This window comes from Rutidosis leptorrhynchoides, chromosome 5 (genome assembly GCF_046630445.1).
Source record: "Rutidosis leptorrhynchoides isolate AG116_Rl617_1_P2 chromosome 5, CSIRO_AGI_Rlap_v1, whole genome shotgun sequence".
In the NCBI taxonomy this organism is placed as follows: domain Eukaryota; kingdom Viridiplantae; phylum Streptophyta; class Magnoliopsida; order Asterales; family Asteraceae; genus Rutidosis; species Rutidosis leptorrhynchoides.
In genome coordinates, this window is record NC_092337.1 from 35,087,018 (window position 1) to 35,159,106 (window position 72,089).

At 31.9% G+C, this 72,089-nt stretch overlaps 2 pseudogenes; both read left to right on the forward strand.

Annotated features, from left to right (window-relative positions):
• The first annotated feature begins 10,369 nt into the window (after positions 1-10,369).
• LOC139848523 (F-box/LRR-repeat protein 14-like) lies at positions 10,370-11,598 on the forward strand (annotated as a pseudogene).
• Positions 11,599-19,968: 8,370 nt separating this feature from the next.
• On the forward strand, positions 19,969-33,898 carry LOC139846771 (F-box/LRR-repeat protein 14-like; annotated as a pseudogene).
• The last annotated feature ends 38,191 nt before the right edge of the window (positions 33,899-72,089 follow it).

The following is a 72,089-nucleotide window of genomic DNA, read 5'->3' on the forward strand; positions in this document are numbered from 1 at the left end:
ATGATCTACATTACGCATAATATAACATGCCAAGAGTCACAACATCAGAAATAAAATGTGATAATGATAATAGATGTCATAAAAATAACCATCCATACATAATGAAAAACATCCCATAACAAAACCTTAATAAAATCCTCGGCAAAACGCCGTACATAATCCAAAAATGTATGTATGAAAGGACATTAAGTCTTATGAAATAAATAATCAATCATGAATCATCATATTACATCTGCCTAGAGCGGGTGTGATAAGCTGGGCCAGCATGAGTCTCAGCAGAAGGCTCATACTTCCGCAACTTTCCTTTCACTTCTTCCAACTCTGCCTTCAAACCACGAACTGTGCTCTCTAGAGCCTCGAACCTAGCGTCAACTTCACGGTTTCGCTTATGATTCTCGAACCCAACATTGTTCTTGAAGCTAACAAACGAATCCATACTAGCTCGAATCTGGTCCATCATCTCGTTATGTGGCAAGGTACGCATACAATCACAAAGAGCATTAATACGCGTCACTTCATTGTAAGCCCTGTTCATATGAGTAAGGCTGGAAAAGTAGTAGTGAACAGGATTATCGATCTGGGGTTGACCAGCACGGCGTCTGGCAGCAGCCGGAGGAGCAGGAGCAGCAACTGAGTTATCGCTCGAAGTCGACATCTGCAAACAGTAAAACCGCAAACCATATACCAAATAGGAATAAATGCTAATGATATAACTCATACGAAATGGAATGCATAATAATGCTATAGCAAAAGGGTCGGGCTGTAGACTAGACTCTAATGCACCCTAAGAACCACGGGTTGACCACATTAAGACCGCCTAGTTCCCTACAACCAGAGCTCTGATACCAACTGTGATGGCCCCGTCAATACACTTAACTGCTCCGTCACTTGGTCCCACAGCTTGATCGCACTTAAATGAATTTAACAAACGACATTGCATTCTTTTATTTCAAAAGTTTCCCAAAATGGAAAGCATACCAAAATATGTAGTTTAAAAGTAACCCAACATATTAATAATCCAAAGTTGACACAAAACATTGTCAACAACCCACAAGTATTAATTATTCAAAAATCGAATGCAAGCCAAAGTTTCATAAATTGTGTCATAAAAATCTGCCCAAATGCATGCAGACTCTTCTAAACACAGCGGAAGCATCACATAAACTCAAGTACCTGTGAAAACATGCGAGTAAACTGTCAACACAAAGGTTGAGTGAATTATAGGTTTAAATAATTGAATAAACTTTAGACCACAAGATTTAAAAATGTTAGAAAACATTAAACATTATTCCATTATCAATGAGCCACCTGGTAACCACTTAACCCGTTATTTACCCTTGCCAAACACAATAAAAATATACACTGGACAGTGTATCTACAACAAAATACGAAGTACTAAACATTCCGATTATAAATTGCTAGCGCGACTAGCTCAAAATGGGGTTGTCAAACCCGATAGATCTATCCATAGGATTTGCGTTTACCGGTAGAAACCAATGATTACAGTTACCAGACTAGGGAATATTTTTGTCCAACTCACAATGAATAATTTAAATTTAATCGTCACTTGTGTCTCAACGTGAAATAAAATGCATGTAATCACATCCCAAAAATATACTTTGAAAAGTATGTAAAAACTGGACTATAACTCACCCTAATAGTAACGAAGTAACCAACACAATTAAGCGAAACAACAAATGAGTACAGTGATCAGGAATGATCACAACGCCGACCTATAAATAAAGCAGGTTGATATAAATAACTAACTTAGATCAAGTCTTAGTATGATAGCTATTGTACATGTTACAAGTAGACATAGAACAATACTCAATATGCATCGATTTGATCGAAACAGCTTACGGAAACACACTTTCTATTTTTAGAAAGTTTCTATTTTTAGCAGGTTTCCATTTTTGGAAAGTTTCTATTTTTGGAAAGTTTCCAAATTTAGAAAGTTGCTATTTTAGGGAAGTTTATAAGTTAGGAAAGTTTCCTTAATTAGAAAGTCAACAAAAGTCAACTGAAAGTCAAAGTCAACCGAAAGTCAACTCAAAAGTCAACCTTGGTCAAAATAGTCAACGTTAATTTTAAAAGTGTAAGTTGTAATAATAATGTGAGTTATAATGTTTAATAAAGTTAAATATGTCTAATTATGTCATAACATAAGTTTAATTAAACTAAAATGAATTATTAAAGTTAATATAAGTTTAAATGATATAATTAATATAACATAAGTATTTAATTAATTAATTAAATATTAGTCATAATATAAATATTATTAATTAATAATAATTTTCAAATCATATCATAAGTATTATTAATTAATAATGAATTATTAATCATATCATAAGTTTCTAATTATAATTATTAAATCATAAATATTTAATAATTAAATTATAATTAAATAATAACTAAGCCTTATAATAATTAAATAATTAAATAATCCTTATTATAAGTCTTATTATAGTAATCTCATAATGTAAGTTTAATACTTATCATAAGTAATTTCCATTAATAATAAAAGTATCATTAATCATATCATAAGTTTAATTAAAATGTTAATTAAATCATAAGTATTAATTAAATGATATAATAAATATATATCATAAGTCTTAAATAATAATAATTACTTTTGTTATCATAAGTAATTAAATGATAATGAAATTCATTATTTATATCATAAGTTTAATTATTAGTCAAAAGTTTTAAATCAAAAGTTCATCGGGTCGTATCCTGAGCCCCGGGTGTCAGTTTTCGGCGAGCCTTACATATATCTCCGCCTAATCAAACCACCCGACACTTTGGTATACTCAAGAACACACCATGAACAGCCCACAAGTCGTGATATACATCCAATACACTACTTAGAACTTCAATTCAATCAAAAACGTGTTTTAGACGTAACGGGTGATTCGTGGCTCGGATTGAGATGACCCGAACATGAAAGTTCGCCCACCATCAGTCCTAACACACTAACACACCCTAAAGTCACCAAATATGGTCACAAAGTCGGACCAAACCTGGTTCATACCAATATCACACTTCAATCTTAACAAAATACCATTTTGATCATAATTAGGGTTCCGGGAATCGAAACGACATGAATTCGGAGTCTAAAATTAATGTCTTGATGAGAGGAATTCATCTAGATACTTTATTTTAACTTTTATAACAGTCACAAAGTCAGAAACACACGAATTATCTGCTGTCCCAAAAATATCAAACCGAAAACATATGTTTACGAGTAATTCTATGCATACAAACATCATTACAACAATCAATAATCATCATACTACTAATAAATCATCAAAATACTTAAAAGTAATGAAAGATTAAAAGTTCTAGGGTTAGGGTTTATACCCTAATCGAGAAACAATTAGTATAATCGCGTAGAGAACGGAACGAGGAACACGTTTATGCTATTCAATCCTTGATCCAAGCGAGAAAATTGATGAAGAATGGTGGTGTTGGGGAGGTGGATGGCGACGGCACACAAGGAGGGAGGGAGAGAAAATATTAAGTTTAGGTTTTTGATAATTTGTGGAATGTGATAAAATGAAATTGCAAAAAGGAAAATCAAGGGAGTTACTCCCTCCTCCCATGAGGCTTCGGCCAAAATTTTTAGTGGGGTGGGCCCCACTTGGTCCATCTCACTTAAATGTAAATTCCTTATGGCCCGAAAGCCCGAACGAAACCCGAAAAGCGAAAACACTCTTACGCGATTAAAAATTCGGAGAGATAACAAACGCGCGACGAAAATTAAATATAAATACTATATATAATTATATGATCTTAAAATATCATATTTAAAATAATTAGGATTTAAATATCCCAAAAACGCGACCGTTGGTTTAAAAACCGAAAAGATTCGCCGGATAGAAATCCGCGACACGTAGAAACGTATAAATTAAAATATGAATACAATTATTCACATAACATTTAATAATTAATATATTATTATTAATATAATAATATAAGTCATAGAAATGACGTAGCACAAATAACAGTTAACGGTCATTAAATAATTAACGGTAAAAGATAACGGAAAAGGTAGGGTCGTGACAAACATACTTCCAAAGGGAAACGAAATCATCATCAATACTGAGTATTATCTTCTTCACTTCTACAACTGTAATCCTTAAAAATCGATGTAACCGCATCTTCTCTAAAAAAAACTCTCAAAAAATAAACTTGCAATTTATACGCAAAAAAAAAAAAAAAAAAAAAACGGATCCCATATTTAATCAGCAATTGAAATACCGGTCCATACTTCCACTTACTCGTTCTTTTTGCGCTAACTTCATATCATATTCATATCATAAGTTATTCGATTCGATGAATGTAATCGGAAATCAAACCGAATAACACAAGCAATCGCGAATCAAATTCATTTTGTTCAACCTGTGATTCACTTATTGATTCGATTAAAGTCATTATTCGAAAATGGTTCCGTGGTTTGATTCTAGGCTTGATGATTATTCCTGTTTCCATGTTTGGTGATTTTTTTTCTTTCAATTCACTATTACCAGGTTTGATGATTATCCTTCTTTTAGTTGTTTCGTTAATTTTTGATTATGTATTATAATGGGTTTACTTTGTCAATTGAATTCAAATAGGTTTAAAATTTTAAATTCTTAACAGGTTACTTTGTCAATTGATTATCCTCGTTACCATTTTTCATTTCTTAACATGTTTGAATTTCTAAAATAGGGTCAATGGATTCACGCTCATTCAATTATTCACGGTATATTTCTTTATTGTTTCACCTCAGCTGTTATGATTTGATTGTGACAACCCGAAAATTTCCGACCAAATTTAAACTTTAATCTTTATATATTCCCGACACGATAAGCAAAGTTTGTAAGTTGAATCTCAAGAATTTTAAACTGTGTTCATACACTCATTTGACCTCGACCAAATTCCAATGATTCACCAACCATTATATGAACGAACATGATTATATATGTATATGTGTATATATTATAACTTGAAAACATTAGCAAAGTATTAGAAGTATAATACTTTATATAAACGTATTTGTTTCAAAATATATTCTAATAGCTATCAATGGAATTAAAAGATGATATCAAATGATCGAATTATTAGATACATTGAATTACGATTACGAGTCTCTGTTAGGAGGTCCACTTTGATTTGGAAAACATTTCTTTTTAACGGTATTCGGAATAATTGGTAAAGTGATTTATTAGAAAGAACAAAAGTGTTAATTAACAGGAACTAGACAAGGGTTAGTGGAGATTCCCGTTTGATTTTCAATTTATGCTTTACAATAATTGTCTCGTGACTTTGATAAGATAAACTATTAAACTTGTATATGAATTAAAGTGGAAGTAAGATTATAGAATATAGATAACTTAGAAGATGGATATCGACAAGTTAAGTAAATTAACGTTTTACATTAAAATGATTTTATACGTTTACCTAACCTTTAGACTTTATATCACGTTGCACCAACAAACGTTAAAAACTTGAAATCTATTAAAAAGTATATTTAATCTTACTTTTCTAAAATGTTTTACGATATAACAACTTCTACTATTTTAACCTTTTAATAAAATGATTATTTTATATATATTTAGTTTTTAGAAAACAAAGTTATCATATTTGATTTAAACATATAAAAACATTTTAGTTTAAAAAGAACTTTATTAATTAGGACGTTTATTAAGATAGGTTGTATATGACTTTTGAGGAAATTAAATAAAGCTTGTATTATAAATTACAAATATATAAAGTGTTTCAAAAACGTAAATGTAATTTGATATAATATTTTTCTACTACCAAAACAATTTCAAAATGAACTTTAAAATATAATTAGTTTTGAAAAACTAAATATTGTATTATTAAGTAAATATTTCAATATGAACAAATAAGGATATATATATATATATATATATATATATATATATATATATATATATATATATATATATATATATATATATATATATATATATATATATATATATATATATATATATATATATATATATATATATATATATATTTTACAAAGCGTTAATGTATAATATAAAACGTTTCAATATTATTAAACGTATTTTAACAAACAACGAGACATTGATTTATAGAAGCAAATGACCACAACACTCAAATGAATAAGTTACACTTTGAGTTGGATTGTTTTTCATTGATTTGAGTCTTGTTATATATAAAGGTACACTACACGAAACATAAAATATTAGTTTTCTAAACGTACAAAAGTGTGTTCGAAAAATTGAAAGTGGTACATGAGTCGAGTAACAACGTCCGTGCCAGTAGAGTAAAAATTATATTTTTACCATAAACGTAAATATAATATAATATATAATTAATTATATAAATTAAATATATTATATATTTATTAATAAAAACCGTCGACAGCCTCAAATGAGTGCAGAATGAGCTGGATCTGGAACCTCCGCACTCGCGGAGCATATAGGCACAAAACCTCCGCACTCGCGGAGGTGTCAATTTCAGGATTTGTGTATAAAGCTCGATCCATTCTGCGCTCAATTCAATCTCTCTATCTATATTATTACTCCGTAATATATATTTATTTTATTTATATTATTATTATTATTATTATTATTTATTATTTATTATTATTTTATGATTAAGATTAATATTATTATTATTAATCATATTTAGTATTATTATTATTATTATTATTATTATTAGTATTATACATAAAATACTACGACGAAGGGATGCGCGAGCGATTTCAAAATGGGTTTTATGAGAGGGATAGAGATAAGGAAATTATGGGTTATAGCTATGGAGGTTATGGGTAATGTTCGGGGGTATGCTCGTGAGGTCAATCTAGTGTTTATCGTCTCTGTTGCGTCGACGAACCTTTCCTGCAATATTGAATCTCAATATTGATACGTAAGCACTCATAATTTAATTTTTACATATTAATAAGTGTATCCCTGACTAGTGCTCGAGTATATAGGATTATGCATGCTTGTACTTTTGATATTGCTGTTAGATAGGTTATGTTGAATCCTGAATTATTTACATATGAGGTTGAGATAAGATATAAGATATGCATGTTGTTGGAAAGCTAGCGAAAGATTAAGAACTTTTCATTTAGATATCGAATGGTTTCGATGAACGGATTAGAAGTTATAGTCAATTGAATTTTTGTATTATTGTTAAAAATGATTATTATTATCGTCATTCTAGTTTTATTTAATTATTATTATTATTATTATTATTATTATTATTATTATTATATTATTATTATTATTATTATTATTATTATTATTATTATTATTATTATTATTATTATTATTATTATTATCATTATCTATAAAAAGTATTATCATTAAAAATTGTTATTTTTATTATTATTACTATCGTTAAAGTTATAATTAGTATTATCATTAATATTATCATAATATTTATTATCATTAGTATTATTATAATTAAAACTAATATTAGTAACACCTAATTATTATGATTACTATTATTATTAATATAAACGCGTTATAAAATACGATTAAAAGCTATTAAATGAACCGATTAGGAAATAACGAGTATGAGTATCATGATGAAATTTAAAATATCGTAAGATATTGATTTAGATAAAATTATCGTTTTTCATTATTTTTATCACTATTATTATTAAAAGGATTATTAATGTTAAAACTATCATTTTTACAAAATTACTATTTTAATAGGAATATCATTGTTAATATAAAATTTTATTATTTTTATTATTAAGAATTATCATTTTATCATAATATCATTTTTCGTAAATATAAATATTGTTATTATTATTAGTAGAATAATAATAATTATCATAACAAAATAATACAACTTTTACTCACTATTATCATTATCGATATTATTTTATCAAATAAATATATAATACAAATAATATTTTGTTATCGATATAGTACATTAATATTTTGTTAACAACACTCTCCGCCCATATTTGGACGGATTGAGAAGGATATTAAAACACTCTCATCCCCTTTATTTTCCATTCCTTTCTCCCCGAAAAAAACTCGAGAATACTAGATTTGTTTAGGATGTTGGGTTTTATATGTTATTAATTGTCTGGGTACATAATGTTAGTAGCAAATATTTTTGTTACGCTATATTAGTTCAATGACAAGTAGAAAACATCAAAAGAGGTGATCTGATGAAGACGATTTGGCTGTGGGTATATTGGACATGTTGTTAGGCTAATTGTCTTGATTCTCCTGCTGTTGGAATGACTGTAAACGTTATGGGTTGCCTTCTTTGATTTACACATCCATCAGTTGTTCCAGGCAGTAACATTGGCTGCACTCTATACTTAATATGTTCTATTTACATGTATCTTATTTGAAATATGATGCATTGGATACTGCAGTTATGGATGCTCATTCTAACGCAGTAGACTCATCTTGCTTTTTGCAGCCCGCTATGGTTCAGTTTATAGATGATACAACAACATTAGCATTGATGGTTGTGCCGCCTCTTAACGACATTCCTATTAATAAAATTGACATCTCAATTTCGATTGTACTTTAGGGTGAATATCGTGTTGGTTTACATTGGGTTTTGTGTCTAATTGTTGGGCTTTTATTTATGTTTCAATGTGGTTGTTTAGGAACAACATCTGTTCCATTGGATGCACGACCCGCTTCACATTTGTCTACAGGGCATAGAATACGTCGAATGAACGTGGGAACTCTAATACTACTGATGTTGAAAATGCCAATTGAAGTGGTACTCTTTCTGCCTCGTCCTCTGTATCGCCAAGGCAGACCTTATCCTCTGTGCCGCCTAATAGTGACACCAGATAATAATTCTGACACTAAAAAAACATCTGCAGGGTGATGCAGTTCAAGCCAATATGAGTGCAGATGAAATTCGTTATTTTAACCTAAAGTTCAATATTGGAAAAAACATATAGAATCCTTGACTTCACATGTGAACCAACCAGGCCACAGAAACGAACGGTAAACCATCCAATGACTCTAAACTTCGACCGCATAACCAAATTCCCACTAATAACCACAACTATGGTCCTTGAACATTACTTCAGATTCATTACGTACAATGAACTTCCAGAAAGAGTGTCTACCATGCAACTGCCGCACCTTAGAGGGCCGCCCCGGTGCTAATATGTATCGTATATTCTTTGCTTAGAACTAATATTATTTCCCAATATTTATAGTTATATTTTTATCGTCTCAAATATGACGTCTTTACATTGTTTAGATACAATCTTTAGATAATGTTATGTCAATTTTGTTTCCTTTTATGTAATGCTGTTATTGTTGTTATCCCGTTCGATTTTCATTCGTGGCTTTATATATTATTGTTTTACAGTTTGTATTATAGGTTTGTTTGGCAGTCAGGTGTTTTAAAATGTTTGATGTAATTTGCTTAGTGTCTTGTTTTGTTTCATATTGTTTATTGTGTTAGCTGTTGGTATTATTCGGTCACAATTTTTTTTTTAAATCCACTACCTACAAGATACATTTTCTTTTTATACAAAGTATGTGTCTTTATTATATTAAAGAGGTAAATGTTCCTAAATAAAGACGCAATATATTACACAATTCAATCCATTCTTTAAGTAATTAGTGTTAACCTATTAGCAATTGTTAACAATATACTCCTAAATTAAAGTAAAAGATACGAGTACTTGTGAAACCTTAAATGTATAACTTTATTACAACAATTTTTTTCCGCTTAATCCTGCGAATTCGCGGATTTTTAACTAGTTATATCAATAAAAATACAATTAAAATCGAATATATTTATATAACTTTTATCAATTATCGTAAAACACAAACCCTAATAATTACTGTCAAAATTGTAAAAAAAGATATAAAAAAATCAAAAGATCAATTATCGTGGGACGGAGGGAGTAATAGCTCATGTATGTATATTTGTATATAGTACAAGTTATGTTTTTACGTTAATAAATGGTATACACATTTATTTTATTTTAAGTGAATTAGGGAATATATTCTAATAATAACTACATAAGTAAAGTATTTTTTTTGGACATCAGTTTGGGGTCACCTAGGTAGACTTAACCACTCACGCGTTCATCTTACGTAGTTGCATACAGGGGCGGAGCTAGTGTATTATCTGTAGTGGAATGGGACATCACTGAAATACGCGATTTAGTGATATTTTTTTTTTTTTTTTTTTTTTTTGGTTTTTAACTAGTGACATCAGTAAATAGTGTAAATTTTTTGAGTGACACCATTAAGATAAGACATCTAGTAGATTTTGTTTTTGGATTTTAACCGGTGACATCAGCGACTCTCAATTCTGAATCCGCCCCTGAGCAAGACTACGAAGTAAAATGTAAGTCGTGATTAAAAGAGAACGGGCCATGGCGTATGCATATTCTCACCAGGTACTCGTTAAACCATCATCTCATACTCTTCGTTTTTTTTTTCTTCCTAAAATTAACCCAGATCATCATTCCCGATCTTACTTTAAGTTACTGCACATTTATTACTGATGCGGGCCTTAGCTGCTTAGCTTCTTGCTCCAATCTGTCGTCTTTGAAATTAAATTTCACTCCAAGAATTACTGGTTGTGGTTTATTTTCAGTCGTCGTGAATTGCAAGAACCTTAAGTCACTTCATCTTGTTCGTTGTTTAAATGTTACTAATCTTGAGTGGCTCGAGTGTCTTGGTGGGCTCGAAAAGCTTGAAGATTTGTGTATTAAGAACTGTAGAGGTATTGGAGAAGGTGCTTTAGTTAAGCTTGGTGCCGTTTTCACTTTGAGGTTGACTCGAATTACAGGTACATGAAGCTCTATGATCGGTTAGCAGTTGATCTATGGCAAAAACAGTGGGTCCCATGTGATAATATGGTAGAGCTTAGCTTGATAAATTGTATGATCAGCCCGGGAAGAGGGCTCGCTTGTATACTGAATAAATGCAAAAACTTGGAGAAAATTCACTTGGACATGTGTATAGGAGCGCGAGACTCTGATATTATCGGGCTGTCCCGAAACTCAAGAAATCTTAAGTTCATTTCGATTAGAGTACCTTCAGATTTTTCGCTTCCTTTATTGATGGAACACCCGTTAAGGCTTACAGACGATAGTTTGAAAGCATTAGCTAAAAACTGTACACTTCTCGAGTCACTCACATTGTCTTTTTCAGACGGCGAGTTTCCTTCATTATCTTCATTTTCTCTTAATGGGATACTTAATTTAATCAAAATGTGCCCTATAAAGAACCTGTCTTTCGATCGTGTTTATTCGTTTAACAATATTGGAATGGAAGCTATTTGTTGTTGTGATCATTTGGAAAGTTTAGAACTTGTTAGATGCTAAGAGATTAGTGATGAAGGATTAGAATTTGTGGCTCATTACCCGCGATTACGTGTGTTGCGGTTAACCAAGTGTCTTGGAGTCACTGATGATGGGTTCAGACCGCTTATCGGGTCTTGTAAACTGGAACATCTTGTTGTGAATGATTGTCCTCAAGTATCTTACACTGGTGTACAAGGAGCTGCAAAATATGTTTCTTTTAAGCAAGATTTGTCATGGATGTATTGAATTTTTAAGTTTTTCCAAAGTTGTTGACTTGTTACATTGTTGTGAATTATAATAGTTATGTGTAATGTAATGTGTAATTGATGCTATATACCGTAGTAGTTTTATTGAATCATGTGTAATATTGTAGTATGTCCAAAATGAGACTTTTTGCGCCGGTGGTCACTCGTTATTACATCAAATTGCATGCAACGTGTGGTGTCCTTGACTTTTTTCGACTACGGTGATCCCTTCATTTTACAAATGTTGTGTGAGGAGTCCCTCTGTCTAACTTTCGTGAATTCTTGACATGTTCATTGCATGTGGGGGTAAATTCATCTTTTCCCCTTCATCTTTATCTTCAAAACTCATATTTGCTCAAATAAGATCAACGTTCATTGATCCTATCAAATAACAAGCAAACGTCAAATAACAATAACATATACTAATACTAAATTGTTGTCGAATTCTATCAAATAACAAGCAAACCCTCTCATTGATCACCTCCATTAGACTACTAATTTACCAAAAGGGGAGACTGGACAAACAAGTAAAAAAGTAAATAGATTCTTATCTTGATAATACTAATACTAGAATGATTTTATGTTCAAATTTTCCACAAACAAAATAATTGGTCATAGATCTTGGAGAAGGTTGCTGAATAGGGATTGTCCTTAAACAAACAAGGGCATACACGTCTTGCTCGATACTATGAATACCTAACCCTTGAAGAACGACGTTCACTTAAAGGTGAAATGGTTTGCAAATGTCTTTCCCGTAATTAAAAACAAGTTCATTTTCCCTTTTTTTTGTATCCGGATCACTATAATTTTGGTTGTTATGTTTAGCAAGTGACTATCGCTATGTCCATTTATTGACTTATAATTAGCGTAATATTTGGGGATATTGTGTGACAATAGGTTAATTGACTACCTATACTACAACACGAGATGAACAATATACATTGCTGACGTGAGCTGATGTTATGTTGAGTCAGTTGACGACGACTCGACGTCAGCAATTGTCCTTTTCCTATTCTTTTTTATTTTTCCAAAAACTTTGGATTTTTTAGCCATCTCAATTAGTTTACTTTGTTTTTTTCCTTACTTTTTAATCATCGATTTAGCAAACTATTTTCGTCGTAACGCGAAACCGCCTAAGGACTTTCTGGCCATGAATTCTGGAAAATGACAATAAGAAGCAGAAACCCATTGATATCAATTGTTAGTAGATAACATAGAATGAATATTCACCTAATGCGATGTAAATTGACATATCTACTTAAACATTAAACTAAAAAAAATCCAATTTGTAGTCGTATGACTTATCTTTAAAAATTTAAGTCATATTACTCACATATTATGTTTTATTTTCATTTTCTTAACAAAAATAAATAAATAAATAACGGAAATTAACTTATACCCTTCAATTTACAAATTCTACTTACAAACATGCATGATTGACCCTAGATCATACCGATCTATCTATTTGAACTATTAATTGAATATGATTATATCTACATTGAACATACTAACCAAATACATTTAATACATACCATTTGAAAAAAATAACTGCGACAATCTAAATTCGTGACTTCACATAACATAATCTGAATAAAATCATCAGAACATAAAGCTTTGACTCACATTATGTGGGCCTAAATCAAATTAAGCCATCAGAAAGTAAAACAAATTTGACTCACATACATAGGTCTTAGCTAAGTTAATGGGCCAAGGTTCCCGAATTACATTTAGAGCAAAAATAACATAACATTGTTAGATATCAAATCACAACGAACTGATCATCATATCAAATCCGCTTCACATTTTCTTCTTCGAAGGTACATAATTTCCTTTTTGCATTCCTATTCATATTACCTCTAATTCCTTCATAATACTGTTTATTTTTTATAATTATATATTTGTTATATATCTATCAATAATTCAAGCATGTGAACAATAATTAAGGTAGACAAAAGTCTATGAACAATAATTAAGGTAGACAAAAGTCTATGAATGTACAGGATGGATGCCAATTTTTTCTAATTAAGAATAGTAAATATTTGTAGTATATATATGCAAGCAAATGTAATCAGTTAGAGTACTCATTCATATACATATATGAAATATATCTTTCTATCTCCATCCATTATTACTCTTTCATATTCAAGTATTGTGTAGTAAGTATAATAAAAGTAATTATAAACTATTAAATCTTAACACATTATCAGCACGAAGTGCTCCGTATAATCAAGGTTTATCTAAGCAAGCACAAGTCACTAATCAAGGTAAGAAATTCTTTAACGATATCTTATATTATTTATTAGTAAGGTAAATATTATTATCATCATAAGTAAGATTATATTTCTGTAATCTATTTTTATTAACTTCACTAACATTTATATTTATGTTATTTAAGTTATATATGGTCGGTTATACCGCCTGAATTATATTTATGTAATCTAACTTTTATTAACTTCACTAACATTTATATTTATGTTATTTAAGTTACATATGGTCGGTTATACCGCCTGAATTATATTTCTGTAATCTAACTTTTATTAACTTCACTAACATTTATATTTATGTTATTTAATTTATGTATGGTCTGTTATACCGCCTGAATTATATTTCTGTAATCTAACTCTTATTAACTTCACTAACATTAATATTTATGTTATCTAACATTTATGATTACTTATGCAATTAATCATTATTTATTTCATGCATACTAATGTTTATTCTTAAATTTATTATTTATGCATAATATGTTTATTCTCTTAATCTTCGTATTTATACTAAACGTATTTATACTAAATGTATTTATAGTAATCGTATTTATACTAATAAAATTCTTTTATTAAAATTATTATTAATACAACGAGTACATAACAGTCGTTAACGTCAACTAACGACGTTACAACGGTCATATATACATAATGGTTGTTAACGTCAACTGACGACGTTACAACGACTATATTTTTCAAATATAAAATAAATATCTTCGTTTTCACATTTTCACAAATCAATCTTCATTTTCTCAGATTACCACTCTCAATTTTTTTTTGTAAAGATGATTCACACATGGATGATTTTTTCTATTGTATTGGTCATACTAACTATCATCATTGTTGCTAATATACCACCGGGTGAACCTATATTCTATCCTGCCCTTGTGGTTTTATTATTTCTAATCATACCATTATTCTGTTGTTTGCTACTTATGAATTTAAAATGATTCTAATTTCATGTTGTTAGAAATTAATTATGATTATGATTTATGTTGTTCATCTTTTTTATAATAGAAAATGTCGAATTTGAAAAGGCTTAAATTTGCTCCTTTAGAATCAAGTGGGAACAACTACTTAACATGGGTTATGAATGTAGAAAAACATCTCGAATCAATCGGTATTTTAGAAACCCTGAATGAAAATAACAATTGTTCCGAACAAGAGAAAGCAATAGCAAGTATTTTTCTTAGTAAATATATTGACAAGTCCTTAGAATCTACATATTATATGATCGAAGATCCAAGTGTATTATGGAAAATACTCAAAGATAGATACGATATTAATTATCAAGAAATAACGGTAATCCATGAAAGAATAAAATTGAAGATGTTAGTAGACGCTCTTATAAGAATCTCGGAGATTCTTATTAATGATCTGGTAACATGGATCATCAGTCTAGTATTTCTTGAATACATGAACATCTTGTTTATCTCTACAAATAAGTCCCAAAAGAAAAGAAAACGAGAGTGAATCTGTTTAAAAATCTTGATTAAATAAACCCTGAGCTACCTTGAGACTTGAATGGTTTGAATTTTCTAAGATGCCTAGCTTGTTATGTATCACTCATAAATAAATGGTTTTAGACCATAACGCATATGTTTATTAAGTGTTATCTTTTATGTACTTCAGATTGTAACTTGTTTGCAGGTAATATAATTTGATTATCTTGCTGAAATATAACTCATTATTTGCTTATCTTATTTGAAGTTTTAGTATGAATCCTGCTGAAATACAACATCAATTAAATGGTAAAGACCTATGTATTGCAGATAGTGGTAACAAACACACTATGATCAAATCTAAGAAATATTTCATTGATTTAAATCAAATGAAGGAATTATAAATACTATATCAGGTCTTGCAAACTTGATATAAGGAGGAAAAGGCAAAAATTCATATTACCAAATGGTACGAATTTTCTGATAAACAATGCTTTGTTTTCTCCCAAATCAAAGATAAATTTGTTAAGTTTCTCCGATATATATCATAATGGATACGATTAAAATCGCATATGATAAAAAGCACATATGATAAAAAGCGCAACACATATGATTAAATGCGCATATGATAAAAAGCGCAACGCATATGATTAAAAGCGCATATGATAAAAAGCGCATATGATTAAAAGCGCATATGATGAAAAGCGCAGCGCATATGATTAAAAGCGCATATGATAAAAAGCGCATATGATGAAAAGCCCAGCGCATATGATTAAAAGCGCATATGATAAAAAGCGCATATGATGAAAAGCGCAGCGCATATGGTGAAAAGGATATATGATGAAAAGCGCATATGGTGATTGATGAAAAAGCACACATGGTGATTAATGAAAAGTACATATGGTGATTAATGAAAAGCACATATGGTGATTAATGAAAAGAATATTGAGAAAGAATCACCAATATTTCTTGAAAGAATTCAAGGTTATATATATGGACCAATTCATTCATCATGTGGACCATTTTGATATTTTCATGGTTCTAATAGACGCATCTAGCGGATGGTCTCATGTTTGTGTCTTATCAAGCTGTAATATGGCATTTGCAAAGTTTCTTGCACAAATTATTAAATTGAGAAGACATTATTCCGATTACACCATTAAAAGGATGAGACTTGATAATGCTGGTGAGTTAACATCTCAAGCATTTAATGATTATTATATGTCTACAGGGATTGTTGTTGAACATCCCAGTTGCTCATGTGCATACACAAAATTAGTTTAGCTGAATCAATAGATAAACGCTTACAGCTAATACCTAGATAATTGGAAATGAGTACAAAACTCTCAATATTTATATGGGAACATGTAAATTTACATGATGCGACATTAATTCGCATTAAACCAAGTGCAAGTCATAAATATTCTCCATTACCAACTTAATTTTGGTCGAGAGCCAAATATTTTCCATCTTAGAACATTTGGTTGTGCAATGTATTTTTTATTGCACCACCACAACAAATGGTTCCTCAAAGAAGGATGAAAATATATGTTGGATATGAAACATCTTCAATCATAAGATATATTGAATCCATGACTGGTGATGTTTTTACAACACATTTTGCTGATTGTCATTCTAATGAAAAATTGTTCCCTATATTAGGAGGAAAATGAAAAATAGAGAAAAAGATCTTTCATGGTGAGAACATAAATTAATGTATCTTGATCATCGCACAAAAGAATGCGAAATAAAAGTTCAAAAATAATGCATATGCAAGAACTTGCAAATAAATTACCCGATGCATTTACAGATACAAAAAGGAGTGACTAAATCATATATACCATCAGTAAATGCTTAAGCTAGAATTGAAATTCCAAAAGCTGGAAATAATGTCACTCTTGAGTCTTTGCCACGCCAGAAACGTGGGAGACCAATTGGTTCCAAAGATAAAAATCCTCGAAAAAAAAATCAGCTAATAATGAGGTAAAAGAAAGTGTTTAAGATGAACTACAAATCAATACTCCTTCTGCAGAGGAGATTGATGATGTCAATACGGAATTTTCAATCAATTATGCATATTCAAAAATATTATGGAACCGAAATGAAATAAAAAATCTTGATGAGATATTTTCATATAATGTTGCATATGATATCATGAATGATAATGATGATCCAGAACCAAAATCTGTCATGGAATGTCAAAATAGACATGATTGTGATCATTGGAAAGGAGCAATACGAACTGAATTATAATCGCTCAATAAAAGAAAAAATTTCAGATCAATCGTGATCGCTTTTAAAGATGTGAAACCTATGGGATACAAATGAATTTTTTTTATTCGAAAAAGAAATGAGAAATAAAGTTACAAGGTATAAAGCTAGACTTGTAGCTCAAGGTTTTTCTCAAAGACTAGTAATTGATTATGAGGAAACTTATTCTCCTGTTATGGATGCAATTATTTTTAGATACTTAATCAGCCTAACAGTTTCTAAAAAATTTAGAAATGCATCTCATGGATGTTATTACTACTTATTTAAATGAATCACTTGATAGTGATATATACATGAATATCCATGAAGGGTTTAAGGTATCAGACACATATAATGCAAAACTCAAAGAAATGTATTCCAATGAATCACAAAGATTTTTATATGGGTTGAAACAATCGGGTCGCATGTGGTATACCCGATTAAGTGATTACTTGATAAGCAAAGAGTATACAAATAATCTTATTTGCCCATGTGTTTTCATTAAGAAAACAATGTCCAGATATGTGATTGTAAGTTGTTTATCTCAATGATCATAACATCATATGAACAAATAAAGAGATCTATGAAATCATTCAACTTCTAAAAAAAAAATTAAATGAAAGATATTGAAGAAAAAAAAACAAGTATTGCCTTGGATTGCAAAATGAGCATATGCCTAATGGTTTACTTGTACATCAAATAAACTATACCGAAAAGATTTGAAAATGTTTTTAAAGACAAAACCATATGTTGATATATCACTCAATATTGACACTAATCCATTTCATCCCCGTGAAGATCATGAAGATTTTACGGATCAAAAGTTCCATATCTTAGTGCAATTGGGGTTATTATGTATTTTACAATTTGTACAAGACCTGACGTTTCTTTTGCAGTTAATTTGTTGACAAGGTTCAGCTCAACCCCTACAAAAAGACATTGAAATGGGATCGAGCAGATTTTTGATACCCTTGAGGAACTGCTGATTTAAAATTATTTTATTCTAACGCTTCAAAACAAGATTTGGTTGATTATGTATATGCAGGTCATTCATCGAATCCTCATAAAGATAAATCTCAAACTCGATATGTATTCCTAAATGGAGGCACCACAAAATCATGGCGTTCTTAAAACAAACACTTGCTGCAACATCATCAAATCACGATGAAGTGATTGCATTATATGAAACTACTCGAAAATGTGTTTGGTTGAGATCAATGACACAAATCATTATTGATTCTTGTGGACTATAACGCTATAAAAGACTAACAACCATCTTCACCAACAACTATATATAAAGATAATGCAGCTTGCATAATACAAATGAAAGGAGAGTATCAAAAGTGACAGAACAAAATATAAATGCTGACGAGGCGCCAAAGCCATAGACGATCTTAACGGTCATAAGTTTGATGAAAAATAATGGTATGTTGGTAAGGCTCTATAAAAGACTAAAAGGGAATAGGAATTGAAACAAGGGTTTGAGCAAACCATGAAAGAGACTGTAGACAAATTACAGGGGCTAAACTTGTACATAAAAGATTTAGATGATACAGTTTCAGATGAAAACCTCAGATTCTTCTCATATACTCAAGATCTCGTAAAAGACAACCAGATTAAAATGAGATACCTTCAATCAACAACTCTGCTGATCTTTATACCAAAGCACTGTCAACCGCTATTTTTCAGAACACACGTTCACAATATTGGCATGAGGCAAGTTCAAAAGATGTGATGACTCAGCGATGTCTACTTGAGGGGGAGTCAACTCTATACTGCACTCTTTTTCCCTTGAATAAAGTTTTTATCCCACTGGGTTTTTCTTTAGCAAGGTTTTTAATGAGACAGTACTAGTTGCTCTATAATAAAATTGTCATCCAAGGGGAGTGTTATATATCTATCAATAATTCAAGCATGTGGACAATAATTAAGGTAGACAAAAGTCTATGAATGTACAGGATGGATGCCAATTTTTTCTAATTGAGAATAGTAAATATTTGTAGTATATATATGCAAGCAAATGTAATCAGTTAGAGTACCCATTCATATACATATATGAAATATATCTTTCTATCTCCATCCATTATTACTCTTTCATATTCAAGTATTGTGTAGTAAGTATAATAAAAGTAATTATAAACTATTGAGTCTTAACAATATTCGTTTATTTGGAACTGAGCTTAAATAAGCGCATAGTGTTTTTTTTTTTTTTTTTTTTTTTTTTTTGAAAAGCAAGGTAGATTTAATTATAAAACAGAGAATACAACGTTCTTTTTATAATTACTTTCAGTATCATGTAACTTTCCTGAACTTTGTTGTATTATGGATTTGATTTTAACAAAAGTTTAATTTTCTAAAAAAAAAAAAAAAAAAAATTTGAAATCAATTGTTATGTTTATTTTGTAAGCTTGTATGAATTCTGAATGTTATATATTATAATTCTGTTTCTTGGTCAGGTTTTGATGGATAATCTTCCTGACCAATTAGTTTGGGAGATTTTCAACAGGATCACAAATATTGCTGATCAAAATTTCATATCTTTGGTTTGTAAACGCTTCCTTAATCTCGATATCGAACAAAGGAAACACATTCGTGTTGATTGTGGATCGAACCCTGCGAATGAAGCTTTAACTTTATTATGCCGTAGATTCCGAAACCTAAACAAAGTTGAAATCATATACTGTCCTTGGATGTCCAAATTAAAAAAACAGTTAGAGGATCCAGAACTTTTGGTACTCTCGAACGCCTGCCCGTTTTTAACAGATCTTACTTTAAGTTATTGCACTTATATAACTGATGTGGGCCTTAGCTACTTAGCTTCATGCTCCAAACTTTCGTCTTTGAAACTTAAGGACACTTCGAGAATCACTGGCGATGGCATATTTTCGATTGTTGTTAACTGCAAGAACCTTAAGTCACTTCATCTTGTTCGTTGTTTAAATGTTACTAATCTTGAGTGGCTCGAGTGTCTTGGTGGGCTAGAAACACATGAAGATTTGTGTATTAAAAACTGTAGTGGTATTGGAGAAGGTGCACTTGTTAAGCTTAGTGCCACTTGGCGTAACATAAAACGTTTGCACTTTGAGGTTGACTATAGTTACATGTACATGAAGCTCGATGATCGATTAGCAGTTGATCAATGGCAAAAACAATGGGTCCCATGTGACAATATGGTAGAACTTAGCTTGATAAATTTGTTGGTTTAGTGTGCACGCCATAACATAAAATTATACTACCGCTTATATACAAGCCTACGGGGTCTCACACAATGAGCACTTAGATATCCGATTATATGTATATATGGTATATACATATTTATGATCACCAATTATTATATGTTGTTGATATATAATTATAACCTATAGTTTATAGTTTAATTAAATATGATTTAATTAAATAATAAAAAAAGAAAAAGGGTCACGGACTATTAGATGACAAAATGATGGAAATATGTTTTGATCCGTGAGCATATATTTTTGAGTAGGGAACACGTTGTGACGACCCAGAAATTTCCGATCAAATTTAAACTTAATCTTTATATAATTTCGACACGATAAGCAAGTATATAATGTTGAGTCTCGAAAACTTTGAAACAATGTTCATATATTCATTTGACCTTCGAATAGTTCCGACGATTCACGAACCACTATTTGTAAATTTAAATGTAGGTATATATATATATAATAATAATAATAATTGGAAATAACAAAATATAAATTAAATATTAAAAATTAAATATATAAGATAATAATATTGTTATCCATATATATACATATATATATATACATATATATATATATATATATATATATATATATATATATATATATATATATATATATATATATATATATATATATATATATATATATATATATATATATATATATGATTTATATACATAATCTTTATTATATGTATATTGTGATACATATTAAATATTTATTATTATATATAGTATATAGTTATTAAATATTACATAATCAGTAAATTGTAATATTAAAATAATTAATTACAAATTAAGATATAAATATTATATTAATGATATTATTATTTTTATGTACTATTAATATAAATATAAATATTATTATTATCATTATTATCATTTATTAGTATTAATATTAATAGAACTATTATTATTAATTATATTAATATATTTATTTATTATAAATATTTATTTAGTACAAAATTTAAAATCAAATATCTACAAAATCTGTTACAACTCGCTATCTGATTTATTCAATCTGTCTGTTAAAATAATTCAACGAATCTCTTTTCAGTACAAATCAAGATTTTAATTGAAATCACCATTAAACTTTAAAGTTTTGTCTTCTGTCTCAATATTGTTACCAGTCAGATTCATGAAACAATTAGAATCAATCTTAACTACTACAACAAGTACTCCATCATGTGAGATATATCCACAACCCATAATATGAACCAAACCCATCAACTCTGCCTCACAATACATGAATTAAACAAACACTAACGAAGTAAGAAATGTAGCAGTTGTTGTTGTTTCTATCAAACATCCAAAAACCCTCATCACCAAGAAAACCATTTCAGTTTTTCTACTTCTGATTCTGTTTTAGACATCACCACTCAACCACCTGTTGAACCATTACACACCACTATCACTTATCACCATGATCATAATGCCATCTTTCTTCACCTCTTGCACTTGATCAAACCCTTCTTTGTCTCTAACACCCCTTCTCCACCACCACCTTAAATACACCATCAAACAATACTACCATAAGCTAATGTTGCTATGACTCCTTTATATTTTATATCGCGAATGCAACCCACCACATTAACCGTTCTTGTTTTGATTACAACCCATTACCTCGCGTATTACTACTACTACCTTATTTGAGTTTTGGTTCGGTTGAAACCCACAGACTTGTGATCAGACCCATCATCAATGAACACCATCTTCAACTTCAAGCCAACATGATTGCTGCTCCTGTCGTAACAGCCTTAAAATATCGCGATCACCACTAAACCCTCACCACTATCGTATAAATTCACAATCAAGAACCCCACAATTTCTTTCGCTTCTATTTTTCTGTTTCTTGTCTCAATCGAAAATCTCTAACCCCACACAAAAGGAATGCTCAGTCGAATTAATTGAAACTAATACTGTTTCCGTTCATAATCCTAAACCGACACAAACCCATCACAAAAAAACCTATTTTTATTTTTCTTTCTCTTCGATGCTTCTTCATTACTAATATACTTCTGACCCATCAATCATGAACAACCATCACCGCCACCACTTCAAAAATATTATGGGTTTATGTTAATGATGTTGCTACGTTCTTTTCGTGCTTCTCTTCGTTGATAAAACTTCCCACTGTTACGATTAAGAAGATGAGCAAGTTATGATTAAGATAGATGCTACGATAATGATACAAAAACAATGAAAATGATAAAGATATACGTGTAAGAATGATGATTTATGACGATGATGATACGTGAAAACAACAATGAATGATGAGGATTAATGAGGGTGTCACGATGATATTAATTGATTAATAAAGCAAGGAGTGCTTTGTGAGCTGTTAAAGTTCGATTAAAGAAAAAAGGGGAAAACGACCCAAACACAGAAACCCTACATGATACCCACCGTTTTATTTTTTTTATTTTTTTCTCTCGATTGAGCATGGGATGGAAATAGAAACAGGCCACAGAGTTTAGTGGTTTATCTAGGTTACTAAATGGGTGTCCATGTTGGGCCGTGTGCATGTTGGGCCAAGTTGTGAGAGGAAAACGGGTTAAATGTATTTATGATGCGGATTATATCCGAAAAACATGATAGCCTGAATGGTTAAGGGTGTGAAGGGTTAGTGGGAGGTCGCGGGTTCGAGCCCGTGCCAGGGTGTTTATTCTTTTTAAAGCTCCTTTCATTAAGGTAGTACTTATGTTATTTTTATTATTTGTATTATTATTATTACTACGATTATTATTATTATTTGGTTAAGAATGAATTAAAGATTATAATGCAAACTATAATTAAGATGTGACATAAATGAAGTGTTATCATTAATCATTATTAATAAAATTATTATTATTATATTATTATTATTATTATTATTATTATTATTATTATTATTATTATTATTATTATTATTATTTTTATTATTATTATTATTATTATTATCATAAGTATTAGTATTATTATTATTATTACTAGTAGTATTATTATCATTATAGTTATTAATATAAATACTAGTATTATTATTATTAGTAAAATCATTATTTTTATAGTTATAATTATTATTAGTATTCATCACTTTTATAAAAATTATCATTTTTATAACTATTATTATTATGATTATAGGATGAAACAAACTTTTTATTTATTATTATCAATTTTATTTTATCAAATAAACTATTAGTTACACAAAACTATATTTACTACATATAACATAACTATATTTTTATAATAAATATTAATAAATGTAATTAATTAGGTTATTAATGAAAAACATAATTAAAATAACAATTAATTCACTAATAATATATAAATTTGTTCGATTACAATTATATATGGTAATATATATATAAATGTTATAGGTTCGTGAATCTGAGGCCAACCCTGCATTGTTCACTATAGTCATATGTATTTTTACTACAAAATACATTAGGTGAGTTCATTTGATTCCCTTTTACTCTTTACATTTTTGGGACTGAGAATACATGCGCTACTTTTACAACTGCTTTATTAAATGCTTTTGAAATACATTTTGAACTACGAATACATGAAATGCTTTTATAAATGTTTGACGAGATTGACACAAGCAAAACATTCCTCGAATGAATTATGTGGACATGATAATTGCCACCATTGAATTATGTGGACATGATAATTGCCACAATTGATATGAATATTTTTTCCCTGATTATCATTGCTTGGTAACCTAAGAATTAGGGAACATCACTAATTTTGAGAATTAGTGCACGCCTAGTTGACGCGAATCCTAAAGGTAGCTACCGGGTTTAACACCCCCACCCAGAATGTTCACTAGACAGAAGGGCTAGTGGGCGTGGTGTTTAGTACTTCGAAGTTTATATGATTATTATACAGACGAGATGTTCTGTTTTGGGGATATTATTATGCGCATTATATGTTAAGGTCAGTTACCAAGCCAAGCTATGAAAGCAATGAAAAGTGAATGTTATGTATCGAGAGAATGATTTTATACACAGGTTGTGTATGTTATTTTTGTGCACGAGATATGTGTACGGTTACTAAGATTTATGAAAGATGATTTCGTACACGAGAAAGGTGTACTATATTTAAAAGATATCGCATGTATATTACAGGTGGGTATAAGATTCGGGCCCATTTATACCATGCAGGATTTAAATCTTGTGGTCTACCAAAATGATGAATTTTATTGTTTTATGATAAACCTATGAACTCACCAACCTTTTGGTTGACACTTGAAAGCATGTTTATTCTCAGGTATGAAAGAAATCTTCCGTTGTGCATTTGCTCATATTAGAGATATTACTTGGAGTCATTCATGACATATTTCAAAAGACGTTGCATTCGAGTCGTCGAGTTCATCAAATTATTATTAAGTCAATTATAGTTGGAGTTATTATGAAATAGTATGCATGCCGTCAATTATTGATGTAAAGAAAGTTTGTCTTTTAAAAACGAATGCAATGTTTGTAAAATGTGTCATATAGAGGTCAATTACCTCACGATTTAATCAACTATTGTGAATCGTTTATATTGTATATATATGAACGGGGCATTTCACACGTCAAAATAATATACGGACAAAAGAGTTGTTCAATATGAATTATTGTTGCCGTATGAATTATTGTTGGCATAAGAATTATTGTTGCCAATGTCTCAAACCATATATATATATATATATATATATATATATATATATATATATATATATATATATATATATATATATATATATATATATATATATATATATATATATATATATATATATATATATATATATATATCTTTTATGACTTTGAAGAAAGAAGAACAAAAAAATAAAAGTCATCCACATATAAAATTACTCCATAATAATAATAATATTGGTGGCATCTCTCTGGTCTTATGTTGAAGGTTGCCAAACAAAGAAAACAAAAGGATCCTCATGCCTTTTGTTTATAGTTGTGTAATTATTATGATTATAATAATTATATTATTTATTATTCTTGTTTATAATATAATAATAAAATTATAACACATATCTAATGGTTATTTGTGAGCTGTCGAGAAAAGATGAAAATAAACAAAAGAGTTTTGTTTGTTTTTTTTTCTTTTAGTTATTACTTGTTTTGATATTTGGTGATTAAGAGATCTAGTAGTCTTCGGTTATTGCTTGACGTGCTCTGTGGACTATCTGTAGAGGTGTTCTTCTTTGGACATTTGTTTCAACCTACTCTTGGACATCACTCGCTAAAGGTATATCTAAACTCCACTTTGTGAATTTATTATTGGACAATTATTAGTGGTGTAATTGTATCTTGTTGGGATCGTTAATCGTGTGAATGTTTTACTTGAAAGTTTATAATAAAATAAATGATGTTTATTTTAATGATTAATAAAAGATGTTTATTTATATGTTCCGTTGCGCTTATAAAATTTAAAAGTACACACGCTTTTCCATCAGTGGTATCAGAGCCGCTTTTACACCATTTTAATTGTCGTGTGACTATTCTTTAGATTTAGCTTTGTGGTGTATTGGTGAAAGTCGAAATCTTTTTGGTTTTTAAAGTCAACACGGTTGATTTAGACTTAACCTAATGACGCACAAATATGATTGAAAGAATATCACTAATTTAAATTGTAGATTTAATTATTATGACTTGAATATTTATTATAATTGTTAATTGTTGTATTCCATGGTTGTACACATGCATTGTAACCATGGACAAGCCATATATAGGTTTTAATAATGTAGTTATTAAAATTGTGATTGCATACATAGCCCGTAATGCCCCGACCTATGTGTTTGATTATATGTGATTGTTGTGATTGTTGATTACGGCAATATTATATCATGTTGATTATTTATTTTATTAGAAAGGCCATTTTGAAGCCAAAGTTGTATTTTATTTATTTTTCAATTTCATAGTATTTATTTATGTTTATTCTAAATTGTAAAAGTATTAGATTAGTTGTATTTTTCAATTTTAAATAAATGTAATAAGATGAAGATTGAAGATATAGATGCAACGTAAAGTTTGACTTAGAAGATGGCGAACAGGTCAATTTGACAACGATGGCGTTTTTCAAGTTTTCACTTGATTCTTGAATTAAGTGGAAGCTATGATATTACCCTTAGTTTGACCTCTTAATCCCATGTCGGCTCATGGGATCAAGCATAGGATTTTTGGGCTAGGCTATGTATGTGTGATGCATGATTGTGTTTTATTTTTGCATTTATATATAATTATTGATTATAATATATGCTAAATATTTTTGATGAAAACATCAAATAAAATCGGTAACTAGTTTCAAGATTAAAATTGACGATTTTAAAAAGTTAAACTCTAACGAGTTTAAAGTTAATTATTTTTGAAATAAAATAATATATATGGGCGACATCTTTTAAAACTGTTTTAAAACGATACACGTTTGTGTATTTGTTATTTTTTATACTAGAAATTAAATAACAAACTGCACGCATAATACACGATCGACATATATAATTGGTTAAATTGATTTTTAACAAAAGGTGTAACGAATATTGTGTGCATGCATTATTCGTTAACACAAATTTTTAAAAAATACCCGTCAAATTTAAGTCATGCCATCCAATGTGCTTGCAAACACTCCTCGTTATTTTTCTGATCTAGTGAGACTAGGCTGAATTATAGCCACGAGGTGAATTTTTCGATCTAGTGAGACTAGCGTGAATTTCCACTGTTTCCAAATTGGACGACTTAATCGTATTCACGGTGAGACCTGATTTCGAGGCAAGGATGGGACAAACATGCCAATAGATAATAATGGTTTGTTGGACTACACATATCTCAAGGTCCCATAAAGATCTAAGAGTTGCACTTGTAATGCAATTGGTATCCGCTACCTACCAATAGACTCCATAACTGCTAGCTGATCAACAGATGTGGCTGTGGAACCTCTATGTGGATCTTAGGCTTTCGTAAATTAATTGTTTTTAAAAATTATAAAAACTTGGGTAGTTAATTTATTAAAGCGCAATATTGAAAATACTAAATTGAATCTTATATCTGTTGTAGATGTCAAATAATCAAAACGTAAACCAAAACACACTTTCTTCTTTGTTGAAGAAGGATAAACTCAATGTTCAAACTTCCTATACTGGCACCACAACCAGGGAATTGCACTCAAGCATGAATGGAAGTTGAACAAAATTAGAACCCTTATCCGATCCTGCTATTTGCGTAGCTCCTGCTGCTCAGCAAAATGCTTATCGGAAGTTGTTCGATGAGTAGGAGAAGTAGGATGAAAGGGTGAAAAAGAATAAGCCGAATACTTTTTGGAAGGAAATGATAAATCATTTTTCAGGAAAATTATTCCACCTTCCAAGAAGAAAATCCCAACAAAAGACGCTGAATGTTTCCATCGTGGAAAGATTGGCAATTGGAGAAGGAAGTTGTCCTATCTACCAATATGAGCTGAGAAAAGGCAATGCTGGTAAGACTAGAAAACTCAGGTATATTTCATATACAGTTATATACTTTTTCTAGTGATTCCTGAATCATTGTTAACCGGTTGTGGTCTTTACACCTGTAACAATATGAAAGGAATGAGAAGAAGTAATAGACCGACGAAAGGCACACTAGATTTGCGAGTGGGCAATGAGAATCAAGCTTCTTTTGAATCCATTAGTCACTATGAGCTTACTCTTGCAAGTGATCTTATTATTTTGTTGGAACAATGTTATAATGCTCCTAGTATTATGAGCAATATAGTTTGAAAGATGTTGGTTTTGAACTTGAATTTACGCACTTTGATATTTCAATTTCTAAGGATAATATTTTTATCTTAATACCTTTCCAAGTGATGGTATTTTTGAAATTAATATGCATGGTGTGATTTCAAATGAGAATTCTATGTATACATGTACCGCCAAGCGATTTAAGAAATGCTTGAATAAGACCTATCTATGACATTGTCGTCTTGGTCATATAAACAACGCATTTCAAAACTCCATTCTTATGAACTTTTGGAATCAAATGGCTTTGATTCATTTGATGTATGTGATTAATGTTTATGTGAAAGGATGACAAAGGCTCATTTCTTCGATTTAGGTAAAAGAGCTACATATCTTTTAGGACTAATACATATTGATGTATGTGGCCCTTTTAGAACAATGTCTAGAAATGGTGAATCTTACGTCATTACAATAACTGATGGTTATAGTAGATATGGTTATGTTTACTTGCTGAAACATAAACATGGAGTTTTTGAAAGGTTTCAATTCTTTCAAAATGAAGTAAAGAATCAGCTTATAAAGACCATTAAATCACTTCACTCTGATGGAGGAAGTGAGTATATGAGTCAAGAGTTTTTGAACCACCTGTAGAATTGTGGAATTGTCTTACAAGTCACTCCACCTCACACATCACTACTCAATGGTGAGTCTGAATGGAGGAATCGAACTTTACTTGATATGGTTTGATCTATGATGAGTCTGACTACTCTACCACCGTCTTTTTGGGGTTATGCATTAGAGTCTGCTGTAGGCATACTCAATATGGTTCTAACCAAGAAGGTAGAAAAGACACCATATGAGTTATGGCATGGGAAGATTCCCAAGTTGTCTTATTTGAAATTATGGGGTTTTTGAAGTGTATGTGAAGCATGGCACTTCAAACAAATTAAAACCCTGAAGTACTAAATTTCACTTTATGGGATACCCAAAGGAAACAATGGGTTACTACTTATACTACCAAGCTGAAAACAAAGTGTCCACTGCTCGGTTTGCTGAATTCTTTGAAAGAGATCTTCTCTTACAAGAAGTCAGTGGGAGTAAAGTAGATCTTGAAGAAATTCAAGAATCACAAAGTGACATACCTTTTGAAGGCACTAGCCAACCGCACGTTGAAGCTGAACACACTGTTGGTGAGTCAGAACGTGTTGCACCTGAACTTCATAGGTCTAGTAGAACTCCTCATCGGCATAAGAGGTTTGATTATCTGATTAATTCAGATGAACCTTACCTAGAGGATTATGAACCCTCTAGCTACCGTAAGGCCATATAAGATCACGAATCTTAAAAATGGCGAGATAATATGAATGCAAATATGCAGTCCATGACAGATAATCATTGATCTTCCACCCAATTGTAAGACAATGGGGCGTAAATGAGTCTTCAAAGAGAAGACTAGCATGGATGGTAAGGTAAACACTTTTAAAGCTCAATTCGTGGCAAAAGGTTATGATGAAACTTTTCCACTGATCGCGAGTTTTATACATTAGGATACTTATTGCCATAGCTGCTTTTCATGATTATGAAATATGGCAAATGGATGTCAAAACCGCTTTCCTAAATGGCGATCTAAGCGAGGACGTAAATATGGTTCAGCCGGAAGGGTTTGTAAATCCAAAGCATCTTATTAAAGTATGCAAGCTTCTAAAATCTATTTATGGATTAAAGCAAGCATTCAGGAGCTAAAATCTTAAGTTTGATGAGAATATCAAAGAGTTTGGTTTTTCTCAAAACCAAGATGAGCTATGTGTTTACATTAAATCTAGTGGGAGCAAAGTAGTCTTCTTGATCTTGTATGTTGATGACATACTGCTTATTGGAAATAACATTTCAACTTGCAAGATGTCAAGTCTTCGCTTGAAAACGTTTTTCATAAATGATCTTGGAGAAGCTACTTATATACTTGGAATCATGATCTATAGAAATAGATTCAAATGGTTTATTGTTTTGAATTAATGTACATATCTTATCTTGCAGAGATTTAGCATGCATTACTCCAACCTTGGAGCATTGCCTGTGCAAAAGGGCATAACCTTGAGCAATTCTCAAAGTCTTATCACGCATGATGAGATAAGATGAATAAAATGTATCCCATATGTTTCGGCTATAGGATCCATTATGTATTTCGTGTTATGTACTAAAATGATGTCTCGTTATTTTTGAGTTTGACGAGTCATTATCAACAAAATCTAGGTTAAGAACATTGGATTATTGTTAAGAACATTCTTAAGTATTTATAGAGTACTAAAGATATGGTTTACGATTGCTTGGAAAAGGAGTTAAGTATTAACCATAATACTTATGCTAGTTTCCAAACTGATCGAGATGATTCTCGATCCCAGTCAGGTTGTTTCTTTGTCATGATGGACGAGACAGTTAATTGGAAGAGCTCAAAGTAGAGCATTGTTGCACATTCTACAACAAAAGCAGAATACATTGTTTCCCGAGATGTTGCTCAGAAAGTAGTCTGGATAAGGAAGTTTATTGTTGAACTCAGAGTAGTACACAACAATAAATTTTCTAAAGATGTATTGTGATAGTGTGGTTGTTATAACACTTCCGAAAGAATCACATGTACATAAAAGTATCCGACACATTCTTCGAAAGTTTGACTACATTCGTGAAGTCATTGTGGGGAATGAAATTAGTGTTCTTAAGGTTCATACAGATGATATCGTGGCTGACCCGCTCACAAAGCCCTTGATGCACAGCCAGCATGATGATCATGCTAGTAATATTCAACTTCGTTAAGCTACTAATCTTTTTCATTTGTAATTTAGTATTTGGATATCTCTGGAACATTAAACAGTTTTATCTAAATGAATTGAGATACTCGGTATGGTCGTTTTCATTTATATTACTGTGTTCTATATTAGCATGTTTAATCCATGAATAATTGTTGATTATTCTAAATCTCCATAATCAGTCATGTTATGGGAATAATATGAATTAAGATTATTATGAATGTTTGGTTTTTTTCACCGATGGTGAATAGTTAACTAGTTGAGACCAAAATTCATATGTATTCATTGATGATGAATATTGGAATGACCCAATCATGAGATGTCACTACATGGATCGTCGTCAATAGTGAATCTCATAATGATTATGTCTTTGCGTCCTTAGACCTGAGATGTATATGTTGGTTTTCGATTGTTTGACATATTATACTTTGATATGGTTAAACACTATCCTGAACAAGGTAGTTATAAAGGCCATCATTGAGTATGATGTGAAGCACATGACGAATAAATGTAATCACAATGGAATTTATTCCTCTATGCGAGAGTATGATACCACTGGGCCCCTCGATGAAAGTGAATGGATATTTACACGACCGTGTCCAAGCTATATTGATTGTAGATCAATTTTAACTTGGTGATCACATTCAAATTTTCAAGATCGAGAAACAGAATTAGTTGACAAATGAGAATGACTATATCCATGTCTCATGTCAACATGGTATCGGTAATAAAGGGACAACAGACACTCAATCATTAAATCATTTTAATAATAATGATAGTTCATTTTAGCTAAAACAAACACTTGTATATTTTCGGGGGCATTAACGTGTTGCTAGACGCAAATATATGTCTGTATAGTTTTCCAGATGTTATGTCATGCACAAGTGGGAGTTTGTTGGTTTAGTGTGCACTCCATAACATAAAATTATACTACCGCTTATATACAAGCCTACGGGGTCACACACAATGAGCACTTAGATATCCGGTTATATGTATATATATGGTATATACATATTTATGATCACCAATTATTATATATTGTTGATATATAATTATAACCTATAGTCTATAGTTTAATTAAATATGATTTAATTAAATATTAAAAAAAGAAAAAGGGTCACGGACTATTAGATGACAAAATGATGGAAATATGTTTTGATCCATGAGCATATATTTTTGAGTAGGGAACACGTCAAAATAATATACGGACAAAAGAGTTGTTCAATATGAATTATTGTTGCCGTATGAAGTATTGTTGCCAATGTCTCAAACTATATATATATATATATATATATATATATATATATATATATATATATATATATATATATATATATATATATATATATATATATCTTTTATGACTTTGAAAAAAGAAGAACAAAAAAATAAAAGGCAGCCACATATAAAATTACTCCATAATAATAATAATATTGGTGGCATCTCTCCAGTCTTATGTCGAAGGTTGCCAAACAAAGAAAACAAAAGGATCCTCATGCCTTTTGTTTATAGTTGTGTAATTATTGTGATTATAATAATTATATTATTTATTATACTTGTTTATAATATAATAATAAAATTATAACACATATCTAATGGTTATTTGTGAGCTGTCGAGAAAAGATGAAAATAAACAAAAGAGTTTTGTTTGTTTTTTTTTTCTTTTAGTTATTACTTGTTTTGATATTTGGTGATTAAGAAATCTAGCAGTCTTCGGTTATTGCTTGACGTGCTCTGTGGACTATCTGTAGAGGTGTTCTTCTTTGTACACTTGTTTCAACTTACTCGTGAACATCACTCGCTAAAGATATATCTAAACTCCACTTTGTGAATTTATTATTGGACAATTATTAGTGGTGTAATTGGATCTTGTTGGGATCATTAATCGTGTGAATGTTTTACTTGAAAGTTTATAATAAAATAAATGATGTTTATTTTAATGATTAATAAAAGATGTTTATTTATATGTTCCACTGCGTTTATAAAATTTAAAAGTACACACGGTTTTCCATCAAACTTGTATGATCAACCCGGGAAGAGGGCTTACTTGTATACTGGATAAGTGCAAAAACTTGGAGAAACTTCACTTAGACATATGTATAGGAGCACGAGATTCGGATATTATCGGGCTGGCCCGAAACTCACGAAATCTTCGGTCCATTTCGATTAGCGTACCAGCAGATTGGATGATGGAACACCCGTCGAGTCTTACAGATGATAGTTTAAAAGTATAAACTGAAAATTGTACACTTCTCGAGTCACTCACATTGTCTTTCTTAGACGGTGATCATCCTTCACCATCATCGTTTTCCCTTAATGGCATACTCGATTTAAACAAAAAGTGCTCGATAAAGAACTTGTCACTCAATCGTGTTTATTTGTTTAATGATATTGGGATGGAAGCTCTTTGCTGTTGTGATCATTTTAAAACCTTAGAACTTGTTAGATGCCAAGAGATTAGTGATGAAGGACTAGAACTTGTGGTTCATTACTCGCGATTGTGCGTGTTGCGGTTAACCGCGTGCCACAAATTCTCGGATGATGGGTTCAGACCGCTTATCGGGTCTGGTAAACTGGAGCTTCTTGTAGTGAATGATTGTCGTCACGTAGGTTACTGGGGTGTGCAAGGAGCTGCAAAAGATGTTTCCTTTAAGCCAGATTTGTCATGGTTTCATTAAACTTTTTAAGTTTTTCCAAAGTTGGTGACTTGTTAATTTGTTGAGAATTATTATAATTTTGTGAATTTGATGATGTATGTGGTAGTTTTATTGAAGGGTTAAAGCTACAAATTGTCCCGATGTCGTCTATATATTCTTTCGCGTCTCACTGTCGGCTATATACTTTCAAAAAGTATGCAAATGTCAACATTTTATTACCGGTTACCTGCTGAACCAGTAAAGTTAATTATTAAACATTTTTTTCATTTTATATGGCTACAAATGGGTCATATACTTTCACTTTTTCTCTAATGTAGGCTATATACTTTCAGTTTTTGTTTCGATGTATCACTTACGTGTCATAACTACTTAGAAGCCACGTCATCAATTGTTTTCGTCGCAGGTAAAAAAGTATAATGACTTATATTAGTACTCTTTTTGAAAGTACATTGCCGACAGTTAGACGCAAATGGGTATATGAGCGACATCGAGACATTTGAGAAAATATATCATATTTGTAGCTTTAATCCTTTATTGAATTATTACATGTTTGATTGATTGGATCCGAACAATTTATGTAAACCATCAATCAATTGAATATCTCACGTCCACATTGAACTTCTTAACCAAACATATTTGAAACCCATCATTAAAAACAAACAAGTGACAAAAAAAAAAGATTGTTGAAGGTTTACGTAATTGTTGCCTTCATCGATTTGATGAAGGTTTTTTAATATATTGGTTTCAATTTTGGTGAAAAAAATTAAAAACAAACAAGTGACACATTTTAAACTTGCGACTTCACATAGAATGAGGAAACTTACGTAAAGCATCGACTCATATTTAATGGCATAACTAGTGAAAATCTGACGCAACATAAAATGTTATGAAAATATTTAAAGGGAAAAGCTAACTTGTGCTCTTGGGGTTCATGATAAGCACATTAAATGAGTTAAAACTTTTCAAAATTAATTTAAAACTTAATTAATAGATGAGTTTTGGTTTATATATGAAAATTCTAAGTGTAATAAAAAGTTCTTATCTCAAATGTCTGTGCAAGTGAATTTGATGTAAATTGAACTAAACAAGCAGGTGGCCAGCCGCGCGTTGCGGCGACCACCTTTACGAGCGTATGAAAAGTTTTTGTAATATGTACCTATAATAAGCAAATGATCAAAATACCCCTCGGAATATAATAATCACGTGAACAATCAATCGTTTGTTTCTACTTTTGTAATTTTGTTTGTAGTTTGAGAAAGCAATGAGTCTAAATAGTGAAGAAGTATGTGCAAATATTGTGCTTTCATTAATTCTATCTTATACTATTTGATCACACATCAATTTAATTTAATGTTCGATTAAATATAATGAATTGTACTGGTTAAATAAAGAACAAAGGTCATAATTTGATAATAAGTAAAGGACGTGGATCCTATCATCACAAAAATAGGGAAAATTAAAATGGGGAATAATACCCCATCAGAGAGTTGAACCGAGAACTTTCTGGAAAAGCGTAAGCGTGGTTAACCATTGAAGCAACACAACAATAGTGATAAAAACACCACTATTTCTTATATATCCACTAAAGCAGGGAATAATTAAACCATTAAAAAAACAGTGTGAACAGTAAATGTTAGTGCTTAAATGATATAGTTATAAACCAAAAAATAGTGTGAGCAGTAAATGCTAGTGCTTAAATGATATAATTATAATGTATATTTAATATTATGTGGCTTATTAAATCGTTGTTCAATATAGTAGTAGATCAAAATAATACTTAATAGTTAATACTACGTAGTAAAATGATTCTGTAAAATTTAAATGCTTTTTATGTGACTTTTTTGCTCCGTTGGTCCTTGTATTATACTCCATATGGCTAACAGCATCTCTCGGTTTCTAATTTGACTTTGCGCATCCTTTTTTTTTATCAAAAATTTGTAATCAACGTCCTCCGTCAAACTACTGTTAAATTAGTTCGTTAAGTATTGACATGTGCAATGCATGTGAGGGTAAAATCGTCTTTTTAACCATCTTCTTCATCTAATTTCAAAGATTGCTCAACTTGTTCTTCCACAAAATTACAAACCCTAATTTTTTTTTAAAAATAAAACAAAAAATTAAACCTAAATCAAAACTAAATCAAAATTACAACTCGATTGCTCAAGTAACAACTAGCAAAATAATAATTCAAATACAAAATAATAATCAATCGTGTATCCAGACACTTCACTCCCGCTACTTGCTTATAATTCAATTTTTTTATTATAGCTTGTAATTTTGGTAGGTTCAAATCAAATATAGTCATTAACTATTCAAAATAAGTGGTTTAAAAAAAATCTGGGTCAATCTGAAGCTACCCGTTTGGACTTGCACCTAATAGCCAACTCGCCCGTTTCACTACCTTCTAATATCCAGTTTTAGAGAAGTGATTCTTTGAATTGATCCAAGTTTTGTTTGATTATTTGAAAATGAAATGCAGAGTGAGATGGGTGATGAATACTGGGACGATAGCTTGATAACAAAAAAAAAAAAAAAGAGAAGCAAGACCAGGGGTAGATCTACTTCATTGTTACTGTACCAGTAGATTTTGAATGTGAAGCCTAATAATATATTGCATTTTTATTGTGCAACCACTCATTTTGGGTTTTTTTTGTTTAAGTTTTGGATTAGATTAGTTCGTATGGAGTGTGGCTACGAGTTTGAACTAATATTGTTAGTTTACAGCTAGAATAAAGTTATCAGTAGAACAGGGCATCTTGGGGAAGATGAAGATAATGGGAAATTGATCTGAAGTTCTATTTGCTATTTCCAGATTTACGTTTTTGCTATTTCCACACTAAATTTTGACGCTTCAATTTTCTATTTGTAACCCTTTTGCTATTTCTAATATTTGCTATTTCCAATTTCCAATCTTAAGAAAGCTCAAAAAAGGCTGTCAATGTACCGAGTAATATATAGGAGTAGTAATAGTAATTAGTTTAAAATGGTAAAATAAAAATCGATTACGGAGTACTCCCAAAATTATAACTCCAATTGTCGATTATGTTTTTTTTTTCCTTATCTGAAACTCATAATATTATTTTCTTGTAAATTAATTTTTTATTTATAGTATTAGTAATTGTTATTATTTCCTTCGTCTCAAAATAATTGTCCCATTTTACTTTTTTAAGTTTTTTATCTTTAACTCTGACTATAACTATTTTAGTTTGTGTTATGTAGTACTCGATAAAAATCCCTCTTCTTTATTAAAGCAGGAGCTTAATTCAGTAATAATTTTTTTAAATAATTGATCTTGACCATTCATTCTAAGTAAACAAATAAATACAACTGTTGGATTTAATCTCGAAATAATTATTACATAATACATTTTTTAATTATAAGGATATTGACATTAATAACCTTATATTAACTTACAATTACAATCAACTACAAAATGAATAATTACAGTTAAATTCAAATTTCAAAAATCGTAACTGTATTAGGTAATTTGACCAATAAATCCGGAATCTATATTCAAAAATTAAATTGATTTCAATCAACTGCAAATAATTCCATATTAATCGTGGGTTTTTATTGAAAATTCTTTTAATAGGCGAAAATTATCATCAACATACTTCAAAAGGGAAACGAAATCATCATCAATACTGAGTATTATCTTCTTCACTTCTACAACTGTAATCCTTAGAAATCGATGTAACCGTATCTTCCCTAAAAAAAACTCACAAAAAAATAAACTTGCAATTTAAACGCAAAAAAAAAAAAAAAAAAACGGATCCCATATTTAATCAGCAATTGAAATACCGGTCCATACTTCCACTTACCTGTTCTTTTTGCGCTAACTTCATATCATATTCATATCATAAGTTATTCGATTCGATGAATGTAATCGGAAATTGTGACGACCCGGAAATTTCTGACCAAATTTAAACCTAACCTTTATATGTTTTCGACACGATAAGCAGAATTTGTAATGTTGAATCTCAAAAAGTTTGGAACTACATTCATGTAATCAATTACCCTTTGATCGTGTTCGACGATTCACGAACAATTATGTGTATATAGATATGTATATATAATATATAATATTAACTGAAAACATTAACAAAGTATTAGATATATGATACTTTACATGAACGTATTTGTTTCGATATATTTATCGACAGAATTAAGAGATAATATCAAATGATTGAATTATCAGATACATTATGATATGATTACGGGCCAATGTTATGAGGTCCACTGTGATTTAAGAAATCTATTCTTTTTGACAATATTCGGAAAATAGTAAAGTGATCTATAAGTAAGAACGTGGAGTGTAAATAACTTAGATGTTGGATATCGACAAGTTAAGTAACTCGACATTTTTCATTAAGATGATTTCATACGTTTATTAAACCTTTGGATTTTATCCCATGCTTCACCAACAGACTGTAATTTAAAAACTTGAAACCTATTATGAATATATATAATTCTACTTTTCTAAACTGTTTTATGATATAACGATTTAAATTAATATTAAATATATTTATACGCGTATTATACGTACATAGTTTTATAATTTTACTATACTTTAACTTTAACTTTACCTTTACTTTACTTTTACTCTACTTTAACTTTAATAATTTACTTTAATAATTCATACTTTAATAATTCACTTTAATAATTCATACTTTAATAATTCACTTTAATAATTCACACTTTAATAATTCACTTTAATAATTCAAAAATCTATTATAAATAGAATTCAATAGGTTTCATTATTTCATAGAAACTTGAAAATATATTTCTCTAAACTCTCTCAATCGAATTACATATATATATTTACTTAGTATTATTTCAAGATATTATTAGTATAAATAAAATACTACGACGGAGTTATATTCAGACGATTTCAAAATAAGTTTTCAAACAGGATAGAGCTAAGGAAATTATGGGTTATAGCTATGGAGGTTATGGGTATTGTTCGAGGGTATTGCTCGTGAGGTCAACCTAACGTTTATCATTTTCGTTGCGTCTACGTACTTTCCTGCAATATTGAATCACAATATTGATACGTGAGCATTCATATCTTATCTTTTATATATTAATAGTGTATCCCTGACTAGTGCTCGAGTATATATGATTATGCATGTTTGTATGCTTAGTTTCGTCGTTAAATATTTTATGATAAATCACGAATTTGATACATATGCTACTGAGATAAGGTATATGATATGCATGTCGTTGAAAAGCTAAAGAAAAATTAATAACTTTTCATTTAGAAATCGTGTGGGTTCGATGAACGGATTAAAAGATATGGTCAACTGAATTATTATTAATTTTAATATTATTATTAAAACGATTATTATAATTGTTATCAGTTGATGTTATTACTAAAATTATCTTTATTACTAAAAACTAATATTTTTATTGAAACTATCATTTTATTATTTTTATCATTATTATTATTATCAATATTATTTTATCAAATAAATATGCGTACAAAGATATTTTTACCACACGTAATATAATTACATTAATAATACATACCACTATATTTTTATGATATTAAATGAATTTTATAAATTTTATTACTTGAGATATGTATAAAAGTATATTTTTATCATATATGAATTTAAATATAAATTTTTATTTATTAATAAATGACTTGTATTATTTAGTATAATAAGATCTGATAAATATATTTAAATATATAAAACGACTATATATAAGTTATATAATAAACATGTATAGATTTTGGAAGTCATTTTGGGTCAAGTTGACTTTTGTTGACTTTTGCATGTCGGTCTCGAGCATTAGGATTGTGATACACTACGACTTGACCTAAATTGTTAGACAGATATTGACCAACATATAAATATATATACTTAATATAGGTTCGTGAATCCGAGACAAACCCTGCACTTGTTCAGTGCCGTCATATACATAATTGCTACGAAATACAATATTGTGAGTTTCATTACTCCCTTTTTATATATATTTTTGGGCTGAGAATACATGCACTGTTTTATAACTGTTTTACGAAATGGACACAAGTACTAAAAACATATTCTACGTTGAGTTGTACCACTTTGCATATTTTTCCCTAATAGCTTGGTAACTACCATTTACATGCGGTATTGTAAACGCGAATCCTGTTGATAGATCTATCGGGCCTGACAACCCCAACCGGACTGGACGACCAGTATTCAACGGTTGCACAGTACTTCGTTTCAGTAACTACACTTGGTACAGTGTAGTGAGATTTCATAATAAAGGGAATATGCGACGTTGATTAAATGTTAAGTATGGTTACCAAGTACTCAACCACTTAGAATATTTTTATTAAAACGTTTATGTATATGAAATCTTGTGGTCTATTACTATAACGGAAATGGTTGATTATGATAAACTAATGAACTCACCAACCTTTTGGTTGACACTTTAAAGCATGTTTATTCTCAGGTATTAAAGAAATCTTCCGCTGTGCATTAGCTCATTTTAAGGATATTACTTAGAGTCATTCATGACATACTTTGAAAGACGTTGCATTCGAGTCGTTGAGTTCATCAAGATTAATATTAAGTCAATTATAGTTGGATGTAATATGAAATGGTATGCATGCCGTCAATTTTAGATGTAAAGAAAGTTTGTCTTTTAAAAACGAATGCAATGTTTGTAAAATGTATCATATAGAGGTCAAATACCTCGCGATGTAATCAACTATTGTGAATCGTTTATAATGTATATGAACGGGTCCTTTCAGTTGGTATCAGAGCGGTGGTCTTAGCAAACCAGGTCTTGCATTAGTGTGTCTAACTGATAGTTGTTAAGATGCATTAGTGAGTCTGGACTTCGACCGTGTCTGCATGTCAAAAAGTTTGCTTATCAATTCTAGTTTAAAATCATCTACTTATCATCCTTAGGAAATTACCTGCTTATCATCTTAAGTCTAGACGTGTTTTCCTGCATTTATTGCATAATAGTGTATAAACGGATTCTTTTCTTAGCACATCTATTACTGTGAACTTTGACTGACATCTTTTCAAAGATTCTCCGTAATTTACGGAATTTTGGTATTATATATACATATGCAAATTATGTAATTGAAGAATACCAAATCTAAATTCTACAATCTATTTCATACCAAAAATTCTTTCCCTGATCCTACAAGATGGATCCCTCAACCAGTTCGAATTCCTCAGATTCCGACAGCTATTCCGATATGGATATCTACCTGAGCTCTGAAAGTAGCATCACCGGAATGGATCAACCAATTTCCCATCATCTATTTTGGATGAATTGGGGATGGGTCCGTAGTCAACTCAACCATTGGAGACAAGAAGAAGGTGATCCCTTCCATCCACCACATTGCCCTCTTGGCGATGAACCTGAAGCACTTACCGGCGAACCTGTTCGAGACACCATTTTCTCACTCATTGCTAGAGTATCTCGTCATGATTATATACTATCCCATATTGCGAATCTTGTTCATCCGCTCGTTCCAACCGCCAATCATCCCGGTGTACTAGCAGAAATTAACGAACTTCGCGCCCTAGTAGTGGCTTTGGAACACATGGTGCAAGGATTACAAACACAATCAGCAGCACCAGCAGCATAACCAATACCGCCAGTAACATCCACATCGCAAGCCTCAATACCACAAGCTTCAGCAGCATCACCAGTAGTTACCGGCAGTATCATCAGCATCAACAATATCGTCAGCACCACCATCACCGTCAGTACTGTCAGCATCATCAGCACTAGTAGCACCTATAACATCACAAGTTCCGTCAGTTCAAGAAGAGCCGTGGACGTCATCGTTGATCAACAACGAGTATTTTGTATCAACGAGTTATGAAGTATTAACTCATTCTTCTAAAGAAATTATATATATATTTTATATATATGAATGCTGAAACTATAAAAATCTTTCGTACTATGCTATTGAATATGAATTGAAAAAAGGTAAATACTACTCAGTTAAATTCATATTACTAATATGCTATGATGTAGATCCTTCGTTAACAACCTAACCATCGTAACTACAATCTTTGATTTAATTAAATGAATTCGTTTTCATAATAAACCAAGTGTATCATTCAATAACATGTTTGATTTTACACTTTCATCTTCAATGTACTCGAAACTTACTGGAAAACAACATTCGTATCTTGTGAAGTTAGCAAGAGTTCTATGAGCATCAGCATAATTCACTAAGGAAATATCTATAAGAATAAATATTGAAGTATTGATTACATTAGCGGAATACTCCGCGAAGATTATGTAATCTCTAATTTTTTAGAGATTATTCTTTACTAATCCAAGCCGAAAATCAAATGAGCTTAATATGATATTAACTCATTAAATCTGTATTACATCTGAAGAAAATATACATACATATATTTTCATAAAGACTGTAATGAAAAATTCTTGTTCAAAATATTATTTGTGACATTTTTTTTAACGGGTAGGTAATACCCGAGAGATATATAAATGCACAATTAATATATTACATTCTTCGATTCTAATTCAGTAAATCATCAACTATACTCCCTATTTTCACAATAGTATACCTTCTTTTATAAGAAATCAAAACAACCATACTCATTCAAATTCAATCACCTATTCTGATTTTTGAAATCTCAGAATGCAACTCGAGATATAAGCAAAACCATCACTCTTAGATCCTTACATTTTTTTCAAAGCTATACTTTGACTTCAAAACTGTGATAGAACATCACTTTTAATTGTAACACTCAAAAGGATACGAGAATCAATCGAGATTTATGACGAATTTATCCTTTGGATATTGACAATGACAAGCTGCATTTAAAACGCTTCGAAATTTCGGAAGACACTTCAAATAAGGAACAATCGAGATGATGATCCAATTACACATTACCCGAAGTCTTGTACCTGAAAAACTCTCGAACCCAAAGTCATAGTTTAACACGTACCCGCGTTGAATTCTTTAGTATTTATTAGCAAAAACAACCTTACATTTCTTTTCAAAGTAGCCAGTTTTGTCACGGCTCCAACAAGTCAACTTCGACTTTTCAGTAAAACTAATTTTATTATAACTTCGATAGATACGCTGCCCTTTCACCATCGTTACTGGGGAACCTTTCATATCTCACCACATTAGCAGTAAACTTATCAACAACTTCATTAACCTTCGACTTAAACCTCTCCGAAAAGTCACTATACTTATTCATTGAAACTCCATCTCTTACTCATCCGCATCTTGCAACAAGAATTGCCATACCAATTACTGAAAATCAGCAATCAGTATTTTGAAATCTCGCAGTATTTCTACTTCAATAGTTATATATACATATAACGTCTATCTCCTAAACTTACACACTTCGAATGTGAAGTTTCTGAAAAACATCTCAAACTGTGAATTAGTTCTCGAAATGCTAATGAAGCAGTAGAAACTGTAAACGACTTTAACAGTCAAAAGTTTGATGACAAAGAATAATGTGTTGGTAAAGCCCAGAAAAAGAGAAGAGTTGGTACTGAACAATGGATTGAGCAGTCCGTGAAGGAGACCAAGGATAAATACAAGGACCAAAGTCTGTATTTAAAGAATCTTGATGATTCTGTTTCTGACGAAGTCATTAATGAATACCTTGCTCCTGACTCTAAACCTTTGCGGACCTTATTCTTCATCATCATCTTATCTTAAATATTATAAGATATCTTCGTATCTCTCATTAGACATATTCTCTATATTTCTGGAGAAATTTTCACAACTATTCTTATCTGAGATCATTTATCTCTCCATAATATCTGCAACATAAAAGAAACTGTGTTGGTTTCTAAATTCTGAAAAAAATTCAAATATGAATGTTTTGAAGTAGTGTTGGGAACTGAAGCATGAGTTAGTATAATATAATGACACTTGATCAACGTGATTATATTACAGTAATTCATACTGAGTTTCTAATGGAACGTGATGATTCACATAACATACCATCATCATGTGCCATTTACATGACTCTTACATTCTACCAAATCTCCAAACATATTAAGAACATATCTTCTTGATAGTTCTATCTTTCCGGATATTCTGGTAATTTACCAAATCAAGATCGTACCATTACAATTTCCTTCTTAGAACATTAACTATGTTCATCCAAAACTTTATACCTACTAATTCTGGACCATTATTCGCTTGACTTAAAGCCAGAAAGAGACAACAAAAGTATGAAACTCCAAAATGTAAGGGAGAATATAAAGTCCAATAACAACACATAAATTACAAACCGTGTATATCAATGTTTATCGCAATATAAAGACAAGGGAGAATTAAAAACACTATAACTCCAAGGGCGAAGTAGAAGAAAACAGATTCCTCCGGTGGAAGTTGGAAAAGGAGAATGATTGTTGCTATAGTAAGGATAAGGACAAGGATTAGAACTGTATTAAGCATTTTCGCAATCTTTTGAAATTGGAATTGAGTATAGAAGTGCTAAAAACTAATGGAATGAAAAAGGTAAATATATAAGGGAAATATCAGACGTAGTAATCGGGACAGATCATCGCATTTAATTAAAGAGATCCTAATTTCCTTAAATCTCGAAGAAACAGATCTTATAGATTTCCAAGATTTTTTTTTTTTTTTGAATTCCGAAATTCAACCATGACTACATCAAAAATTATGACGAAACTTATTTTCCTCATTCCACTATTTTGTGATAGCTTCACTCATACGCTTCGAGTAATCGGATCATTTTATCCATATTACTCTATGGTAATAAAATCCTATCTATCAACACATATCCGTCATGAAAACATTTTTATGGTTAGCCATGACGACCTCGATCAAATTTCGGGACGAAATTTCTTTAACGGGTAGGTACTGTGACGACCCGAAAATTTCCGACCAAATTTAAACCTAACCTTTATATGTTTCCAACACGATAAGCAGAATTTGTAATGTTGAATCTCAAAAAGTTTGGAACTACATTCATGTAATCAATTACCCTTTGACCGTGTTCGACGATTCACGAACAATTATGTGTATATAGATATGTATATATAATATATAATATTAACTGAAAACATTAACAAAGTATTAGATATATGATACTTTACATGAACGTATTTGTTTCGATATATTTATCGACAGAATTAAGAGATAATATCAAATGATTGAATTATCAGATACATTATGATATGATTACGGGCCAATGTTATGAGGTCCACTGTGATTTAAGAAATCTATTCTTTTTGACAATATTCGGAAAATGGTAAAGTGATCTATAAGTAAGAACGTGGAGTGTAAATAACTTAGATGTTGGATATCGTCAAGTTAAGTAAGTCGACATTTTTCATTAAGATGATTTCATACGTTTATTAAACCTTTAGACTTTATCCCATGCTTCACCAACAGACTGTAATTTAAAAACTTGAAACCTATTATGAATATATATAATTCTACTTTTCTAAAATGTTTTATGATATAATGATTTAAATTAATATTAAATATATTTATACGCGTATTATACGTACATAGTTTTATAATTTTACTATACTTTAACTTTAACTTTACCTTTACTTTACTTTTACTTTACTTTAACTTTAATAATTCACTTTAATAATTCACTTTAATAATTCATACTTTAATAATTCACTTTAATAATTCATACTTTAATAATTCACTTTAATAATTCATACTTTAATAATTCACTTTAATAATTCACACTTTAATAATTCACTTTAATAATTCAAAAATCTATTATAAATAGAATTCAATAGGTTTCATTATTTCATAGAAACTTAAAAATATATTTCTCTAAACTCTCTCAATCGAATTACATATATATATTTACTTAGTATTATTTCAAGATATTATTAGTATACATAAAATACTACGACGGAGTTATATTCAGACGATTTCAAAATAAGTTTTCAAACGGGATAGAGCTAAGGAAATTATGGGTTATAGCTATGGAGGTTATGGGTATTGTTCGAGGGTATTGCTCGTGAGGTCAACCTAACGTTTATCATTTTTGTTGCGTCTACGTACTTTCCTGCAATATTGAATCACAATATTGATACGTGAGCATTCATATCTTATCTTTTATATATTAATAGTGTATCCCTGACTAGTGCTCGAGTATATATGATTATGCATGTTTGTATGCTTAGTTTCGTTGTTAAATATTTTATGATAAATCACGAATTTGATACATATGCTACTGAGATAAGGTATATGATATGCATGTCGTTGAAAAGCTAAAGAAAAATTAATAACTTTTCATTTAGAAATCGTGTGGGTTCGATGAACGGATTAAAAGATATGGTCAACTGAATTATTATTAATTTTAATATTATTATTAAAACGATTATTATAATTGTTATCAGTTGATGTTATTACTAAAATTATCTTTATTACTAAAAACTAATATTTTTATTGAAACTATCATTTTATTATTTTTATCATTATTATTATTATCAATATTATTTTATCAAATAAATATGCGTACAAAGATATTTTTACCACACGCAATATAATTACATTAATAATGCATACCACTATATTTTTATGATATTAAGTGAATTTTATAAATTTTATTACTTGAGATATATATAAAAGTATATTTTTATCATATATGAATTTAAATATAAATTTTTATTTATTAATAAATGACTTGTATTATTTAGTATAATAAGATCTGATAAATATATTTAAATATATAAAACGACTATATATAAGTTATATAATAAACATGTATAGATTTTGGAAGTCATTTTGGGTCAAGTTGACTTTTGTTGACTTTTGTTGACTTTTGCATGTCGGTCTCGAGCATTAGGATTGTGATACACTACGACTTGACCTAAATTGTTAGACAGATATTGACCAACATATAAATATATATACTTAATATAGGTTCGTTAATTCGAGACAAACCCTGCACTTGTTCAGTGCCGTCATATACATAATTGCTACGAAATACAGTATTGTGAGTTTCATTACTCCCTTTTTATATATATTTTTGGGCTGAGAATACATGCACTGTTTTATAACTGTTTTACGAAATGGACACAAGTACTAAAAACATATTCTACGTTGAGTTGTACCACTTTGCATATTTTTCCCTAATAGCTTGGTAACTACCATTTACATGCGGTATTGTAAACGCGAATCCTGTTGATAGATCTATCGGGCCTGACAACCCTAACCGGACTGGACGACCAGTATTCAACGGTTGCACAGTACTTCGTTTCAGTGACTACACTTGGTACAGTGTAGTGAGATTTCATAATAAAGGGAATATGCGACGTTGATTAAATGTTAAGTATGGTTACCAAGTGCTCAACCACTTAGAATATTTTTATTAAAACGTTTATGTATATGAAATCTTGTGGTCTATTACTATTACGGAAATGGTTGATTATGATAAACTAATGAACTCACCAACCTTTTGGTTGACACTTTAAAGCATGTTTATTCTCAGGTATTAAAGAAATCTTCCGCTGTGCATTAGCTCATTTTAAGGATATTACTTGGAGTCATTCATGACATACTTTGAAAGACGTTGCATTCGAGTCGTTGAGTTCATCAAGATTAATATTAAGTCAATTATAGTTGGATGTAATATGAAATGGTATGCATGCCGTCAATTTTAGATGTAAAGAAAGTTTGTCTTTTAAAAACGAATGCAATGTTTGTAAAACGTATCATATAGAGGTCAAATACCTCGCGATGTAATCAACTATTGTGAATCGTTTATAATATATATGAACGGGTCCTTTCAGTTGGTATCAGAGCGGTGGTCTTAGTGAACCAGGTCTTGCATTAGTGTGTCTAACTGATAGTTGTTAAGATGCATTAGTGAGTCTGGACTTCGACCGTGTCTGCATGTCAAAAAGTTTGCTTATCAATTCTAGTTGAAAATCATCTACTTATCATCCTTAGGAAATTACCTGCTTATCATCTTAAGTCTAGACGTGTTTTCCTGCATTTATTGCATAATAGTGTATAGACGGATTCTTATCTTAGCACATCTATTACTGTGAACTTTGACTGACATCTTTTCAAAGATTCTCCGTAATTTACGGAATTTTGGTATTATATATACATATGCAAATTATGTAATTGAAGAATACCAAATCTAAATTCTACAATCTATTTCATACCAAAAATTCTTTCCCTGATCCTACGAGATGGATCCCTCAACCAGTTCGAATTCCTCAGATTCCGACAGCTATTCCGATATGGATATCTACCTGAGCTCTGAAAGTAGCATCACCGGAATGGATCAACCAATTTCCCATCATCTATTTTGGATGAATTGGGGATGGGTCCGTAGTCAACTCAACCATTGGAGACAAGAAGAAGGTGATCCCTTCCATCCACCACATTGCCCTCTTGGCGATGAACCTGAAGCACTTACCGGCGAATCTGTTCGAGACACCATTTTCTCACTCATTGCTAGAGTATCTCGTCATGATTATATACTATCCCATATTGCGAATCTTGTTCATCCGCTCGTTCCAACCGCCAATCATCCCGGTGTACTAGCAGAAATTAACGAACTTCGCGCCCTAGTAGTGGCTTTGGAACACATGGTGCAAGGATTACAAACACAATCAGCAGCACCAGCAGCATAACCAATACCGCCAGTAACATCCACATCGCAAGCCTCAATACCACAAGCTTCAGCAGCATCACCAGCAGTTACCGGCAGTATCATCAGCATCAACAATATCGTCAGCACCACCATCACCGTCAGTACTGTCAGCATCATCAGCACTAGCAGCACCTATAACATCACAAGTTCCGTCAGTTCAAGAATTGTCGTGGACGTCATCATTGATCAACAACGAGTATTTTGTATCAACGAGTTATGAAGTATTAACTCATTCTTCTAAAGAAATTATATATATATTATATATATGAATGCTGAAACTATAAAAATCTTTCGTACTATGCTATTGAATATGAATTGAAAAAGGGTAGATACTACTCAGTTAAACTCATATTACTAATATGCTATGATGTACATCCTTCGTTAATAACCTAACCATCGTAACTACATTCTTTGATTCAATTAAATGAATTCGTTTTCATAATAAACCAAGTGTATCATTCAATAACATGTTTGATTTTACACTTTCATCTTCAATGTACTCGAAACTTACTGGAAAACAACATTCGTATCTTGTGAAGTTAGCAAGAGTTCTATGAGCATCAACATAATTCACTAAGGAAATATCTATAAGAATAAATATTGAAGTATTGATTACATTAGCGGAATACTCCGCGAAGATTATGTAATCTCTAATGTTTTAGAGATTATTCTTTACTAATCCAAGCCAAAAATCAAATGAGCTTAATATGATATTAACTCATTAAATCTGTATTACATCTGAAGAAAATATACATACATATATTTTCATAAAGACTGTAATGAAAAATTCTTGTTCAAAATATTATTTGTGACATTTTTTTTAACGGGTAGGTAATACCCAAGAGATATATAAATGCACAATTAATATATTACATTCTTCGATTCTAATTCAGTAAATCATCAACTATACTCCCTATTTTCACAACAGTATACCTTCTTTTATAAGAAATCAAAACAACCATACTCATTCAAATTCAATCACCTATTCTGATTTTTGAAATCTCAGAATGCAACTCGAGATATAAGCAAAACCATCACTCTTAGATCCTTATATTTTTTTTCAAAGCTATACTTTGACTTCAAAACTGTGATAGAACATCACTTTTAATTGTAACACTCAAAAGGATACGAGAATCAATCGAGATTTATGACGAATTTATCCTTTGGATATTGACAATGACAAGCTGCATTTAAAACGCTTCGAAATTTCGGAAGACACTTCAAATAAGGAACAATCGAGATGATGATCCAATTACACATTAATTCAGTAATAATTTTTTTAAATAATTGATCTTGACCATTCATTCTAAGTAAACAAATAAATACAACCGTTGGATTTAATCTCGAAATAATTATTACATAATACATTTTTCAATTATAAGGATATTGACATTAATAACCTTATATTAACTTACAATTACAATCAACTACAAAATGAATAATTAAAGTTAAAGTCAAATTTCAAAAATCGTCACTGTATTAGGTAATTTGACCAATAAATCCAGAATCTATATTCAAAAATTAAATTGATTTCAATCAACTACAAATATTTCCATATTAATCGTGGGTTTTTATTGGAAATTCTTTTAATAGGAGAAAATTATCATCAACATACTTCCAAAGGGAAACGAAATCATCATCGATACTGAGTATTATCTTCTTCACTTCTACAACTGTAATACTTAAAAATCGATGTAACCGTATCTTCCCTAAAAAAACTCACAAAAAAATAAACTTGCAATTTATACGCAAAAAAAAAAAAAAAAAAAAAAAACGGATCCCATATTTAATCAGCAATTGAAATACCGGTCCATACTTCCACTTACCTGTTCTTTTTGTGCTAACTTCATATCATATTCATATCATAAGTTATTCGATTCAATGAATGCAATCGGAAATCAAATCGAATAATGAAATGTCCCGTTCATATCGATTATAAACGTTCCATATTAATTGATTTCGTTGCGAGGTTTTGACCTCTATATGAGACGTTTTTCAAAGACTGCATTCGATTTTAAAACAAACCATAACCTTTATTTTATCGATAAAGGTTTAAAAATGTTACGACGATTATCAAATAATGATAATCTAAAATATAGCGTTTTCACACGACTATTACATAATGGTTTACAATAATATTACACATCAACTTAAGTCTTCGAATGCAGTTTTTAAACAATATTATACAAGCATGCTGACTCCAACTTTTGTCCATACATGATTATGCAATAGCGGAAGCTCTTAATAATCACCTGAGAATAAACATGCTTAAAACGTCAACAAAAAATGTTTGTTGAGTTATAGGTTTAACCTATATATTTATCAAATTGTAACAATAGACCACAAGATTTTATTTTTTTCATAAATATACATCTCATATCAGGCATTTCGCAAACTGCATAGAGAAAAAATTCATTCATATGTTGAACACCTGGTAACCTGAAATGTCCCGTTCATATTGATTATAAACGTTCCATATTAATTGATTTCGTTGCGAGGTTTTGACCTCTATATGAGACGTTTTTCAAAGACTGCATTCATTTTTAAAACAACCATAACCTTTATTTTATCAATAAAGGTTTCAAAAGCATTTTGTAGATTTTCAAATAATGATAATCTAAAATATACTGTTTACACACGACCATTACATAATGGTTTACAATAGAAATATATTACATCGACATATGTTTCTTGAATGCAGTTTTTACATAATATCATACTAACATGGACTCCAAATCTTATCCTTATTTTAGTATGCAACAGCGGAAGCTCTTAATATTCAGCTGAGAATAAACATGCTTTAAACGTCAACACAAATGTTGGTGAGTTATAGGTTTAACCTATATATATCAAATCGTAACAATAGACCACAAGATTTCATATTTCAATATACATCCCATACATAGAGATAAAAATCATTCATATGGTGAACACCTGGTAACCGACATTAACAAGATGCATATATAAGAATATCCCCAATTTTCACGTTGCTACAACAAGAAAAAATTATCCAATCTTGTTTTACCCATAACTTCTTCATTTTAAATCCGTTTTGAGTGAATCAAATTGCTATGGTTTCATATTGAACTCTATTTTATGAATCTAAATAGAAAAAGTATAGGTTTATAGTCGGAAATATAAGTTACAAGTCAATTTTGTAAAGGTAGTCATTTCAGTCGAAAGAACGACGTCTAGATGACCATTTTAGAAAACATACTTCCACTTTGAGTTTAACCATGATTTTTGGATATAGTTTCATGTTCATAAGAAAAATCATTTTCCCAGAAGAACAACTTTTAAATCAAAGTTTATCATAGTTTTTAATTAACTAACCCAAAACAGCCCGCGGTGTTACTACGACGGCGTATATCCGGTTTTACGGTGTTTTTCGTGTTTCCAGGTTTTAAATCATTAAGTTAGCATATCATATAGATATAGAACATGTGTTTAGTTGATTTTAAAAGTCAAGTTAGAAGGATTAACTTTTGTTTGCGAACAAGTTTAGAATTAACTAAACTATGTTCTAGTGATTACAAGTTTAAACCTTCGAATAAGATAGCTTTATATGTATGAATCGAATGATGTTATGAACATCATTACTACCTCAAGTTTTCTGGATAAAGCTACTGGAAATGGAAAAAATGGATCTAGCTTCAAAGGATCCTTGGATGGCTTGAAAGTTCTTGAAGCAGAATCATGACACGAAAACAGTTCAAGTAAGATTTTCACTCGAAATAAGATTGTTATAGTTATAGAAATTGAATCAAAGTTTGAATATGAGTATTACCTTGTATTAAAAAGATATCTTACTGTAAATAAGAAAGATTTCTTGAGGTTGGATGATCACTCTACAAGATTAGAAGTAAGCTAGCAAACTTGGAAGTATTCTTGATTTTATGAAACTAGAACTTGTAGAATTTATGAAGAACACTTAGAACTTGAAGATAGAACTTGAGAGAGATCAATTAGATGAAGAAAATTGAAGAATGAAAGTGTTTGTAGGTGTTTTTGGTCGTTGGTGTATGGATTAGATATAAAGGATATGTAATTTTGTTTTCATGTAAATAAGTCATGAATGATTACTCATATTTTTGTAATTTTATGAGATATTTCATGCTAGTTGCCAAATAATAGTTCCCACATATGTTAGGTTACTCACATGGGCTACTAAGAGCTGATCATTGGAGTGTATATTCCAATAGTACATACATCTAAAAGCTGTGTATTGTACGAGTACGAATACGGGTGCATACGAGTAGAATTGTTGATGAAACTGAACGAGGATGTAATTGTAAGCATTTTTGTTAAGTAGAAGTATTTTGATAAGTGTATTGAAGTCTTTCAAAAGTGTATGAATACATATTAAAACACTACATGTATATATATTTTAACTGAGTCGTTAAGTCATCGTTAGTCGTTATATGTAAGTGTTGTTTTGAAACCTTTAGGTTAACGATCTTGTTAAATGTTGTTAACTCAATGTTTATAATATCAAATGAGATTTTAAATTATTATATTATCATGATATTATTATGTACTAATATCTCTTAATATGATATATATACAATAAATGTCGTTATAACGATAATCGTTACATATATGTCTCGTTTCAAAATTATTAAGTTAGTAGTCTTGTTTTTACATATGTAGTTCATTATTAATATACTTAATGATATGTTTACTTATCATAATATCATGTTAACTATATATATAACCATATATATGTCATCATATAGTTTTTACAAGTTTTAACGTTCGTGAATCACCGGTCAACTTGGGTGGTCAATTGTCTATATGAAACCTATTTCAATTAATCAAGTCTTAACAAGTTTGATTGCTTAACATGTTGGAAACACTTAATCATGTAAATAACAATTTCATTTAATATATATATTTATATATATAAACATGGAAAAGTTCGGGTCACTACAGTACCTACCCGTTAAATAAATTTCGTCCCGAAATTTTAAGCAGTTGGAGGTGTTGACGTATCTTCTGGAAATAAATGCGGGTATTTCTTCTTCATCTGATCTTCTCGTTCCCAGGTGAACTCGGGTCCTCTACGAGCATTCCATCGAACCTTAACAATTGGTATCTTGTTTTGCTTAAGTCTTTTAACCTCACGATCCATTATTTCGACGGGTTCTTCGATGAATTGAAGTTTTTCGTTGATTTAGATTTCGTCTAACGGAATAATGAGATTTTCTTTAGCAAAACATTTCTTCAAATTCAAGACGTGGAAAGTGTTATGTACAGCCGCGAGTTGTTGAGGTAACTCAAGTCGGTAAGCTACTGGTCCGACACGATCAATAATCTTGAATGGTCCAATATACCTTGGATTTAATTTCCCTCGTTTACCAAATCGAACAACACCTTTCCAAGGTGCAACCTTAAGCATGACCATCTCTCCAATTTCAAATTCTATACCTTTTCTTTTAATGTCGGCGTAGCTCTTTTGTCGACTTTGGGCAGTTTTCAACCGTTGTTGAATTTGGATGATCTTCTCGATAGTTTCTTGTATTATCTCCGGACCCGTAATCTGTCTATCCCCTACTTCACTCCAACAAATCGGAGACCTGCACTTTCTACCATAAAGTGCTTCAAACGGTGCCATCTCAATGCTTGAATGATAGCTGTTGTTGTAGGAAAATTCTGCTAACGGTAGATGTCGATCCCAACTGTTTCCAAAATCAATAACACATGCTTGTAGCATGTCTTCAAGCGTTTGTATCATCCTTTCGTTCTGCCCATCAGTTTGTGGATGATAGGCAGTACTCATGTCTAGACGAGTTCCTAATGCTTGCTGTAATGTCTGCCAGAATCTTGAAATAAATCTTCCATCCCTATCAGAGATAATAGAGATTGGTATTCCATGTCTAGAGACGACTTCCTTCAAATACAGTCGTGCTAACTTCTCCATCTTGTCATCTTCTCTTATTGGCAGGAAGTGTGCTGACTTGGTGAGACGATCAACTATTACCAAAATAGTATCATAACCACTTGCAGTCCTTGGAAATTTAGTAATGAAATCCATGGTAATGTTTTCCCATTTCCATTTTGGGATTTCGGGTTGTTGAAGTAGACCTGATGGTTTCTGATGCTCAGCTTTGACCTTAGAACACGTCAAACATTCTCCTACGTATTTAGCAACATCGGCTTTCATACCCGGCCACCAACAATGTTTCTTGAGATCCTTGTACATCTTCTCCATTCCAGGATGTATTGAGTATCTGGTTTTATGAGCTTCTCTAAGTACCATTTCTCTCATATCTCCAAATTTTGGTACCCAAATCCTTTCAGCCCTATACCGGGTTCTGTCTTCCCGAATATTAAGATGCTTCTCCGATCCTTTGGGTATTTCATCCTTTAAATTTCCCTCTTTTAAAACTCCTTGTTGCGCCTCCTTTATTTGAGTAGTAAGGTTATTGTGAATCAGTATATTCATAGATTTTACTCGAATGGGTTCTCTGTCCTTTCTACTCAAGGCGTCGGCTACCACATTTGCCTTCCCCGGGTGGTAACGAATCTCAAAGTCGTAATCATTCAATAATTCAATCCACCTACGCTGCCTCATGTTCAGTTGTTTCTGATTAAATATGTGTTTAAGACTTTTGTGGTCGGTATATATAATACTTTTGACCCCATATAAGTAGTGCCTCCAAGTCTTTAATGCAAAAATAACCGCGCCTAATTCCAAATCATGCGTCGTATAATTTTGCTATTGAATCTTCAATTGTCTAGACGCATAAGCAATCACCTTCGTCCGCTGCATTAATACACAACCGAGAACTTGCTTTGATGCGTCACAATAAATCACAAAATCATCATTCCCTTCAGGCAATGACAATATAGGTGCTGTAGTTAGCTTTTTCTTCAATAATTGAAACGCCTTCTCTTGTTCATCCTTCCATTCAAATTTCTTCCCTTTATGCGTTAATGCAGTCAAGGGTTTTGCTATTTTGGAGAAATCTTGGATGAATCTTCTGTAGTAACCAGTCAATCCTAAAAATTGACGTATATGCTTCGGAGTTTTTGGGATTTCCCACTTTTCAACGGTTTCGATCTTTGCCGGGTCCACCTGGATACCTTCTTTGTTCACTATGTGACCGAGGAATTGAACTTCTTCCAACCAAAATGCACACTTTGAAAACTTAGCGTACAGTTTTTCTTTCCTCAATACTTCTAGCACTTTTCTCAAATGTTCTTCGTGCTCTTGATCATTCTTTGAGTAAATAAGTATGTCATCGATGAAAACAATGACAAACTTGTCAAGATATGGCCCACACACTCGGTTCATAAGGTCCATGAACACAGCTGGTGCATTAGTCAATCCAAACGGCATAACCATAAACTCGTAATGACCATAACGCGTCCTAAAAGCAGTTTTTGGGATATCATCCTCCTTTACTCGCATTTGATGATATCCAGAACGTAAATCGATCTTCGAATAAACCGACGAGCCTTGTAGTTGATCAAATAAGTCGTCAATTCTCGGCAGTGGATAACGGTTTTTGATGGTAAGTTTGTTCAACTCTCTGTAGTCAATACACAACCTAAATGTACCATCTTTCTTCTTGACAAACAAAACAGGAGCTCCCCATGCTGATGTGCTTAGTCGAATGAAACCACGTTCTAATAGTTCTTGCAGTTGGCTTTGCAGTTCTTTCATCTCGCTGGGTGCGAGTCTGTAAGGAGCACGAGCTATTGGTGTAGCTCCTGGTACAAGATCTATTTGAAATTCAACAGATCGATGTGGAGGTAGTCCCGGTAATTCTTTCGAAAATACATCGGGAAATTCTTTTGCGACAAAAACATCATTGATGCTCTTTTCTTCAGTTTGTACTTTCTCGACATGTGCTAGAACAGCATAGCACCTTTTCTTATTAGTTTTTATGCCTTCAAATTACTAATAAGATGTAGCTTCGTGTTGCCCTTTTCTCTGTACACCATTAAGGGTTCTCCTTCTTCTCGTACAATGCGAATTGCATTTTTATAACATACGATCTCTGCTTTCACCTTCTTCAGCCAGTCCATGCCAACTATTACATCAAAACTCCCTAACTCTACTGGTATCAAATCAATCTTAAATATTTCGCTACCTAGTTTAATTTCTCGATTCCGACATATATAATCTGCTGAAATTAATTTACCGTTTGCTAATTCGAGTAAACATTTACTATCCAACGGCGTCAATGGACAAATTAATTTAGCACAAAAATCTCTACTGATATAGCTTCTATCCGCACCCGAATCAAATAAAACGTAAGCAGATTTATTGTCAATAAGAAACGTACCTGTAACAAGCTCCGGGTCTTCCTGTGCCTCTGCCGCATTAATATTGAAAACTCTTCTGCGGCCTTGTCCATTCGTGTTCTCCTGGTTCGGGCAATTTCTAATAATGTGGCCCGGTTTTCTACATTTATAACAAACTACATTAGCATAACTTGCTCCGACACTACTTGCTCCACCATTACTCGTTCCGATACCATTTGTTCCTTTCGTTCTGTTAACCCCTGGTCCGTAGACCTCACACTTCGCCGAGCTATGACCATTTCTTTTACACTTGTTGCAAAATTTGGTGCAGAACCCCGAGTGATACTTTTCACACCTTTGGCATAGCTGCTTCTGATTATTGTTGTTGTTGCGGTTGTTATTGTTGTTGGGATGATTGTTGTAGTAGTTTTTGTTGTTGTTGTTGTTGGGCCGTTTGTTGTAGTTGCGATTGATGTTGCGATTGTTGGGATAGTTGTTGAAATTATTGTTATAATTGCTGTTGTTGTTGTTGTATTGGTGATTCTTATCACCGTTTTCCTCCCACTTTCTTTTGACTTGCTTCACATTGGCCTCTTCAGTCGCCTGTTCTTTAATTCTTTCCTCAATCTAGTTCACTAGTTTGTGAGTCATTCTACATGCCTGTTGTATGGAGGCGGGCTCGTGTGAACTTATATCTTCTTGGATTCTTTCCGGTAATCCTTTCACAAACGCGTCGATCTTCTCTTCCTCATCTTCGAACGCTCCCGGACACAATAGGCACAATTCTGTGAATCGTCTTTCATACGTGGTAATATCAAATCCTTGGGTTCGTAACCCTCTAAGTTCTGTCTTGAGCTTATTGACCTCGGTTCTGGGACGGTACTTCTCGTTCATCAAGTGCTTGAATGCTGACCATGGTAGTGCGTAAGCATCATCTTGTCCCACTTGCTCTAGATAGGAATTCCACCATGTTAACGCAGTACCTGTGAAGGTAGGCGTAGCGTACTTCACTTTGCCCTCTTCAGTACACTTACTTATGGCAAACAACGATTCGACCTTCTCGGTCCACCGTTTCAATCCGATCGATCCTTCGGTTCCATCAAATTTTAAAGGTTTGCAGGCAGTGAATTCTTTGTAGGTGCATCCTACACGATTTCCTGTACTGCTAGATCCAAGGTTATTGTTGGTATGTAGTGCAGCCTGTACTACGGCTATGTTTGAAGCAAGAAAGGCACGAAATTCCTCTTCACTCATATTCAAGGTGTGTCGAGTAGTCGGTGCCATTTCCTTCAAAATAGTCAAATGAAACGAGTTAATCATATAGAATATCAAGAGTAGTCAACAGTATTTCGTAGCGTAATATGAACTTATTTATAAAAGCTCTTTCTTCATATTAGCATTTTATACTCTTTAATTCGGGTAGTACCTACCCGTTAAGTTCATACTTAGTAGCTAACATACCATTTCAACTACTACAATTCTATATGAAAAACTAATCACAAAACAAAAAATATATATATATAATATTCAATCCTTTATACAATAATTTGCAAACTTACAATACCGCTATTTTACATATAGCATGAAATATAGCACATAAAACTTTGATACAAAGTAGTTGCAAAGATAATTCTAGTTAATAAATAAGGCGTTCAGCAAAGGCAATAAAGACACGTAATTCATACGTCCAGAAACAAGTCATGCATTCTGGTTTTACTAATACCACTTCCTATCCTTGGTTTTGTGGAACATAACCGTTGTGACCGATAGTAAGACAATGTATTGTAACGTCGTCAATAGGACGAGGGTTACGTAATGTCCAACAATCCCGTAACAATCTAAAAACCTCATTTCTTACCCCAATTACCGACTCCGTCACTTGTGGGAACGTTTTGTTTAATAGTTGTAGCCCGATGTTCTTGTTCTCACTTTGGTGAGAAGAGAACATTACTAACCCGTAAGCATAACATGCTTCTTTATGTTGCATGTTAGCCACTTTTTCTAAATCACGAAGTCCTATATTCGGATATATTGAGTCAAAATAATTTCTTAACCCGTTGCGTAAAATATCATTTGGGTTCCCCGCAATATATGCGTCAAAGTAAACACGTCGTAACTTATGGATTTCCCAATGTGATATCCCCCACCTTTCGAACGAAAGCCTTTTATAAACCAAGGCATTCTTGGAACGTTCTTCGAATGTCTTACAAACTGATCTCGCCTTAAATAGTTGTGCCGAGGAATTCTGACCGACTCTAGACAAGATTTCATCAATCATGTCTCCGGGTAGGTCTCTTAAAATATTGGGTTGTCTATCCATTTTGTGTTTTTATACTGTAAAATAGACAAGAGTTAGATTCATAAAAAAAAAACTTATTAATACAAGCAATTTTTACATATATCATAAAGCATAAGCACACTATATTACATATATTACACCACACGAATACAACTATCTTATTCCGACTCGCTCGTTTCTTCTTCTTCGGTTTTGGTTCGTTTTGCCAAGTTTCTAGGGATATATGATGTTCCCCTAATACGAGCCGTCGTTTTCCACATTGGTTTAGAAAAACCTGGTGGTTTAGAGGTTCCCGAGTTATTGTCACAACTTAAGAAATACGGGTGTTGACGATACATATAAAGTTCATCGGGTTTGGAATCAAATTTTTCTATTTTTATGCCCTTTCTCTTATTGTTCTCTTTTGCCTTATTAAATTGTGTTGGGGTAATTTCTATAACATCATCGGAATCCTTGTCGGGATCCGATTCATCAGAGAATTGGTAATCCTCCCAATACTTTGCTTCCTTGGCGGAAACACCATTGACCATAATTAACTTTGGTTGGTTGGTTGAGGATTTTCTTCTACTTAACCGTTTTATTATTTCCCCCACTGGTTCTATTTCTTCTTTCGGTTCCGATTCTTCTTCCGGTTCCGACTCTTCTTCCGGTTCCTCTTCGGGAACTTGTGAATTAGTCTACGAATCATTCCAATTTACATTTGACTCTCCATTATTATTAGGTGAGTCAATGGGACTTGTTCTAGAGGTAGACATCTATCACATAATATCAAACACGTTAAGAGATTAATATATCACATAATATTCACATGTTATCAGTATATAGTTTCCAACAAAATTTGTTAAGCAATCATTTTTCAAGTAAACAAGGTCGAAGTCCAGACTCACTAATGTATCCTAACAAACTCGATAAGACACACTAATGCAAAATTCTGGTTCTCTAAGACCAACGCTCTGATACCAACTGAAATGTTTCGTTCATATTGATTATAAACGTTCCATATTAATTGATTTCGTTGCGAGGTTTTGACCTCTATATTGTAGTGACCCGAACTTTTCCATGTTTATATATATTAATTGAGATTGATATTTACATGATTAAATGTTTCCAACATGTTAAGCAATCAAACTTGTTAAGACTTGATTAATTGAAATATGTTTCATATAGACAATTGACCACCCAAGTTGACCGGCGATTCACGAACGTTAAAACTTGTAAAAACGACATGACGATATATATATGGATATACATATGGTTAACATGATATTATGATAAGTAAGTATCTCCATAAGTATATTAACAATGAGTTATATACATATAAACAAGACTACTAACTTAAGGATTTCGAAACGAGACATATATGTAACGATTATCGTTGTAACGACATTTAAATGTATATATATCATATTAAGATATATTAATATATCATAATATCATGATAATATAATAATTTAACATCTCATTAGATATAATAAACAATGGGTTAACAACATTAATTGAGATCGTTAACTTAAAGGTTTCAAAACAACACTTACATGTAACGACTAACGATGACTTAACGACTCAGTTAAAATGTATATACATGTAGTGTATTTAGATGTATTAAAATACTTTTGGAAGACTTCAAGACATATATCAAAACACTCATACTTAACGAAAATGGTTACAGTTACTTTCCCATTCTTTTCTTTCATCAAGAATTCTAGTCGTATTCTTACCCGTATTATACACAGCTTCAAAACGTACTTACTATAGGTATATACCAATAGGAACTAGCATGGGATTCCACTCTTGATTATGTCATGTATGACTAATCAATTTTAACTTCTACCATGAGCTAGTCAACTAACTAGAACTCCTTTTAACCCCACTCACCACTCACCAATTACCACTCATCATTCACTCCATTTCACTTCCAATTCTCTTTCTAATTCTCTCTCAACACACACATACTATTATGAACGTATTTTTCCGGTAGTTAATCATCATCTTCATCAAAAATCACTTCAAGAATCAAGCTATAATCATCATAGGAAGAACACTTCAAGAACACTTCAAAAATCCCTTCAAGTTTACTAATTTACTTCCAAGCTTTCTAATCCATTCCAAGTAATCATCTAAGATCAAGAAACCTTTGTTATATATAGTAGTTTATCTTTCTTATTCAAGGTAATATTCATATTCAAACTTTGATTCAATTTCTATAACTATAAACTATCTTAATTCGAGTAAAAATCTTACTTGAACTTATTTTTGTGTCATGATCCTACTTCAAGAACTTTCAAGCCATCCAAGATCCTTTGAAGCTAGATCATTTCTTGTCACTTCCAGTAGGTTTACCTACTAAACTTGAGGTAGTAATGATGTTCATAACATCATTCGATTCATATATATAAAACTATCTTATTCGAAGGTTTAAACTCGTAATCACTAGAACATAGTTTAGTTAATTCTAAACTTGTTCGCAAATAAAAGTTAATCCTTCTAACTTGACTTTTAAAATTAACTAAACACATGTTCTATATCTATATTATATGCTAACTTAATGATTTAAAACCTGGAAACACAAAAAACACCGTAAAACCGGATTTACGCTGTCGTAGTAACACCGCGGGCTGTTTTGGGTTAGTTAATTAAAAACTATGATAAACTTTGATTTAAAAGTTGTTATTCTGAGAAAATGATTTTTATTATGAACATGAAACTATATCCAAAAATTATGGTTAAACTCAAAGTGGAAGTATGTTTTCTAAAATGGTCATCTAGACGTCGTTATTTCGACTGAAATGACTACCTTTACAAAAACGACTTGTAACTTATTTTTCCAACTATAAACCTATACTTTTTCTATTTAGATTCATAAAATAGAGTTCAATATGAAACCATAGCAATTTGATTCACTCAAAACGGATTTAAAATGAAGAAGTTATGGGTAAAACAAGATTGGATAATTTTTCTCATTTTAGCTACGTGAAAATTGGTAACAAATCTATTCCAACCATAACTTAATCAACTTGTATTGTATATTATGTAATCTTGAGATACCATAGACACGTATACAATGTTTCGACCTATCATGTCGACACATCTATATATATTTCGGAACAACCATAGACACTCTATATGTGAATGTTGGAGTTAGCTATACAGGGTTGAGGTTGATTCCAAAATATATATAGTTTGAGTTGTGATCAATACTGAGATACGTATACACAGGGTCGTGGATTGATTCAAGATAATATTTATCGATTTATTTCTGTACATCTAACCGTGGACAACTAGTTGTAGGTTACTAACGAGGACAGCTGACTTAATAAACTTAAAACATCAAAATATATTAAAAGTGTTGTAAATATATTTTGAACATACTTTAATATATATGTATATATTGTTATAGGTTCGTGAATCAACAGTGGCCAAGTCTTACTTCTCGACGAAGTAAAAATCTGTGAAAGTGAGTTATAGTCCCACTTTTAAAATCTAATATTTTTGGGATGAGAATACATGCAGGTTTTATAAATGATTTAAAAAATAGACACAAGTACGTGAAACTACATTCTATGGTTGAATTATCGAAATCGAATATGCCCCTTTTTATTAAGTCTGGTAATCTAAGAATTAGGGAACAGACACCCTAATTGACGCGAATCCTAAAGATAGATCTATTGGGCCTAACAAACCCGATCCAAAGTACCGGATGCTTTAGTACTTCGAAATTTATATCATATTCGAAGGGTGTCCCGGAATGATGGGGATATTCTTATATATGCATCTTGTTAATGTCGGTTACCAGGTGTTCACCATATGAATGATTTTTATCTCTATGCATGGGATGTGTATTGAAATATGAAATCTTGTGGTCTATTGTTACGATTTGATATATATAGGTTAAACCTATAACTCACCAACATTTTTGTTGACGTTTAAAGCATGTTTATTCTCAGGTGAATATTAAGAGCTTCCGCTATTGCATACTAAAATAAGGACAAGATTTGGAGTCCATGTTTGTATGATATTGTGTAAAAACTGCATTCAAGAAACTGATTTCGATGTAACATATTTGTATTGTAAACCATTATGTAATGGTCATGTGTACACAGGATATTTTAGATTATCATTATATGATAATCTACGTAAAGGTTTTTAAACCTTTATTTATGAAATAAAGGTTATGGTTTGTTTTAAAAATGAATGCAGTCATTGAAAAATGTCTCATATAGAGGTCAAAACCTCGCAACGAAATCAATTAATATGGAACGTTTTTAATCAATAAGAACGGGACATTTCAGTTGGTATCAGAGCGTTGGTCTTAGAGAACCAGAATTTTGCATTAGTGTGTCTTATCGAGTTTGTTAGGATGCATTAGTGAGTCTGGACTTCGACCGTGTTTACTTGAAAAATGATTGCTTAACAAATTTTGTTGGAAACTATATATTTTTAACATGTGAATATTATGTGATATATTAATCTCTTAACGCGTTTGATATTATGTGATAGATGTCTACCTTTAGAACAAGTCCCATTGACTCACCTAATAATAATGAAGAGTCAAATGTAAATTGGAATGATTCGTGGACTGATTCACAAGTTCCTGAGGAGGAACCGGAAGAAGAGTCGGAACCAGAAGAAGAATCGGAACCGGAAGAAGAATCGGAACCGGATGAAGAAATAGAACCGGTGGGGGAAATAATAAAATGGTTAAGTAAAATAAAATCCTCAACCAACCGACCAAGGTTAATTATGGTCAATGGTGTTTCCGCTAAGGAAGCAAAATATTGGGAGGATTACCAATTCTCCGATGAATCGGATTCTGACGAGAATTCCGATGATGTTATAGAAATTACCCCAACTGAATTTAAAAAGGCAAAAGAAAATAATAAGGGAAAGGGCATAAAAATAGAGAAATCTAATTCCAACCCCGATGAACTTTATATGTATCGTCAACCCCCGAAGTCCTTAAGTTGTAACAATGACCCGGGAACCTCTAAACCACCAGGTTTTTCTAAACCAATGTGGAAAACGACGGTTCGTATTAGAGGAACATCATATATCCCTAGAAACTTGGCAAAACGAACCAAAACCGAAGAAGAAGAAACAAGCTAGTCGGAATAAGATAGTTGTATTCGTGTGGTGTAATATATGTAATATAGTGTGCTTATGCTTTATGATATATGTAAAAATTGCTTGTATTAATAAGTATTTTTTTTATGAATCTAACTCTTGTCTATTTTACAGTATAAAAACACAAAATGGATAGACAAACCAATATTTTAAGAGACCTACCCGGAGACATGATTGATGAAATCTTGTCTAGAGTCGGTCAGAATTCTTCGGCACAACTATTTAAGGCGAGATCAGTTTGTAAGACATTCGAAGAACGTTTCAAGAATGCCTTGGTTTATAAAAGGCTTTCGTTCGAAAGATGGGGGATATCACATTGGGAAATCCATAAGTTACGATGCGTTTACTTTGACGCATATATTGCGGGGAACCCAAATGCTATTTTACGCAATGGGTTAAGAAATTATTTTGACTCAATATATCCGAATATTGGACTTCGTGATTTAGAAAAAGCGGCTAACATGCAACATAAAGAAGCATGTTATACTTACGGATTAGTAATGTTCGCTTCTCACCAAAGTGAGAACAAGAACATCGGCCTACAACTATTAAACAAAACGTTCCCACAAGTGACGGAGTCGGTAATTGGGGTAAGAAATGAGGTTTTTAGATTGTTACGGGACTGTTGGACATTACGTAACCCTCGTCCCTTTGACGACATTACAACACGCTGTCTTATCAACGGCCATAACGGTTATGTTCCACAAGACCAAGGATGGGAAGTAGTCCTAGTAAAACCAGAATGCATGACTTGTTTCTGGACGTATGAATTACGTGTCTTTATTGCCTTTGCTGAACGACTTGTGTACTAGCTAGAATTATCTTCACAACTATCTTGTATCAAAGTTATTGTGTGCTATATTTCATGCTTTATGTAAAATAAGCGGTATTGTAAGTTTGTAAAATATTGTATAAAAGTTTGAACGCGAAATATTATTATAATTAGTTTTTCATATAGAATTGTAGTAGTTGAATTGTATATTAGCTACTAAGTATGAACTTAACGGGTAGGTACTACCCGAATTTAAACTTATAAAACGCTAATATGAAGAAAAAGCTTTTATAAATGAGTTCATATTATGCTACGAAATACTATTAACTACTCTTAATATTCTGTATGATTAACTTGTTCTATTTGACTATTTTGAAGGAAATGGCACCGACTACTCGACACACCGAGAATATGAATGAAGAGGAATTCCGTACTTTTCTAGCTTCAAACATAGCCGCAGTACAGGCTGCGCTACATACCAACAATAACCTTGGATCTAGCAGTACAGGAAATCGTGTAGGATGCACCTACAAAGAATTCACTGCCTGCAAATCTTTGGAATTTGATGGAACCGAAGGACCGATCGGATTGAAACGGTGGACCGAGAAGGTCGAATCGGTGTTTGCCATAAGTAAGTGTACTGAAGAGGACAAAGTAAAGTACGCTACGCATACCTTCACAGGTTCTGCATTAACATGGTGGAATACCTATCTAGAGCAAGTGGGACAAGACGATGCGTACGCACTACCGTGGTCAGCATTCAAGCACTTGATGAACGAGAAGTACCGTCCCAGAACCGATGTCAATAAGCTCAAGACAGAACTTAGAGGGTTACGAACCCAAGGATTTGATATTACCACGTACGAAAGATGATTCACAGAATTGTGCCTATTGTGTCCGGGAGCATTCGAAGATGAGGAAGAGAAGATCGACGCGTTTGTGAAAGGATTGCCGGAGAGAATCCAAGAAGATATAAGTTCACACGAGCCCGCCTCCATACAATAGGCATGTAGAATGGCTCACAAACTAGTGAACCAGATTGAAGAAAGAATTAAAGAACAGACTGCTGAAGAGGCCAATGTGAAGCAAGTCAAAAGAAAGTGGGAGGAAAACGTTGATAAGAATCACCAATACAACAACAACAGCAATTACAACAATAATCGCAACAATTATCCCAACAATCGCAACATCAATCGCAACTACAACAAACAGCCCAACAACAACAACAACAACAACAACAACAACAACAACAACAACAACAGCAACTACAACAATCATCCCAACAACAATAATAACTGCAACAACAACAACAATCAGAAGCAGCTATGCCAAAGGTGTGAAAAGTATCACTCGGGGTTCTGCACCAAATTTTGCAACAAGTGTAAAAGAAATGGTCATAGCGCGGCGAAGTGTGAGGTCTACGGACCAGGGGTTAATAGAACGAAAGGAACAAATGGTGTCGGAACGAGTAATGGCGGAGCAAGTAGTGTCGGAGCAAGTTATGCCAATGTAGTTTGTTATAAATGTGGAAAACCGGGCCACATTATTAGAAATTGCCCGAACCAGGAGAACACGGATGGACAAGGCCGCGGAAGAGTTTTCAATATTAATGCGGCAGAGGCACAGGAAGACCCGGAGCTTGTTACGGGTACGTTTCTTATTGACAATAAATCTGCTTACGTTTTATTTGATTAGGGTGCGGATAGAAGCTATATGAGTAGATATTTTTGTGCTAAATTAAGTTATCCATTGACGCCTTTGGATAGTAAATTTTTTACTCGAATTAGCAAATGGTAAATTAATTTCAGCAGATAATATATGTCGGAATCGAGAAATTAAACTAGTTAGTGAAACATTTAAGATTGACTTTATACCAGTAGAGTTAGGGAGTTTTGATGTGATAATCGGTATGGACTGGTTGAAAGAAGTGAAAGCAGAGATCGTTTGTTACAAAAATGCAATTCGCATTATACGAGAAAAAGGAAAACCCTTAATGGTGTACGGAGAAAAGGGCAACATGAAGCTACATCTTATTAGTAATTTGAAGGCATAAAAACTAATAAGAAAAGGTTGCTATGCTGTTCTAGCACACGTCGAGAAAGTACAAACTGAAGAAAAGAGCATAAATGATGTACCCGTTGCAAAAGAATTTCCTGATGTATTTCCGAAAGAATTACCGGGATTACCCCCACATCGATCCGTTGAATTTCAAATAGATCTTGTACCAGGAGCTGCACCAATAGCTCGTGCTCCTTACAGACTCGCACCCAGCGAGATGAAAGAACTGCAAAGCCAATTACAAGAACTTTTAGAGCGTGGTTTCATTCGACCAAGCACATCACCGTGGGGAGCTCCTGTTTTGTTTGTCAAGAAGAAAGATGGTACATTCAGGTTGTGTATCGACTACCGAGAGTTGAACAAACTTACCATCAAGAACTGCTACCCACTACCGAGAATCGACGACTTATTTGATCAACTACAAGGCTCGTCTGTTTATTCAAAGATTGACTTACGGTCCGGGTATCATCAAATGCGGGTGAAAGAAGATGATATTCCAAAGACTGCTTTCAGAACACATTACGGTCATTACGAGTTTATGGTCATGCCGTTTGGTTTAACTAATGCACCAGTTGTGTTCATGGACCTTATGAACCGAGTGTGTGGACCATACCTTGACAAGTTTGTCATTGTTTTCATTGATGACATACTTATTTACTCAAAGAATGACCAAGAACACGGTGAACATTTGAGAAAGGTGTTAGAAGTATTGAGGAAGGAAGAATTGTACGCTAAGTTTTCAAAGTGTGCATTTTGGTTGGAAGAAGTTCAATTCCTCGGTCACATAGTGAACAAAGAAGGTATTAAGGTGGATCCGGCAAAGATAGAAACTGTTGAAAAGTGGGAAATCCCGAAAACTCCGAAACACATACGCCAGTTTTTAGGACTAGCTGGTTACTACAGAAGGTTCATCCAAGACTTTTCCAGAATAGCAAAACCCTTGACTGCATTAACGCATAAAGGGAAGAAATTTGAATGGAATGATGAACAAGAGAAAGCGTTTCAGTTATTGAAGAAAAAGCTAACTACGGCACCTATATTGTCATTGCCTGAAGGGAATGATGATTTTGTGATTTATTGTGACGCATCAAAGCAAGGTCTCGGTTGTGTATTAATGCAACGAACGAATGTGATTGCATATGCGTCTAGACAATTGAAGAGTCACGAACAAAATTATACGACGCATGATTTGGAATTAGGCACGGTTGTTTTTGCATTAAAGACTTGGAGGCACTACTTATATGGGGTCAAAAGTATTATATATACCGACCACAAAAGTCTTCAACACATATTTAATCAGAAACAACTGAATATGAGGCAGCGTAGGTGGATTGAATTGTTGAATGATTACGACTTTGAGATTCGTTACCACCCGGGGAAGGCAAATGTGGTAGCCGATGCCTTGAGCAGGAAGGACAGAGAACCCATTCGAGTAAAATCTATGAATATAATGATTCATAATAACCTTACTACTCAAATAAAGGAGGCGCAACAAGGAGTTTTAAAAGAAGGAAATTTAAAGGATGAAATACCCAAAGGATCGGAGCAGCATCTTAATATTCGGGAAGACGGAACCCGGTATAGGGCTGAAAGGATTTGGGTACCAAAATTTGGAGATATGAGAGAAATGGTACTTAGAGAAGCTCATAAAACCAGATACTCAATACATCCTGGAACGGGGAAGATGTACAAGGATCTCAAGAAACATTTTTGGTGGCCGGGTATGAAAGCCGATGTTGCTAAATACGTAGGAGAATGTTTGACGTGTTCTAAGGTCAAAGCTGAGCATCAGAAACCATCAGGTCTACTTCAACAACCCGAAATCCCAAAATGGAAATGGGAAAACATTACCATGGATTTCATCACTAAATTGCCAAGGACTGCAAGTGGTTTTGATACTATTTGGGTAATAGTTGATCGTCTCACCAAATCAGCACACTTCCTGCCAATAAGAGAAGATGACAAGATGGAGAAGTTAGCACGACTGTATTTGAAGGAAGTCGTCTCCAGACATGGAATACCAATCTCTATTATCTCTGATAGGGATGGCAGATTTATTTCAAGATTCTGGCAGACATTACAGCAAGCATTAGGAACTCGTCTACACATGAGTACTGCCTATCATCCACAAACTGATGGGCAGAGCGAAAGGACAATACAAACGCTTGAAGACATGCTACGAGCATGTGTTATTGATTTCGGAAACAGTTGGGATCGACATCTACCGTTAGCAGAATTTTCCTACAACAACAGCTACCATTCAAGCATTGAGATGGCGCCATTTGAAGCACTTTATGGTAGAAAGTGCAGGTCTCCGATTTGTTGGAGTGAAGTGGGGGATAGACAGATTACGGGTCCGGAGATTATACAAGAAACTACCGAGAAGATCATCCAAATTCAACAACGGTTGAAAACCGCCCAAAGTCGACAAAAGAGCTACGCTGACATTAAAAGAAAAGATATAGAATTTGAAATTGGAGAGATGGTCATGCTTAAAGTTGCACCTTGGAAAGGCGTTGTTCGATTTGGTAAACGAGGGAAATTAAATCCAAGGTATATTGGACCATTCAAGATTATTGATCGTGTCGGACCAGTAGCTTACCGACTTGAGTTACCTCAACAACTCGCGGCTGTACATAACACTTTCCACGTCTCGAATTTGAAGAAATGTTTTGCTAAAGAAGATCTCACTATTCCGTTAGATGAAATCCAAATCAACGAAAAACTTCAATTCATCGAAGAACCCGTCGAAATAATGGATCGTGAGGTTAAAAGACTTAAGCAAAACAAGATACCAATTGTTAAGGTTCGATGGAATGTTCGTAGAGGACCCTAGTTCACCTGGGAGTGAGAAGATCAGATGAAGAAGAAATACCCGCATCTATTTCCAGAAGATTCGTCAACACCTTCAACAGCTTAAAATTTCGGGACGAAATTTATTTAACGGGTAGGTACTGTAGTGACCCGAACATTTCCATGTTTATATATATTAATTGAGATTGATATTTACATGATTAAATGTTTCCAACATGTTAAGCAATCAAACTTGTTAAGACTTGATTAATTGAAATATGTTTCATATAGACAATTGACCACCCAAGTTGACCGGCGATTCACGAACGTTAAAACTTGTAAAAACGACATGACATATATATATGGATATACATATGGTTAACATGAGATTATGATAAGTAAGTATCTCCATAAGTATGTTAACAATGAGTTATATACATATAAACAAGACTACTAACTTAAGGATTTCGAAACGAGACATATATGTAACGATTATCGTTGTAACGACATTTAAATGTATATATATATCATATTAAGATATATTAATATATCATAATATCATGATAATATAATAATTTAACATCTCATTAGATATAATTAACAATGGGTTAACAACATTAATTGAGATCGTTAACTTAAAGGTTTCAAAACAACACTTACATGTAACGACTAACGATGACTTAACTACTCAGTTAAAATGTATATACATGTAGTGTATTTAGATGTATTAAAATACTTTTGGAAGACTTCAAGACATATATCAAAACACTCATACTTAACGAAAATGGTTACAGTTACTTTCCCATTCTTTTCTTTCATCAAGAATTCTAGTCGTATTCTTACCCGTATTATACACAGCTTCAAAACGTACTTACTATGGGTATATACCAAGAGGAACTAGCATGGGATTCTACTCTTGATTATGTCATGTATGACTAATCAATTTTATCTTCTACCATGAGCTAGTCAACTAACTAGAACTCCTTTTAACCTCACTCACCACTCACCAATTACCACTCATCATTCACTCCATTTCACTTCCAATTCTCTTTCTAATTCTCTCTCAACACACACACACACACTATTATGAAGTATTTTTCCAGTAGTTAATCATCATCTTCATCAAAAATCACTTCAAGAATCAAGCTATAATCATCATAGGAAGAACACTTCAAGAACACTTCAAAAATCCCTTCAAGTTTACTAATTTACTTCCAAGCTTTCTAATCCATTCCAAGTAATCATCTAAGATCAAGAAACCTTTGTTATATAAAGTAGGTTATCTTTCTTATTCAATGTAATATTCATATTCAAACTTTGATTCAATTTCTATAACTATAAACTATCTTAATTCGAGTAAAAATCTTACTTGAACTTGTTTTTGTGTCATGATCCTACTTCAAGAACTTTCAAGCCATCCAAGATCCTTTGAAGCTAGATCATTTCTTGTCACTTCCAGTAGGTTTACCTACTAAACTTGAGGTAGTAATGATGTTCATAACATCATTCGATTCATATATATAAAACTATCTTATTCGAAGGTTTAAACTCGTAATCACTAGAACATAGTTTAGTTAATTCTAAACTTGTTTGCAAACAAAAGTTAATCCTTCTAACTTGACTTTTAAAATTAACTAAACACATGTTCTATATCTATATGATATGCTAACTTAATGATTTAAAACCTGGAAACACGAAAAACACCGTAAAACCGGATTTACGCCGTCGTAGTAACACCGCGGGCTGTTTTGGGTTAGTTAATTAAAAACTATGATAAACTTTGATTTAAAAGTTTTTATTCTGAGAAAATGATTTTTATTATGAACATGAAACTATATCCAAAAATTATGGTTAAACTCAAAGTGGAAGTATGTTTTCTAAAATGGTCATCTAGACGTCGTTCTTTCGACTGAAATGACTACCTTTACAAAAATGACTTGTAACTTATTTTTACGACTATAAACCTATACTTTTTCTGTTTAGATTCATAAAATAGAGTTCAATATGAAACCATAGCAATTTGATTCACTCAAAACGGATTTAAAATGAAGAAGTTATGGGTAAAACAAGATTGGATAATTTTTCTCATTTTAGCTACGTGAAAATTGGTAACAAATCTATTCCAACCATAACTTAATCAACTTGTATTGTATATTATGTAATCTTGAGATACCATAGACACGTATAAAATGTTTCGACCTATCATGTCGACACATCTATATATATTTCGGAACAACCATAGACACTCTATATGTGAATGTTGGAGTTAGCTATACAGGGTTGAGGTTGATT